Below are 72,089 nucleotides of genomic sequence, written 5' to 3'. Positions count from 1 at the left end.
CTTAAAGTCCTCCCATGACCCAATGCTATTAACTGGAAGACCTCTGTACCAATCTCTTGCATCATCAACCAGGGACTGAACAAACAATTTCATTATAACATCTTCATTCACTATCTCATAATCATTTATTAGGTCCCCAAAAGATTTTAAATGTTCCTCAACACTAATTGCATTATTTCCAGCAAACTTATGGAGTATGTCTCTTAACTCAGTAGGAACATGGTTGGGATATCTTGGGATCCCATCAAAAAACAATTGTCTATATTGTTCCAAATTGATAGGTCTCCTTTGAAAAGGGTTAACAACATTATTGTTTCCCATGTTCATTCTGACTTTTGGATTTGGGGATTGAGATATTTGGATATGCTGATTGTTCACAGGTATTTGACTAGCTGTTGCTGTATTAGTAGGCACAATAGGTTGAATCTTAACCGGGGGGAGGGAAATTTGTAGAGGATCAAGCTTACTAAGATCTTCTGATGGAAAAATGATAGGGGGAGCTTTTATGTAACTAATTTTTCGTTTCACTTCCTGATTGGCTGCTTCCAACTCAGCTTTCTCTAGCTCCATTTGTAGATCCTCCTTTTCCTTCCTCATTCTTTCCATCTCTCTCTCATGTGCTGATAGTCTATGAGAAATTTCCTCTGTATTTGTAGATCTAGTTCCATCATCCACCCATTTCTGCTTCCCTTTATCAACATTATTCCTAGGAGGCTGTGAATCACTAAGCACTTCCCTGTTTGGTTGGACTACTGGCCTATATGCTGGCTTGGCCTTAGGGATTAGAATTTCTCTGATCACAGGGCCTTCCTCATCACTCTTTTCTTTTTCCTTAGCCAATACTTCAAGATCAACTATCTATCTAAGAAGCCTATCTCTCTCCATTAGTTTTGCTTTGACTTCCTTCTCCTTATTTGCTTCTTTTTGGGATCTTAAGGAGATTAAGTGGTGAACCCTCCTATTTAAATATTCTATTTCTTGTGACACTTTATCTTCATCAGGGGAATTCTCCTCATAGTCAGATATATTGACTTGATCTATATCAATCAAGCTGATATTTCCATCAATTATTCTAGGAATGGAATGTCTGATTGCATTTGAACTAGTCCTATCTCTCGCAGATGCACTAACATGAGATATATCTTGATTTAAAGCATGAGCATTATCTATATTTCCAAACAATCCAGAATGGAAACCTAATATATCATGTTCAGAATCTCTGGAAGAAGAATTAGACTTTGCATAAACAGGTCGATCAGGTATCTTACCGGTATAATTATTCTTTTGCACCCAAGCAACATTTGATGGTTCGTGAAGCACTGATCTCTTCTGACCTCTTCGTGACTGTTCTGGCAAACCTTCTTGCAAAGTTTCACGAGGATGCTTCTTCATGAATGATCTGGTGTTTTTTCCTCCTTGCATTATGCTTGTCTTCCTTTTAGAATTTTATGTATTTCAAAAGGACTGGTTCCAAGATGACAGAGTCGCCACCCACAAGACTATTGGAAATATGAAAACAAGCTTTGAAAAAATGTTGCAAAACTTCAGACCAAAATCACATATCAAAAGAAAATAGAGGGAACTTCCAAATAGACACCTCGAGACACCACTGTTATATTTACTGAAGCACCAATCGATTCCACAAACACACAATGATTTTTCCTTATAAATCTAAGCACAAATCTGCGTCTGGATCCTTATTGTGACTCTCCCCAACAGAGTCACCACTTTTGTTGTTCTCAAAATTTGATTCACTTTAAAGTCCTTATAATGATATGATAACTTTGTATGCAGAAGAGAGATTAAAGAGAAAGAAACTTTTAGGACAACATATGACAGGGTTTGATTAACCTTCTACACTTCGAACTTATCCAAAGTTCAGGCGAGTATACCTTCGTGAACTGAATTCACACTTTTAAAAGATAAATCCACAACAAACCAGTCCAAAAACTAGTGGATCTTATCACCTTAAAACTAACTGAAACAAAGGAATGAAACTTATACTCATGTTCAGTATTGATCTACAAGATATATAGAAGATAACCTTAATAGATATCAGTGCCTTATCCAAGGTCACAGAGTCATCAAAGTTCAAACAATACTTCTAAAATCAAACATCTCTACATATTCCATCAGTTTGGCTTCTGCAGATCCCTATATATGCTTGACACACATAAGAATTTATTCATACCAGACTAAACTGTGTTCATCAAAATTCAAAGTATCCCACAAAGAATTTACTGGTAGAAATGATTCCTGCGTATTTAATTCCTCTCCTGAAGAGAAAAGCTAAGAAACATTTTTACTGAAAATTGCCTTGCAACCCATATTCAAAAAGAATAACCCTAGATTACTCAGAATGAAACAATAAACATTTGCAAACATGCTCGAAGACAACACAAAGTTTTTACTCAAAACCAATGGTCTAAGTATTAATATTTCTTCTGAAAATATTACAAAAACATTCGAATATTCTCCATCAAAAACTTGAAAAAAGCTTAGATAAATTTTTGTAGCGTTTTCTTATAATTCCTTGCGATCCCTTTTTACTAGTCCTAGTATCCATTTATAACAATATGCATGCACACATAGCTTCGAACTTTCCTAGGAGAGTTTGTTACAATCATTGCTTCTTAAGAAGAAGTTACAAAACCTTTTACAAATGCGGTTACAAGTCTCTTTCAACATCCGCGGCTTCTTCCTCTTGTTGTTCTGTCACAACTTTTTCTAACTGCTCCACATCAAGCACTGCATACTTTCTTGTCCATTCCTGATACACCTCATCAACAGGCCATGAGAAGTTAATCACTCTTGTTTTTGTCTTGGCTAATCTTTTCCAAGAATTGCTCATCTTATTGACCTTTGAATTCAGGAAACCATAATGAGATTTGATTTTCTCAATCTCTTCAATTGTTTTGACAAATATGGAGGCATCCTCTGATTTAATAATTCCTTTTATTCTTAGTGACAATTTGGCTTACAATTCCTTAAGCCATATTTGTTTGTCCTTTAATTGGGTTGGGCTAACAAAACCTCCTGGGAGTAACTGAAAAACTTGATTAGTGTACTCTTTCTTGTACAAGTTGATCTTTCTATCTACATTATCTACTCCTTCTACCAACTTTACTAAATCCTTTGTCATATCATTTGTAGATTTAATAATGGGGTCAACCGCTGCCTCATCATAGGATACACAAATCAGTTCTATATCTTGCTCTCTGGGTCTCCATTTATCAAAAATAGGCATTAAAACACCCTTGTCCGCATTTAACTCATTCCACATTTCCAAAATTTTACTCATGTTGTTATACATTAGTGAGGACCCTATAGTTTCAACAAAACCTAAAATTGTAGCCTTTACTCTATCTTCATATTTCTTTGCATATAGGGCTTGAGCCTGTTTTAAATTCTCCAACTGATGGGGAGTGATCTCAATCAACTGATAACTAGAAGGTGCTGGAGATGGTGGGAACTCAATAATGGGGCTGGTAAGTGGAGGTCTTGTAGGATAAGAGGAGATCATCAATGTTGAGGACTCACCTTGATGGTATTGTCCTGCCACCTGGCTTTGTAGCTTGGCGATGATGCTATCTTTACCCCTTACCTCTTCCTTGGAAATGTTGTAAGCTTTTAGAATTGTCTCCAACTTAACTTGGAGATCTGCCTTTTCCTTAGCCTCTCTTTCTGCTACTGCAACACTAAACTTTGCAGTCTGTAGCACAGTGCTAGCAGTTTCCACTACCCCAGTGCTCTGCACTCTTTTCACTATCATTCCTCCAAGGTAACTTGACGCTGGGGTGTCCTTATTCCTCTTATTTTCATCTCTTTTAAGAGACCACATGACCAGTGCAACATTATCTTTTCTGAAAGTGACTCCCTGCATAGGTTTGGTCTCTTTTCTTACTGCCTCTAAAACTAAGGCATCTGCTATGTCCCATTCGGGGAGAATGAGTACCCCAGCCTATGCTACCATGTCTCTTCCCTACTTGGGAGTGATGGTCTTAAACTCATCAACCATTTCTTGCTTTATCTCTTCCTCCACCACAGCTGGATCTTTGTGAGGCTGCTCACCTTTCCTCTTTTCACACCTAGCATTAAATTTATCAATGTTCTGCTTCCACACAAATTGCATGAAAGCTCCTGATGTGACAAAGTTATTATAAGCCAAGAAATCCTCACTAGCTTGCTTGATCTCAGGATCCCACTCCTAGCCTTTGAGCTCATTAGTAGTGATGTTCATCTCAGTAGAAAGGGGCTCTTCTGGCATTCCCTCTTCCACTTCATCATATGTGTATGCTATCTCTCCAAGACTGCCTAACCTTAACAGTTGCTCAGCTGTTGCCTGTTCATCTCCTATATGAATAGGGGATTGAGATGGGTAATACAAGGGTTCATCAGATTGTACTTCTTTTCCCACTCTTTGTTTCTTTGGGCTATCTTGAATGTCAATGACATCCTGTATCTTCCTCGTCCCTTTTGAGGTAGAGGGCTCCCCTGTTGTTGGCATCAACACACTGTAGTTGGACTTCTTATGCAACATGTAATCACCAGGAGGGATTGCTCTGGCAGATGCAGACTTATTTAGAACCAGTCTTGATTTCTCAGGGTTCTTCTTAATTACAACCTCCCTCTTTTCTTTCAATGTTTGCATCACATCCTCAAAACAAAGAATTAAGAATTTTATCTTCTCTTCAAAGGGGTGTGTTAGGGTTTCAAGCAGATCCGAAGCAAATATGAGCTAACAATTATATGCAGATTTAAATACAAAAAAGATAAAGAAATAAAATAGGACACAGATAACACAAATATTTAACGTGGTTCACCCAGAATAGGTTACGTCCACCATACACAGTCGTCCAATCTTTCTTATTATCGAGCAAAAATAGTACATCAACCTTACAATGCCTTAAGCATCCCAGCCGCTTATAACATGCGTTTTTAGGGCAACAAACAAAGTCGGCCTTTTTAGGGTTTTATTACAATGTCGGTTTTCATCAACAAAAAATGGCAAAATTTTTTTTTCTCGGGCCCTGCCACTCTTGAACCCCCACTTTTCTTGGGGGTTGCCGCCCCCAAACCCCTACCCAGGGCCCAGCCCAGCCCCGGACCCTGACGAGGATACGTGATAAGTGTATAGTACTTTGTCAATCAGTCGCCACATTTCAATAATCTCCCACTTGGAGACTGAACAAGCTCCACACCCAACAATCTCCCACTTGGAGACTGATACTACACAACACCACTGTACATGCAACATCCGCTGGATAAAACACTAGGACTTGACTGGTATAAATTCCACAATTATCAATCAAGAAGACCAATAGAAACTGATGAAGAAATCAGCTTCTCCTGTGGAACTGCCTTTGTGAACATATCGGCAGGATTCTCACTTGTGTGAATCTTCTCAAGCCGTAACTGACCCTCCTCTAAAATAGTCCGGATGAAGTGGTACCTGAGCTGAATGTGCTTTGTCCTTGAATGAAAAGTAGAGTTCTTCACAAGATGAATGGCACTCTGGCTATCAGTATACAATGGGCTATCCTCTTGTGTCTAACCCAATTCCTTCAGAAAACATTGCAACCAAATCATCTCCTTGCTGGCTTCTGTAGCAGCAACATACTCAGCTTCAGTGGTTGAAAGTGCAACAACCTTTTGCAGCCTAGAAATCCAACTGATTGCAATTCCCCCTATAGTAAAAACATACCCTGTAGTACTCCTCTGTGAATCAATATCACCCGCCAGATCAGAGTCAACAAATCTACTCAAAGCAGCATTAGATCCTTTGAAACATAATGCCTTCGTAGTAGTTCCTTTCAAATACCGAAGAATCCATTTCACAGCATTCCAATGTTCCATACCCGGATTAATCATAAACCTGCTCACAACTCCCACTGCATGTGCAATATCTAGCCTTGTGCATACCATTGCATACATCAGACTGCCAACAACTGATGAATACGGGATGTTAGACATTTTATTAACCTCTTCCTGTGCCTTTGGGCACATCTCCTTAGTCAATTTGAAATGACTAGCTAAAGGTGTACTAACTGCTTTTGCATCCTGCATGTTAAATCTTTTCAACACCTTCTTTATATACTCACTTTGGGACAAATTCAAGGTTGTATTTTTCCTGTCCCATGTAATCTTCATATCGAGAATTTGCTTAGCTGCACCCAAATCCTTCATAGCAAATGACCTGGCTAATTTCTGTTTAAGATCATTTATATGTTGCATGTTAGACCCAGCAACAAGCATGTCATCAACATAAAGCAACGAGATAATATAACTGCCATTATCAAATCTCTTAAAATATACACAATGATCAAAATGACATCTATGATAACCGTGTTCAGCCATGAAACTATCAAATTTTAAATACCATTGTCAAGGTGCTTGCTTTAGGCCATACAAACTTTTCTTCAACCTGCACACCAAGTTCTCCTTACCTTTGATCTCATATCCATGTGGTTGCAATATGTAAATTTCCTCCTCCAAATCTCTATGGAGAAAAGCTGTTTTGACATCTAATTGTTCAAGATGTAAATCATCTGCAACCACAAGACTAAGTACAGTTCTAATTGAAGTCATTTTTACAACTGGAGAAAATATTTCATCATAATCTATACCCTTTTTCTGTGCAAAACCTTTTACCACAAGTCTAGCCTTATATCTTTTTTGACCTCCTTCCTCCTCCTTCAGCCGATAAACCCATTTGTTAGGCAAGGCTCTTTTTTCTGCAGGTAAAGGGACTAAGTCCCAAGTCTTATTTTTCATCAAGGAGTCCATCTCCTCTTTCACGCCTAGCTCCCACTGTTGTTTGGCATCTACCTGCATTGCTTCTTCATATTCTTCTGGTTCACCAGAATCCGTTAATAAAATAGAATACAAAGAAGGAGAAAATCTTTCAGGGGGTCTACTTGTCCTCGTAGAACATCTAACACTTGCAGGAGTTTGTGGAACAATCTGTTGTTGCTGAGCATCAGGTACCTGTGGCATTTCATTTTCAGGAATCTCATCCAACACCACATATTCTTGTTTTTCCTGTTCATGCTTCTTTTCCTGCATCTGTTCTTTATACATAACCTTCTCATTGAATATAACATCTCTACTTCTAATTATTTTCTTATTTTCAAAATCCCATAACCGATAGCCATATTCATCTATCCCATATCCAATGAAAGTACATTTCTGAGATTTAGCATCAAGCTTGGTTCTGTTTTCTTTATCAACATGGACAAAAGCTTCGCAACCAAAAGTTTTTAGAAAAGAATAATTTACCTTTTTACCAGTCCATGCCTCCTCTGGAATACCACCATCCAAAGGGGTTGAAGGTCCTCTATTTATCAAATAGACAGCAGTATGTACAACATCTACCCAAAAATGTAAGGGCAATCCAACATGCAATCTCATGCTCCTCGCACGTTCCATGATAGTCCTATTCATTCTCTCTGACACACCATTTTCCTGTGGAGTTCCTGGAACTGTCTTCTACTTTCGAATCCCATTTAAGGAGCAGTAATCTTCAAATGCTTTGCTGCAATACTCACCTCCATTATCTGATCTGAGACACTTCAACCTTTTTCCTGTCTCATTCTCAACCAAAGCTTTCCATTTCTTAAAAGTTTCAAAAACATCTGATTTTTGCTTTAGGAAATATACCCATGTTTTTCTGGTTGAGTCATCAATAAAAATAACATAATAACAAGAGCCACCAAGAGATGATACCTGAGCCGGTCCCCATACATCTGAATGTACAAGCTCTAACTTCTCACTCTTCTTCTCTTTCCCAACCTTGAGAAATTTGACTCTTTTCTGTTTACCATAAACACAGTTTTTATAGAACTCTAAATCAATCTTCTTTAGTCCTGGCAATAGATTTTTGGAGTGAAGGATTTTCATCCCTTTCTCACTCATGTGCCCAAGCCTATGGTGCCACATTATCGAATCTATTCTTGCAACATTTATTGTTGTTGTTCCTGCAGTAACTTTATCTGTAGTAGCTAAGGTAGAGTAAGTGTTACCAGTACACAGATATAATGTGCCTACCTTTGCACCTTTAGCTACTACTAATGATCCTTTAGTGACCTTCCACATACTATCTAAGAAGGTAACTATGCAGCCTTCACTACCTAATTGCCCTGCAGAAATTAATTTTTTTCTTAAATTAGGAACATGTCTTACCTCTTGCAGAAACCAATCATTACCATTCTGCAACTTGATCTTTATCTTTCCTTTTCCAACAATTTGACAGGGCTCATCATCACCCAAATATACCTGCCCAAAATCACCTTCAACATAATCTAGAAAATATTTTCTATGGGGTGTAGTATGAAATGAAGCCCCAGAATCTATTACCCAAGAATCATTAACATTATCCAAACATAAGATTAAAGCATCTTGTAAAGTATTACTTGCAATATTAGCTTCCTTACTGTCATTTTCATTTTTGTCTCCTTCTTTGTTTTTCCGAGACCAACAGTCTTTCTTTAGATGACCAGGCTTTCCGCAGTACCAACAATCTTTCTTTCCTCTAGATTGAGAGCATCCTTTCTTTGACTTCCCTCGTGACTTCTCATTCCCAGGGCCTTTTCCTCTTTCCTTTGATCTTCCTCTATTCTCCACATTCAAAACACTACCCGATGATGTTGGAGTCTCACCTGTGCTTTTCCTCACTTAGGATAACACCAACAATATCATCAAATACCAAAGTATTTTTACCAGAAACAGAGTTACTTACAACCATAACCAAGCTATTCCAGCTTTCTGGCAAAGAACATAAAATCAAGAGAGCCCTAACCTCTTTTGCAAAGGTAATTTTTACCGAAGACAATTGACTGGTAATTGTATTAAATTCATTTAAGTGCTCTGCTATAGATCCTCCCTCACTCATTTTCAAATTAAACAAACGCTTCATAAGAAATACCTTATTCGAAGCCTAGGGTTTCTCATACAGCTTAGCCAATGTTGCCATCAAATCTACAGTCATTTTTGCTTCTATTATATTGAATGCTACAGACGACGCAAGGCACAATCGAATGGATCCCAGTGCCTTTCTATCTAAAATGTCCCACTCTTCATCGGATATTGTGGTCAGTTTCTTTGCCTTTCCTTCCAATGGCCGCCACAAATCCTTTTGATACAGGTAATCCTCCATCTGCATTTTCCATAACTGATAATTCTGGCCGTTAAACTTTTCGACCTTGAATTTGGAATCCTCCATTGCTCCCACTCAAATCTGAAAGTCCTGCCAATTTACAGAAAACCTCGCTCTGATACCAATTGTTAGGGTTTCAAGTAGATCCGAAGCAAATATGAACTAACAATTATATGCAGATTTAAATACAAAAAAGATAAAGAAATAAAACAAGACACAGATAACACAGAGATTTAACGTGGTTCACCCAGAATGGATTACGTCCACCATACACAGCCGTCCAATCTTTCTTATTATCCAACAAAAATAGTACATCAACCTTACAATGCCTTAAGCATCCCAGCCACTTATAACATGCATTTTTAGGGCAACAAACAAAGTCGGCCTTTTTAGGGTTTTATTACAATGTTGGTTTTCATCAACAAAAAATGGCAAAAAAAAATTTTCTCGGGGGCCGCCGCCCTCGAACCTTTGCCCGGGGCCTGGCCCGGCCCCGGACCTCGGTGAGGATACGTGTTGAGTGTACAGTACTTTGCCGATCAGTCGCCACATTTCAATAGGGTGAAAGCTAGACAAAGGGTCATAGCTAGTGTCAAATTGGTGCACAAAGTCTAAAGCCTTCTTCTAGGCCACCCACTTTTCCTTCCTCAGCTCTTGTGCATCTAAATCAAACTCATTCCTAATGAGGTCTTCAGGAAACTAGAATTGGTGGGGTCTACCTCTGCATATTGCCCTCTTTCTGAAAATGCCGTTGAAGAAATCTTCAGGGTCAGCACACCGGGATACTGCAGTTGACAAATGGTACGGTTGAAGGAAATCTTCAAAATTCTTCCAACCTCCTTTAATTATCAAAAATTGATGTGCTATGGTAACTGTAGGGAAAATGGTCCCTTTACCTCTGCTTGTTAACTCTGCCTCTTGCACTCTACCAATCTGCCTGAGGATCTCTGCAATTCCCACTTTAAGAGGGACCTAATAGGGCAACAAAAATGGAGTGCCTTTGAAACCATATACTCTGAAAACTGTGGAGACAGGGTATAAGTAGATATCACCCCAATTGTGGACAATTTTAACATTCTTAACAAACTCTTTTGGCCTAATGAATTCCAAAAGAACCTTAGGGACTCTTGGATTCTCTAAACAGATAAGAGTCCTAATCTTAGATGTGAAACATTTGTCAAACTTTAAGAAGCTTGCATCTTCTCTGTCCCATGACAACACTGTACTCCATAACTGCACTGGCATCTTCTCTCCATCTTTCTCTTTCACAAGATCCATTCCACTTGCAAAATAGTCACCACCCTTGAATAAAAATAAATGCACAAGGAGGGAGTACCATCTAAAAGGCCTATCCACTTTCCCATTCTTTATTCCTATCAATCCTTCATGGATAGCATCAGTGATAAAGGAAGCATAATCAAAGGTCACTGCCAAAGAGGGGTTCAAAATTTGAGCAATCATTAACATGTAATGAGTTGGCATATTTGCCACAGTAGCTTCTCCTAAAATTTGGCAGAGTGACCAATATAATCCTTTGGCCCTAAGGGTAAATAGATTTAAAGAAAAAGGCTCCTCAGTGTTAGGTCCTACAACTGTTAACCCGCCTATCTTCACAAAGAATTCTTTAAGAGGCCCACTTCTAAGGTGATTCCTCTGCACACTGTAAACCTGAGCTAGTGATTTAAAATTAATAGGCTCCAGAAAATTGGTAAACTCACTAAGCCCAAAAGCATTTCTGAACTCCTCATTATTTATTTCAATGAGGGTTTTCCCACTTATGTCCTTGACACTTCTTGTGATTGGGTCATAGTTGTGTGCATTCTGAGTTAGGAGATCCACATCCATGAATACTCCAGGGACTACCAATTTGCCTACGTCCAACTCCCAGATACTGTTCATTGGGGCTGGGGAGTTTCTCATACCAAATCCAACTTTAAACAATCCCAACCCAGACAACCCAATTTGAGGGTCTCTTAGCCAGTTGCCTTTGTCATGCAATCCCTCTCCTATTTTTAGGTGAGGAGCTCTTAGCACTAGTTCTTTTACCTTTGCTGCCACATTAGTTGACATTGTCAACTGTTCTAGGAAATCATCACAGATAGCCCTCTCCTGGTAGTTAACCTTTCTTGAGAATTCTCTTTTAGGTGCCATCTTAAAAACTATGCAAGCAATTTAATTACTAGCCCCAACTGTTCTGTAATAAATCAAAACCTCAATTAAAACACATAGTCAAGTAATTTCCAAATAGGAGTACAAGAGAACCTATTTTTTGCTTGAAGAAATCCGCTCTACAACTGAAGAAATTTGCTCTGCAAGTGAAGAAATTTTCTCTGCAAGTGCTTCTTTGCAACAACTTTTCAAAATGATGCCTTCATTCAATTGATATGAGATCATATATGGTAGTTAGGTTTTTAACTGCGACATTGATACCGCATGCTTTGATCGTCCTTTCATAATTGAATTCATAGAAGAATTTGAAAATTTCGCTCCAACGGGTCACAACATGCCTGTATATTTTATTTTCGCTCTTTCGCCATTTCACAGAGCATAATATTCTAGCAATTTCGCCAAACGAAATCACGTCAGCCGTCCGATCAAATGAGACTTGATCGGTCTTTACCCTATTTTAACCTCTTTGCCTTTGCATCGGGCCCTACCTCTTTTTCGCCATTTCACAAGCTTTATCCCGCGAGCACTTTCCTTTCACGAAGCTACGCCAAGCATTAGATGGGACTCTAACCACCCGACCTTTAACTCTTACTGGGACCGTTAAATTTTTCACTAACCGCGCCTCATCTTGATGGCTAACGGTTTTTCACTATTTCGTAGAGGTTAATCCACTTACATCTTCGGGCCACGAAACAACGAGAAGCGTTGGACCAATCTTGAGATGACCATCCTTTAAGTGAAACCTTTATCCAAACATTGCTTACCCCGCTTATTCATCGATTAACAAATGCCACGTGGCACTCGACCATTAGCCCTAAAAAACTCTTCGGGTTTAGTTCAGAGTCAACCACGTGTCTTACTTCTTGTATAACCACTGGTTACACCTCGGCCGACCCTTAATCACCTTTTGAAACTACGTGTCAATCGACACATCACCATCAAGCTTTACAAGAAGTAACAACTGTCACTCCACGTCATGCCGGGAAGAACCTCTCTTTCTCTTTCTCCATTTCGCGGGCCTTAATCCTCGGTTGATTTGCAGCCACGAAGCAACGAGAACCCTTGGATCAAAATAGAGTTGATCCTCTTTTACCTTTATGCTTTATCTGTTCTTCGGGCCCACTAGCTCTTTCACCATTTCGTAGACCTTAAAACACTAGCATCTTTCCTTTGTGAACACACACGGACCGTTAGATTATATCAGACTTACTTGATGCTTAACAACCTACTTGAATCTGGCAGACATGGGTTGTTTGACTCAGCTTTATCCACCTGGTGTCTAGTCATTCCTGAACTGACATGTCAACTTTTATTCATTGAGAGAAAACATCGGGATCCACCTCATCCTTGCCACCTGTATCTGCCAGGTCACTTCTTATCCCGCAGCATGAATCATCTTCTTGGACCCACCTTTTAATCCTTAAATCCAATTCGCTGACCACTTTGATTTTCAGCCACGTGTCATTATCTTACTTGCCATCTCAACCAACTAGACTGCTTGCTTGGAACGTCATGTCATTTCGTTGTTTCGCGAAAGCTATCTTTCGAGCATCTTTCTCCTGCGAAACTACGCTAGCCGTTAGATCTTTGAGAACATGCGCATCTATTATGCTTCTTATAAACCTCTTTTGCCCGGGCCCAAAAACCTTTCACTGTTTCGCAGGGCATAACATGTGAGCATCTATCAGCCATGAAACAACGTGAGCCGTCAATTTATTTTGAACTTGATCGCCTTTTAGCCGTGGAAATGTCTTCACCATTGGGTCCCGCTAAACCTTTTCGCCATTTCGTGGAAGATAATTTACTTGCTCGTTTCGGCTGCGAATCAATGCCAGCCGTTAGATCTTGAGTGAGATGGAGTCTCGTTAAACCAGATCCAATGCACACAGTCGAACATGCTTTTTCCTTTCGCTATTTCGCGTAGCTTAACACGCCAACAACTTCGCCTAATGAAATAGTGAAAGTCATAGATTCATCTAAAAGTTGTGCGACACTTACTAGACCCGACAATGTTAGAAGGAAAAAGACATAAGGCATAGATTTTTTACAATTATTTAACGACCGCCTAGGTAAATAACAAGGGCGAACACTTCACACGACCCCAAGACCCATTACTTAAGTGAATAAAGTAACACAGGAAAAGAAACCAGAGGGTTTTGATCAGACATTTGAGCGATTTTAAAACTAAAACCCTTAACCCTTAAAGACCTAAAACAGATTTGAAGCAGTTAATAGCATACCTGACTCAAAGTTTCAAAAACCTAGCCAATCATGGGAAACGAAAACCCATTTCATAAACAGTGATAACACTAACGACCATCATTGATGGGTGGGAATTTGGATCCCATGCCAACTTGTTGCAAAAATTCAGATTGATTTTCAATAGTCAAGTATAAGAGGATGTCTACCCCTCTAATTTTTAGACCTAATGAACTGAAATCAAGATCTACACTATAGAAAATTCAAGTGAGCAAGCAATTAGTCATTCATCAAGCATTGAACAAGAAGTGAGGTCAAGTTCAAACATTGAAGATGGCAATCATGATCAATATTTTATGAAGACATCCTACATGAAACCCTAATTCCGTTGTGAAGATAACAAAATTTCATCAAGCTAAACATTGTGGTTTCAAGTATTACATTTTAAATCTAGTCTTTCCCTCAAAAGAAAAGTACTTTCTTTCAGTATTTCATTACATTTATCAATTCAATTTTATGGTTAATTCCAAAATTGAGGTTTTACCTAAGGCAAAACCCTATTCCCAACATATTTCCCTTTCTTTTTGTGTGCAAAATAGGTGTTGAGTTGAACTCGGGAAATCTGACGGAGTCGACAATGATGAATAGGTTCATCTTTTGATGAAGGAAAATTTAAAGGATCGGGGTGAATTTTTTCTACCTGGTCCTAAAAATAAGTTTGAACCTATGGAAATAGGTTTGACACATCTTATTTTTTCCAAATCTAAGTTTGTGGCTTAGTGGGATATCCATAGCTTATTGTTTCTATCAAATTGATTAAATAATTCATTATTTTGGCCTAATTTCACCATCAATAAAATTCAACTAAGAAAGGGGCTAAATCACAATAAAAAAATTGAATCCAATCATAATCTCAGTCTCTTTCCCACAAGGATTGAGCCTAGATCTATTGGGTTCAATCCTCTTTGAATGTAGAGGTGTTAATTGGGGTAGTTAGTGGTTTTATTTTCCTAAACCCTAATTCTCAATTTCTACAACATTTCAATTTGTAAAAAACATATTATGCTTTCTGCCAAATATTGGGAAGGGATGATAACTAAGTTAGAATTCCAGTCAACGTGATGATGATGGTTGTGAGAATTCAACATCCCAGCATTAACAAAGACTATGATTTTTTCCACCTACTTACAAAAAGAATTGCATGAAGGGTTGTTGAGAGTAAAGAATGACCACATCATTCACAAATTTGAAACCTTATTCCCTCTGTCACATATTGTTGTCTCAGAATTGACAATCACAAAGTTCGCGTATGAAAGTAACAACGATTGATCATATTGGTAGGTTACTAACAATATAGAAGTGGACTCAAATATGGGTAAATAAAATCAAAGAATCCAGATTATGTAGTATTCCATTATCACTTTGAAATGAAGATATTAAGTTGGTGTGGGTTGAATTAGAACAAATTGCCACCCATGATCGTGCACAACTCTTCAAAGTGAAAGATTGAAGGTCAACAAAAAAAACATTGCTTGAAGATGTATTCACGCACAATTTTGGGGATTGGTTATTCTTTGTTGATTATACTTTGATAAGAATTTATGGGTGCCCTTAGGTATCACATCATTCTCCTAGGGTAGTTCCTCCTAGAGTTGCCTTTCTTAATTTAGTGTAGCAAATCATGTGGATGGAGATGAAGCTTATGAAAATAGAGAAGAAAGGAACCCATATTCCAAGATATATCAAGTTTGTGGACTTCATAATTGGATGTGATACTTTGGAGTGAGTTCAAGATCATATTAAGGATAGTTATCACCTTGAAAGTGAAAGATTAAGGGCCTTTGATCTTGAAGGATATATAAATCACATGAGAGTTGTAAAAGTGAAAAGGACAACACATATCCATGAAACATTCTATAAGGAAGATGTGGTGAGAAACTGCAATGATAATTTTTTAGGCATTGGAGAGAAGAAAGAAGTGGACAATATTGTTGAGACTCAAAGAATAGAGAAGAAAATGGGACCCAAGCTTTCAGAGTTTCTACTTAAATATCCCAAGTGATATACATAGGATGACCCTCATGATGAACAATTGTAAACATATATATGACAAACCACTTGTATCTCAACCATTTGGAATAAAGCAGAGGCCAAAATAATTTCCACCTAAGGTGGAGGAAGTACATGACAAAGGGAACAAGTTGTTGATATGGGTGATCAAGCATCACAAGCTACTCCTCATGGTTCACTTAAGGAACTACCCCACAAAAGGAAAGGAACATGAGTGCAACCTTAGTATAAAACTTATGAAATAGTTGAAGAAACAAGGGGTGGGACTAAGGAGGCAACAAATACATTGTTCCAAATGATATTTGATTAAGATGTTGATTAGCCACTACCACCTCCACCAAGGGAAGATATTGGAGAATGGGAAGGACATACACTACAAAACATAATGAATATGTTTGATAGCATCCCAAAGGACCAAGTGGATGATGAGAGAATGATTTATGCTCCTCAGTTAATTTCAATTGATGACTTTATCAAAACTTCAATATTCAAAGGTTTCTGATTACAAATGAAGATGAAAGAGTTGTTAGATGAAGAGGTATCACAACTCAATGTGGATGATATTGAAATAACTCCAGATGAAACCATAAAAATGGTGAAATAAAGTGGGATGTTCTTGATCCCAAATTGAGATCTTAAAGATATATTTTTATTGAGTCAAATCAGAAGACAGGAGGAGAAAATATTTCCAGTCAAGTTTGAGACTATTAGAGGAGTAAGAGGTAAAATATTTAATCCTAATATCAAATCTTTGACTCAATGGATCAAGGATTCAAGGACTAATAAGCCAAAATAATTGCATTGAGTGGAGGAAATAATAGGCAATGTCGTGATAACTTTAACGGATACAACTACCATGGAAGCTACCACAATCACTTTATATGCAACAATATTTGTCAGGGTTGTTGTTTAGAGCCAATAAAAATAGATAATTGATATTAAGAACATACATGTTGCTTTAAATAAAGAATTCACTAATTCGTACTTGGAAAATATAAGATTGAAGATATCCTTGGGAAAATTTGATTATCCTCCAACTCTAGAAGGAACAATGACTTTCGGCCAACTGATGAGCTGAGATATTAGCTCCTTTTATTCTTAAAACTCATAAGTTTTTACCATGTTTTAATTCGTATAATGGAATAGTAATGATGTATTAGAGTTTGACTATATGCATTCCAGATGTTAACTAAACCCATTAAATCTTGTTTTGTCTTGACCAATTATTCTTGTTGCCATATGAATTATTCATGTGCCATGCGGATTATCATAGGCGATATCATGTGTAAAATGTATAAGTGTTTTGATTAATTAAAATAGATATATGTGTATGCTTGTATGTTCTATCTTTTTAATTGCAGGGACAAATAAGATGCTGCAAAGGTAGTTAGAGATATTCAAGGGGCAGTTAAAAGTTCAAAACAACAAAGAGAATAATGGGCATAAGGAGCGACAAAAGAATAGAAGGGCACACAAGACTCATTTATGTCTATCTTCAATAAACATCAAATCTTGTAATACCGCCATGCTATATTCTTTGTTGTGGTTTAGTAGAGATCCACATTTTCAGTGGCTTAACTCTATTTGTTCTCTGTCATAAATATTCTCCGCCTTATTTCATCGGCGTGACCTAGATTGTAGGGAGTTGTTGTAGTTTTATTTTAAATAAGAGTTTGCACCTCTTCTCAGAGGTTAGCGAGAGAAGGGGAAGAGAGACAAAAGATTTAGAAATAAAGTTGTAGAGTATTTTTAGCTTTCTTTCATTCTGTGTGTTGTATCGACCTTTGAAAGATAATGAATAAAGTGATGTTATTCTAAGTATTTAGAGTTATCTTTGGAAGCCTGGATATAGTCATCCAAGGGGGCCCATTTGGTGAGTATTCTTGTGCATTTGTTAACTTAGTTTCCCTTTCTGCTGCAGTAGTCATTCTGGCAATTAACTGTTCCTATAGCCACTGGAAACAGATCCTGTGACTGTTCCTGCAGCCAAAGAAAACAAAGTAATTCATGTTTGTTAGCTTTGGACTTAGTTAATAGTTCTTTAATTGGGTTTTATGTTGATGTAGAGTTTTCCTGTAGCCATTCAGTTGTTATAATTCTTGCTTGCTTATTTCAAATAGGTTTAGTTGTTGCAGTAATGTAGAATAGCTATTGCAAGAACTTAGTGCATATATAGTGCAGACCCATTTCAAGTAATACGTCCCTGGGTTGATAAACAAATGAACTTCAGTTGTGGAGATAATAACTTCATACAGTAAATGTCCAAACTTCGGGTTGAGACTTAAGCTATAGTTATTGTCCCTATTGGTGAAGAAAACACCAACCACCTCCAACTAATACAAAAGGTGACCCCTTTATTGAAGAGATTGCAAGGTTAGAGGAAAAAGTCAAAGATTATGTGGTGATCCTAAATTTTTCGTTAATGTAACAGATCTTATGGGAAGTGTATACGGTGAAATTTGGAAGATTAAACTATTGAAAAACCATAAAACCCTAGTTCTAAAATCAAGAATCCACCATACACTAATGAAGAGCCTAAAACATGCAAATCACAAAAAAATAGGAAAGTTTATACCATTCACATGCTTGGTAGGGTTTGATTTCCATTGTTTCATATCTCCATTGATCTTGTTTGATATATTTTCTCACAAATTTTGTATGTGCACAAGAGCTCAACAAAGAATAAATTATGGTTGTGATGTCGCTTGATCACTTGAAGGCTCCATAGATGCATTAGTTAGGTTGTTGGATTAGGCTTGATAAGGATGAGAGAATCCTCTTATATATGACACCTTAGGAAATGGAGGGATAGGATTAAGAGGTGAAATGACAAATTGTCAGCTAAGATTAAAGGGTAGGTAGGGAAAATAATAAAATATGAAGGGTAGTTAGGATAAAATGAAGAGATAAATGACAAGTGTCATGGAGGGAAACAACTAATGACTTAATTAAATAAATAAAAATTTATTTAATTAATAAAAGAAGAGAGACCAATTAAATAAATAAAATATTTATTTAATTTAGAAAAATGATAATTTAAATAAATAAAAATAATTATTTAAATAGGGAAAGACTAGAAAAGGATAAATGAATTAATTAAATAAATAAAAATCTATTTAATTAATAGAAGGCTTAGGATAAAAATAATTAAATAAATAACATATTTATTTAATTAGGAGAGGACAATTTTAGGTGCCTATAGGAAGTTTAGTGGCTGAGGGACTAATTGTGATCTAGCAAATGACCTTTGGGTTTGAGAAACCAACTCTTCATTCTTCCTTTTTGAGGGAAAGGAGGCAAGAAGAAAAACAATAAAATAATTATAACCAAGGCATTACGACAAAACATTTGCAATAACTCAAATATCTCAAGAGTAGATATATTAAATACAACATTTCCACGATAAGAACATAATACCACTACCTCTTCATTATTAGAAAGAGAACAAAGAGTACAAAGTCATGCAGACACAGGGCTAAATATTCAAATATTTCTATGAGGGAACCTATTAAGGCTAGTAGAAATGCTTATTCTCTAAGTACTTTGGGTAGGTAAGATTGAAAGGATTGCTAGTTCATCGAATTGACATGATATGACATCAAAGAATTCATAATAAGTAGCTAAAAGAGTGTAACAAAACATGGTCTAGTCTCTTATATCGACAAATTAAAATCACAAGAGTCAGAAAGAAAAACCAATTATCAACTCATCCATGATATAAAATTTTAAATATTCACAAAGAAAGAGCACATAGAGAGGCATACTAGGCACAGTCCAATATGTCTTCTTCATATATGAATAAAACTAAAGCCTAAGTATATTAATAGATCCTTCAATAAAATTGATAAAAGTTGATGAACCAACACCCTGGAACAAAAAACCTGCAAGCTTTTTAAATATCCTAAGCACTAATTGCAATCAATGATCAAAACAAAAAAACTTTTGCATATCCATCACGTGTCAAAGAAATCATGGTAGATGTTATAATAATTTCCTCTCTATTAGCTTGATCATCATCATTAACCATATAGACATGCGCCAAAAAAGAACTTTCAAGCACATCCACTCTCTTTGTTGTAATGGCTAGTAGTGTGGTTCCTTTCAACTGAATGAGTACTGTCTATAATGAACTTTGTCCTTGAAATAGGTATAATTTATTCATGGAGTCACTGAACCTCAATCAAAAAAGAAGGTGAGAGTACATGTGGAAACCTTGCACTCTTTTCCAAAAGTTAAAACATAGACCTCTTCAGACTTCTACCTACTAGCCAAGTGGCACCTTTTGCGAGCCAAACATAAAAATGAGAGTCGACCTTTCTAAAAAGTGGTGTTATTGCAACATAGCTCAAGACTAATATAAACATGTTTATAACTTTTGTGACTTTTAGGGGTTCCTTTCTTGTGGGGAAAATAACACAGGATTCTCTAGTTCCATAACAAATTTAAAAGGGAAAAAGAAAGGCTTACAACTTGAGGAGCACAGACTGCAAAGGTAACCAATTCAAATTAGAAGGCTATTGGTGAACCTGTAAAGCCACATAATATTTATCTAAATCAATTATTTCCTGAAAAGAAACATTTCCAAGGTAGGAAGTTTGACTTATAAGTGAAAAATATGTCAGGCGCGGTGGTGCAAAATCTGCTCTACCTCTAGGACACTGGAATCAGGGCCTAATGCTTGTAGAGAAGATTGGTCTTGTTGTTTTTTATCTAGTAGCATTCTTATCCGAGCTTCATCAAATATTGTGTGATCAGGAAAAACAGGGTGAGGGAAGACCAAGCTAAACCATTTGACTAATTCACCCCTTAATCTGTGATATGATGGACTTAAGGGCCATGAGACAATTTTTACTCTTGAGGGTGGATACATTGCATTTAATAAATTCATTGGCCTTTTTTTATATTAGTCTTCTATCATCAATTCTAATAGAAATCAATAAATCATTGCCTACTACATACAATTTTTTGATGAGAGCTCAAGATTTGACTATAGAAGCAATATTTTGATTCATCTCTTCAATCACTATTTTGACCTTTATCCCCAACTTTTGAGCATTTGCAATGAACTAGAAAGTGGGCTAATAGGAGGTGAGGATGAATTTGATCTTCTCCCAATAAGATACATACAGATGTTGGAGCATGGGAAGAAAATTATACCGTTGGCTAGAAGAGGCCAATGAAGCTTGCAATTGCAGGATTTGTTGGCCTTTTTCTTTAGTTTCCTCTTGCAATTTGCATGTTTCTAACACAAAGGCAAAATTCTCCTAGTGTGCTTCAATTGGTTGTCACTCTCCCGTTTGTAAGACAGACTCTATTACATTCCTATTCCATTTTAAAAAATCCACTACAACTTGAGCTTCTTGTAATTCCTTATGAAATTGAGCTTTTTTATACTGTAATTCTCACTGACCCTATACATACATGCTCAATGCATTCTGAATATCCAATTGCACTTGATTTAGCTCTTAAATTTTTTCATGCATTTATTTTTCTATTGAAGCTTTGGTATTATTTTCCTTCTATAATTGATTTCGCAAGTCAACTACATGTTTAGCAATCTTGGCTTGCTCTTCTTGTACCTTTCACAACAATTCATGTTCCTTGGCCTTTGATTGTTTAGTTAGTTCTTCCTTTTCCTTCCTTTCAGTGGTAATTGTGGCTATCATTTCCTTTAACTCATTTTGTAGTCAGGTCCTTTCTACTTGACCTTCTTGCAAGGCTGTTGGAATCATTTCTTCTCGTCCTTATTTCAGCTCACTAATTTCTAGGTTCTTTGCCTTAATTTACACTCCCATTTTGTCAATTGTAGCATCAATATTTAGTAACCTTTTTTCCATCTTGGCATATTTTCAACTTAATTTGAGGAAATTAGATGTCACTATCTTTTGGGTTTCTTCCATGAATTTGACTTTATCGTGAGGGCGGACAAAGCTCCAACATAATCATATGGTTGGATTTGTCCCTTTGGTTTGATGAATTGAGGGGTCTTTTATGAAATTGAAACTATGTCATGTCACTCATTGTACATGATCTCCATCCTTGTAGTGGTACATTTAGCTACAAATTTCTCTCTTCTATTTTGTATTTTTCATGTCCTAAATTCCTTAGCAACATAGTTTTGTTGATCCAACCCTATTAGAGAACTGATAAATTGCCTTGCAAAAAGGGCACCTTGGGGTAGGGAAAACATGATTTTAATGGTAGAAGTTTGTAATTACATCCCTGGATAAGAGACCTTTGGGAAGCTCAAATCTCTTGGGGAAAATGGTAGAATGCTTTAAAGGGCAGTTATTGCTGGGAAAATTTGAATGCCTGATGAAATCAATGAAAGACCTTATTGAGTTGTAAAGGTAGGGGTTGACATCTATGTAGGCATAGGCATCATCACATTTAGTGGAGTCTAAGGTATGAAGGTTTACATAGATGCTTGGATGTTAGGGATGAAAGATGTTTACAATATTGGGGAATACATTGAGGGGATCATGATTATTGAGGTAGTGGGACTAGATGAGACGACTGAAATTAGTGATGACCTTTATGTAGTAATGGGAGCCTCTATTGGTACTGAGGTGGATGTAGCAATATAGGTATCGACTAGAGATTGAGATGGGGAAAGAAGAGGGGGATAGAAACTTACCTATTTGTTGGCATTGTTGAAGCCTAAATATCCGCTCCTTTCTCTTTACCTGCATCTATGTCTAGGAATTATTCAGGATCCATCTTCCATCTCCTCTTTTGTTTCTTGGGAACTCTCTCTTTCAGAGCATTTTCAAACCCTAGACTCCCACTTGGATCCCACTTAAGGCTTCGAATGAAAATGTTGGGATTTTCCCTTTATGGTGACAACTATTTGGCCCATATTGATTGTGGCGAAAAGTCTAATCTTTTTTCAAGTACCTCTTTTACTTTCTTGTTGAACCACTAGGCTTCCCTCATCTTTGCTTTCCTCTTGACTTCCAATAGGCTTTGCATGTTCTCTTTCCCATTTTTGGTCAAAGGTGTCATCCAAATCATTTTCATCAATTTGTGATACGAAATATTTGTTTTCCTCCTAGAAAATCCAAAAGTCGACAATCTTTTGGTCACTCCATTCCTTGTTTCTTAACTCCTTTGTCAAATTTGGGGAAATTGTTTGGGAAGTCTTTGGACTATATAGAAATTATGCCATAGAGGTCTCTCCGATTCTTGAATAAATGAAAGGTGGAGATAACTGTTGGATTTTAGTGAGGTGTGTTGGCATATGATGAAGCGGTGATAATATATGTTGTCATTGATGTCAATAAGTGCTCAAGCAGGTGAATCGGTATGCACCGGTATGAAGATTGGAAGCAGTTATGGTCAACCAGAATGGAGTGGACTGGTTTCGGGGTTCACCAAGTGTGACTACCGGTTGGTAGTCTCTGTTCTGCTCTAGGGTTTCCGGTTTGGCTTGTGTGTTGCAACTGATGATGTTTTGTGATGAGTTAGTTAAGAACAAGGATACGGATCTAGATGCCATGTCAGCTATGTGCACGTGAAGGATTTCTTTGAGGATCTTGTGCATGAAGATCGAATGCATTGAATGTCTACCTCGGGAATGTGCATTTTTCTTAGCGGTGTGTGAAGAGCGTGTGATGGGTTACTGTTTTCCAGATGTGGTGAAGATTGGACGATGCAGAATGACTTGAGATCTGTTTTAGATCATTTTATTCTATGTAATGTATTTGACGGTCAAGATTGGACCGCTTGTAATTATAAACCTAAAATATTTAGGGTTTAGGGTTTATGCTACCGACCTAATTGTTGTCTATAAGGTTGATGAGTTTTGTTATTGTAGCGATTGGCAAAAGTTGTGTTTGTGTCCACATGTTGGAGATTTGATACTTGCCAAACCAGAGTGAGGAATCTGCAGAGTGTGATTGTAGAAGAGAGGAACTGAAAAGGATCTGACTTAGCAAGAAGTGTTGTTATCAGATCAAAGTGTTTTACCTGTTTTCTTCTAACCATTTCAATAGAAGGTAAATCCCTTGACCGGGTAGCTTTAACAGGCTTTGTTGTAAATCCTTTAACTAGGTGGCTCAAGTTCATTGAGTTATTTAAATCCTCTAACCAGGTGGCTCAAGTTCATTGAGGTATTTAAATCCTCTAGCGAGGTAAATCTTAATAGGGTTTCAACCTTTAACAGGGTATATAGCCATCCCTTAATAGGGTGATCCCTAACAAGATCGGTTCCTAACAAAACCTTTATTATAAAGTCTTTAACCGGACTAGGCTCCTAATAGAGCGGACTTCAAAAGAGTTCACAAACAAGCTTGTGGGTATTCATCCCCACCGTGGTTTTTACCATTTGGGTTTCCACGTGAAAAAAATATGTGTGTTATGGGTTGTGAGTTTTTCATGTGATGATTGTGTGATTCTGATTAAGTTAGATATGCATGCAGTGTTAAATGGTTGTGGTATTATTAGTGATACAACCCATGCATGATTATATCGGTGAAGTAGTCATCAAGATTTGAGATCTGTTGAATGTTGTCTGAAGTATTTTTGTTTAACCGATATAGTTGTCTTAAGTATCTGTGTTTAACCAGTATTGCCATGGTTAAGTACAGTGGTGAAGACAACCGATTAGCTGCATTTTGACATGACAAAGTGTTGAAGCAGTTTTTGTGTGTACTGATTCACCCCCCCTCTCTCAGTATGAGTTAGGACCTTAGTAGTTCATCATTATTCATCAAGGTGGGACTACACCTTTTCTCCTAGTATGGTCTTGATTGATGTATTACTAGAATTGACCATTGGCTAGACAACTTGTAGATGCCTAAAATTAATTAAACTAATATTTAATTAATTAATCATTTTCGCATAATTAATTAAATTAATTATGTTAGTCCTTTTCTTCTTAAAATTAATTTTATCACTATAATCCTTATAATTAATTTATCAAAATAATTAATATTCCTTCTTCTTCTAAAAATCATTTTAGTCTCCAATATTTCTTCTAAATCCTAATTAGCTAATTAATTCTAATTAATTAACTAATCCTTTAATTCATACAAATCACCCCATTAATCCTATTATCTAGCCTAATCATGACTAACATTTCCTCCAATTTTATATTCCCCCACTCATTCTCTCTCCTCATGTCCCATCCTCGTAACTTGCTCACTTGCACTCCTAATCCCTCATTAACCCACCTAATCACTCTTCCTAATCACCTTGATTAGGGATGGGTCAACTCTATGCCATAAATAGCTTTCCCATCCTATCCTCCAAACCTTAAATGTCACCAACTTTGGATCAACCAAGGAATTTAAAATTCCTTGAATCTCCCATGCCTCTTATTACCAAGAAAATTTTAATTATTTATTCTTGTATTCTTCCCACACGTCCTCCTATTTTGGAATTTTCAATTACTCTTGTTCTCTCCCAAGGAATTTTAAATCTTTCTTCTCTTCCCAAGGCACTCGGGGAACTCTTCCCCATGTACTTGAGAAGTGTGGAAACAAGAAATGCTTTTATGGAAAATCTCTTGGATCTCCCACTTTGTCCTCTCAATTTTCTCCCACCTTCTTTCAATCTTAGCCCTTCATTAATCTTTGATCCTGACCATCCATTTTGGGCCCCTCTAATCTATAAATTGGAGTCTCCTCTCCTCACAAATTATCCACCCTTTTGAGTATTGTCATGTTGCCCCCTTGAGCAACAAATCATCTATCGTACCCTTACCATGCCTAGATAGTGACTCATATAAAACTATCCATCATCCATCATCTATAGCCAACATCATCTTCATTGTTGTGTAGTGGAGAGAAATTCACATCCTTCCAATCATAGGAGCAAATCAAGTGGAGGACTTTGGGTGCACACTTCCTCTTCAAGCTCAATCAAAGGAGGTGAGAAGAAGGTATAAGGTTATTTGTGCAATTAACCTTCACATCCATTTTCTCTGTCTTCACAACAATCTGGATCATAGCTCCATGAATCACAAACAACGTGAAGCCCAAGGATCATTAGCTTAGTCATACTACATATTCAACTTTCTCTTCTGTATGGTAATTTGTGCTCTTTCTATAGGAGGCTTATACAGTGTGGTCTTATTTCTTCCAGCCCAAATTTCTGCATCAACTATAGAGAAATGTCTAAAGACTTATAAGCCTAGGATTCTGTTAGTGACACATGTTGGCGACCTAAAAGGTTCCTCTTTAAATCCATGCATGTAGATGATGGTAAAATCAATCCTACAAAACCAATCACAGGGGGAGATCTCTCATGCATCCATTCCATCTAATCCATGGTGAGCCTAGCATTTGTTAAAAATCTTGAAGAACAGGAGAAAAAAAATAGTTTGAAAAATGCATAGTAGTCAAAGGTAGATGATAGAATGTGGGTCCAAACAGTAACAATATTTTCCTTTCCTGAAGCGTCAATAATATTTAGTTGAATATGGCCCTGCCTTTGGAAGAAATGGGCATTTTGATATAAAAACATGTGTACCAAAAAGAAGAATACATGAATGTTGGTTATTTACTATATTTTTGCAATTGATTCATCATTCCCTCAATGATGACTTCAAAGAAATCTATGTGGAAAAGAGCCTTATGCGTCTAAAGCTTGTATCTTAGGGTTGCTTGAAATTATTTAGCATTAATATCCCCATCCATTCCAAAAATGAATGCCATCATGGAGAAAGCATCCCACAAGTTCGACTGAAAATAGTTTAGGCCTATGGGGAAGGCCGAAATTTCTTTTGCACCACCTATTTCTTTGAATTTGTCATTGAAAAAACTCACCTTCAATTTCCTTTAACCTAAAATATATACTCTAGCTTTCTTTGGTCAAACTTCTCAATTTCGGCTACATTAGCGAGGATGCACAATAGTTCCCCAATTTCCTCTGCACTGACAATGACCTTAGGCTTCCCTCCTTGAATAATCCTAGTACATGCATTAAAATGTGATGCACACAGGTGTACTAGCTTAGGATAGGGATGCACTAGTCGAACCATGAATTGAGGAAGGCCAGAATACCATAATCGAACCCTTGAAGAGTTAAATCTAGTTTCTCTTTCTCTTTTTGATCTTGTTTGTAAGGCACCTTTGTGAAGGTTTTTAGGGTTCAAACTTACCTTCGAGTCTTTGACATTATCCACATAATCTTTTACTAGATATGGGTTAATGAAATTTTTATAGTTTGTTGGGTCTAATGCTTTGGTACCTTCAATCGATGGTCTCATAGGCATGGATAATGAAGTGTATGATATATTGTTGAAAACATATATATAAGATGACTAGGGAGTTAGAACAATTGAACTGGGACCCTGACCTTCTACATCCATTCTCTCCACTACATTACACACAAATGGGTATCAACTTTATTTTATAACCCAAAGAATTCTACAACCTTATAGTCTCCCTGAGATTTTCCTTTGCCAATTTCTCATGCAATACAAATGATAACTAAAAAGCCTAGCAAATAGTTCCCCCTGAATTGCATATTTTACTTTATGTAGCTTTCAACTTTTTAAAAAATTAATGAATTAAATGAACATACTAATAAATGTTAATGTCTCTAGAAGAAAACAAAGCTCAAAAAATGGTGTTGGGAACACTTGTGGGAAGAGAGACCATTAAAATTGACGCCAAGGTGGCAGGTTTTGATCATTAGTTTATTATTATCTTAGAAATGAGGATCATGCTAGTGGACTCTAGGATAAACACCTAATACTTTGTACTTGAGGGAACTAATTGGAAACTAAAGTAGCACACAACTAAAGCAAACCACTCTAATATGTACAAAGTTCGAAAAATGAAGGATTATTTAATGAAAACATTTTAGATGGATCCTGATGCACATCAAAAGGAGGCACAAAGCACAAAAGACAAGTTCAAATGTTAGTAGATTAGGCACAACCAAAACGAAATAAAAATGAACCTAAAAACCTTAACATCCATATCAAGAGAGATATAAAGCATACATAAATGAAAAAGGGAATGAAGACCCCTCAAAATGCTCCCCAAAATGTTGATAGATGCTCCTCCCTTGTTCCTCTCCTCTCCAAGTCCCACATGAGTGTAGCTCTCATATTTTTGCACTGTCCATGGATGCTATATCAAGATTCAAGATGGTTGTGAAAATGAAAACACATGCATATGCAAGTGTGAATGATTTACTATGAGAAAGCACCTAATTAGTCTATGTAAATCTTATTATAATAACAACACAAATGCTTCTTAATTCTCACTAAAATGACTATAAGTTTGATGCACAAAAGACTTTTGATTTTGAAAATGAGAAATGAGAGCTCTATTATAGGGAAAATAGGGCAATGGATGGTCAATATTGAATAATCTTAACAAGGGCCAGGATTGATGGGTTTGTGATCCATGTGATGACTTTCAACCCAATCCCATGATGACAAGTGTCAACATGAGATGGCTTGAGAGGAGAAGGAAGAAGCATTAAATGCTTGAGATGACATGAAGGTTACCCTAGGAGGGTTTGGTTAGGCTTGAGTTAGTAGATAAAGCTTTTATCCAAGGGTAATTGCTTTTATCCAATGGATAAACTCTTAAGCAAGAGTTAATGAGGATAACCATGGTCAAAGCAATAAATGCTTGAAGAGACCCATGAGTTAAATGGGGGTTGAGTTAGAGAAAAAGTCTATAACCATGTAAGAAGGTTGAGTTAACCATTAATGGTTATGTAAGAGCCTTAAATGGTTTGGAAGACTTTGAGGGTTAACTTGTTGAAGAATAAAAGCCTTTAATGCATTTCAAAGACTTTGAGACATTTTTGAGAAGTGACCTTTGTTTGGGAATGTGCAAATGATTAGGAGATGGATTATGCTAAATTGGAATAGATTAGAAGAGTCTAGAAGGGGATTAGAAGAGTCTAGAAGGGGATTAGTGAGCAAGTGGGTTTGGTGGGTGAGAGAAAATAGGATTTTATTTAAAATAAAATTCATTTATTTCAACTAAAATTGTGCAACTTGCATTTGTAGGAGAATGCAAGTGGGAGGAGATTTTTTAAATAAAAATTTAAATGAGGAAAGAGGGGTTAATTAAACAAATATGTTTTATTCATTTAATTAATTGTTAGAGTATGGTTTAATGAATTAATTTAAATAAATTGAATAATTTATTTAATTAATAGAAGAAGAGGTTCAAGATGAATTAATTAAATATTAATTAATTGTTAATTGATGGTTTAAATAATCAAATAAATATTAAATTCTCATTTAATTAAGTGGACAGATTTATGTGTCTACAGATCCTATTAACATTAATCCCAAGGGTGTTTCCTTATTGATCTTATAACTCAAAAGAGTTACTCTCCTTACATTTGATGATAGGAAAATGACCTATCCACAAGGGGTCAAACTTGGCATGCTAACCTAGCTTGGAAACTCCCTCAACATATTTTAATACAAGATCTCCTTCTTTAAACTTTGGGTCAGATGTCCTTTTGTTGAACCACTTTTTCACTATTTGTTGATGATTTTCCAAGACATCAAAATCTTTTTTTCGACATTCTTCAACATTCAATAACTCGTGTAATGGATATAAATTGGGGTTTTAGAAGTTATGCTTTGTAAACTAGGAAATGACCTAAATTTTACATGCATCACATTGAAAGGAGGATGAACTCAATAGATCCAACCTCAATTTTAATAAAAAGTGGGTTGAATTTTGATTGGAATCCTATTCCCCTTTTTTGAGCTGAAAATATAATTGAAGAGATGTAATTTGAATGCCAAATATAAGGTAAGAAGGTACATGCATGAAATAGAAACTTGAACCGATTATGCTAACTAATAATGAAACAAAAACTTCACTATAGGTACATAAATGAATAGGGAATCTAACTATGCACTTGTGGATAAAATATGAAGTTGAATTGATAGGACTAGGGCATTGGACACCCTATTCTTCTTAGATGTGATTTGAAGATTTGAATCTTGATGCAATTCTGAGTAGTAAGCTTGAAATCTAGAGTTGAACTAGGAGAACTGGGGCATTAGGTGCCTTGGTCCTAGGACAGGGGTACTAGATGCCCTAGTCCTTGGTAACTAAGTTCAAATTTTGACAGAGCATCTATACTTACTTCTTGAGGTTTCCCAAAGTCTTTTGGCTCCATTAGGTACTTGTAGCTACACACAATAGGAAAGAAAGGGGTTTGTGGATAGGAGTTTTCCTTAGGTCAAACCCTGGGTTTGGAATTAACCCTAATTGAAATAAAAATGGAATTGAAAGCATGCCTTTTGAGGGAAGTAGCAAGACTTGGAATTGAAATACTCGAATGTAGATGATTATACCTTCAATAGGTGAAGCAATGCTCTTAGAATAAGTCTTCCATGTGTTAATACAATAACACAATAAATCACATAAACTCCACCATGAAATGATAAATAAAACATTAGTTAAAGATAATTTGATGTAGTTTGTTGCTCCTTGAATCGGATCTTCTCTTAAGGAAGAAAAATTGCTATTAAATTGATGATAATATTAGCATAAGATAAGATTATGAAAATGAATTGAGAAGGATGCCTTATATAGGGATTTGATAATTAAAATCACCATTAGGCTAACTTAGAATTGATATATTTTGACAGAGAGCGGGATTTAAATTAGAAAAGATAGTCAAATTATCCTCCCAAAATTCAGAGAAAACAGTGTGGGATCGATTTGCCTCAGTCCCAATAATATTTTTCCAACTTTCAAGTAATGACAGATAACGAGGTTATAATGTCGAATCCAACTCGATGACTCAAATCACAATACATAGGTAAGAGAAATATGCTTTGAGAGTTAAATTTAGGGTAAGCTTAAGGATGAATCAGGATACAATGATAAAGGGCACACCTAGAATTAAGGGCCCAAATAAGAGTGTGATGATGTAATAAAGTGGAATAAGACCCATAATATTAATTTAAATACTAATTAATTATAACAAAGGTCCTATAATGCATAGAGGAAAGGGAAATACTAAAATAGGTGCTAGGAGAGTGTGAAATTGGATACACTAATAAAGGTGTATAATTTACGACACTACAACTTGGTTAGCCTAAAATCCATAGCTCCATTTTATTCTATCTCCAGATACTTGAGAAGTTGCAGAGAAGGGATTTTGGTAGAAATTGACATCACGACCTCCTTATCATAAACCAGTTCATAGGGAGATATCTTCAACACCTTCTTGGGTGTAATATGATCAACCTAAAGAGCTACTTGCAAATTCTTATGCCAATCTCTTGGATACTATGAACCCACGTGTTTGATTAGTCTGATTAGGTTCTTTTTTGTCGACTCTACTAGGTCATTCCCTTGAGGATAATAATTAGAAGATGTCTTAAGAAAAAAATCATAAATCAGGGCAAAATTTTACATCTTAGACCCCAAGAAAGGTTTTGCATTATCTGAAATAATAGATGCTAAAAACATGGTTGTCATTGCACCGAAAGATCAACCTGTTAATTCCCAATACAACTACAAGATTTAATGAATCCATGACAGGTGATTAAGCCATGTCGCAAACTTGAGCACTACACTACACAACACAAGAGACCAAGGGAACACACCTTGCAACAATCGCCCCTAGCACAAGCTAGGGGTATGAAGCTATGATATAGACTCTAATATCACTTATTAGAAACACAATTATCATTGCAGCAAAAGATCGAACTATTTATGCCCAATACAACCATGAGATTTAATGAATCCATAGGAGGAAGTTAAACCATGTCGCAAACCCGAGCACTACGTTTCACAACATAAGGAGACCAAGGGCACACGCCTTACAACAATAGACTTGGGAGGACCAAACCAAGTTTCTAATCCTTCTAGAAAATTGACAATTTCATACTCAGTGGCATTTTTTAGGGGAACAACCTCAGCCCAGCAGGTGAAATAATCAGTGGCAGTCAAGATCCATTTATGTCCAGTTTTAGATGGGGGGTTAATAATTTTGATTAAATCTTAATTCCATTGAGGAAAGTGTTCATCAACCATAATTGGGCTTAGAGGCGTGGATGAATTCTTTCATTTTCCAACAAATATTTGACATTTTTGACATTTCTTTATCAACTAATGACAATCCACAAATATAGTGGGCCAAAAATAACCTATGCGCATAATCTTCAAGGAAGTGATCTTTGCAGAATAATTTCCTCCTACCAAGCCATTGTACATCTCTTCCAATACCTTTTTTTCTTAAGTTCTATCTATGTAACAGAGGAGAACACCATTGATGTTTCTTTCAAACAATACTTCTTCAACTAAAACATACCCAAAACCCTTGAGCCTATAAATTTTTCTTTTGGAAAGAGGAAGTTTGGGTGGGTACCTACCAGTTTTCATGAAATTGACTCAATCCTCAATCCGGTCTTATGTGAGACAAGGTTGGTTTACCAACATTAATTCACAATCTTCATCCTTTAGCACCTTTGATTTATTCTCTATGGTCAAATATTCACACATGCCTCTTCCATGAATAACCTTAGTGAGTTGGACTTCTATATCATACTCCAGAATCTTGGTGATCTAGTTGGCTCTTCTTTCAGTGATTTCCCCTTCCATTATATATTCTCGGACACTTGAATGTGTAACATATATCAACACTTTGTTTGTTGTAATCAAATGTCAAAAAAATTTAAGTCTTTTTTGACTATAGAAAAATCTTTCCTATCTACAAAATTATATTTTGCTTCATATCCTTTTAGAGTCCTTGAAAAAATTGGGTTGACCAATATTGAAATTGAGGTAACAACTTCTTTGATCTTTTCAAAGGCTTCTCTTGCTTTTGAAGTCCATCTAAAACTTTGGTTCTTTCACAACATGAGATCAATAGGTTGAACCACTCCAATAAAGTTAGATATGAAGTTGCTTATAAAATTGAATCTACCTAAGAAAGATTGCACTACTTTCTTGTTGATTGGTAGGGGTAACACTTGGATAGTCTTTATTCTATCAAGGTCAATAGAAATTCCTTCCTTTGAAACAACATACCCTAGGAGTTTCCCTTGTGGGACTTCAAACAAACATTTCTTAGAATTTAAAGATATTCTAAACTCTTCGCGCCTCTGAATTTTTTTCTCTAGATGATCAAAATGATCCTCCTTCTTTTTTAAAAACACCATGAGGTTATTTAGGTAGATAAGAAGAAGGCTATGTTCATTTCATGTTGAAAAGTGTCACCCATGTTTTTCAAAACAAACAACATTTTGGCATATGAAAAGGTTTCCAATTTGGTGGTGAACATTGTCTTGTGTTGGTCTTCTTTCACCCAGATCTAGTTATAACCTAAAAAATCATCAAGCAGAGATAAAATTTTAGACCCTACAATAGTCTAGACCCTACAATAGTCTAAAGGATTTGTTCCATTGATGGAAATGGGTAGTGATCTTTCAAAGATGCCTTGTTTAGGTCCCAAAAATCTACACAAGTCGAATATCACCATTCTTCTTTTGGACTAGAACCAAATTTGATATCCAATTACTGTGTTTAATTGGGTATATGATTCATGAATAAATAAGCTTATTCAATTATTGGGCCATGAGGGACTCAATTCTAGGGTTGATGGGCCTTTGTTTCTACCAGATGAGCTTAGTTTTGTTTTGTCAACTCTATTGTATGTTGGATAATATCACGATCATATCCTTTCAAATCATCATAACTCCAATCTATGACTGTTATATTTGTCACATAATAATATTACGTGCTCCTTATCCTTCTGTGAAATACTTATTCCTACCTTCAATTTCCTCCCCTTTTTGATGTCCAGTTTAGCGTAGTCTCCTTTGTCAACAACAAATTTTTTCTTGTCGTTTCTTGCATCATCACAATCAAAATGATTCTATAAAGTTATCAAACTTTAAGAAGTTTATTGATTTTGAGTTGAATGATTTGATCTTTGTACACCTCTTCAACTTTAGACTATAGCTATTCTGCAAACTCTTTGGATTGTTGGATAAACATGACAATTTGGGTGTCACTTTCAAAGACTTTCCAATTTTGATCATTATCTGGTATTGCAAGTTTCACTATTACACATATTGAATGTTTATTTTTAAGCAAGTCTATTACTAGGCTAAATTACGATTTGATCAAGGTCAATTTATTAGATTCTATGTTTAGCTTTCTGGGGATGATTTTAATATCAAATGCCTCCAAGATTTCAATTAGATCATAGGCCCAATGTTGATAGGATCTCATTCGTACATTTTTGGCAGCTAAGGTATTCTTTACTTGCTTAACCACTAGTTTAGAATTTCTGAATACCCTCAACCATCAGGTTCCCATCCACTCAGCCAAACTAAGGCCTCTGACTAATCCTCCATACCCAACTTCATTATTAGTGAAATAAAATTGGAAATAGAAAGACCTTAAGGTGTTATTATTGCTCAGAGAAATTATACAAACTCCCACTCTCGAACCAGTTCTAAACCTTGCACCATCAAAGTGCATAGTCCATAGCTCAAATTTGGGTCTTGTTCATATTCAACAATAGTTTCTTTTGATTTAGTGACTTGGGAAATGGGTTGGTCTTCATCATTTATAATATAAATGCCAAAGCTAGTGGCATGATAGTTTCCAAGATAATTTCTATCAATAAATTGGTTCAATAGGACCTCTTGTTGTTCATTTCTATCTCCAGTTACCTTTTCATCTTCTAAAACTTCAACACAATACATTTCATCTTTTGAGATGGAGGTATGGGTGGGCTCAAAATTCATCATGACATCATTCGCTATGTGTTTGAAATATAAAGGTTTTGATAATACCTTCAATTTTGACCCATACTTGGTCCTCAAAAACAAATGGGACCAATATAAGGACATATAGCCACTAATCTTTATGGTGAAGTCTTAGGAAAAGCAGAGGCCAAATATTGGAGGAATATGAATTATAATGACTTCTTGAGGTACTGTGATGCTAGAACAAGAGTACAAGGTTAAGGGAAGATCCCTGACTATTCTTAGAGATTGTACCTTCTTCCCATCCAATTATATGATTCCTCTTTCCAGAGGTTCATATTCTATCTTAAGGGCTCCCACAATTTATTTTCACATGACAATGGTGCTAACCCCTGAGTCTTTCACAGAATCGTCTAATAACTTATTCCCTATAAGAAGTGTCAAGAAAAAGGGCATGTGTTTCAACTTACTTGTATCTTCCGTCTTCTAATCATCACATGAGTTTTTGAATGCAACAAATTGCTAACTTTGTACAAGACCCATTGGTCCTTTTCCCTTTTCTTTAGCTTGTTCTATGATATCTTTAGTTCTTGCTTGTTTTTCTAGATTCTTAAGTGCCTCCTTCAATAATATATTCTTCTTCAGGATAGCTAAGATGTCCTAAAGAGACATGTTAGCAAGAGCCTTCTTTAACTATTCCACCATGTTCATTGATGCAAGAGGTGATACTTTAAACTCTTTTGGCTTATACGGGAAGGTTTCCTTAAGTCTTTAGAAAGGTTGTACCATTACATTAAGCTCAAGAATTTTTTGAAAAGTTACTTTTGGTTGTTGCAATTGGGGAACATGTTGTCTAGTAAATCTTCACTTTGAACGAGTATTGTAATCTAAGACCTATGGAGCTTTTGATGTGGACGTCTCTTTTGTGAACACAATGTCCTCTTCTTCCATCCAAGAGAAAAGTGCATGATCTAGAGCAATATTTGCTTCTTGTTCAAGGGACATGCCTTGCATTTGGGCGTTCAACATTTCTTTGTCTATAATAAGAGATGAATAAGAGTAATTTACAATATCTAAGGTGATTGATGCCTTGGGTGCGCTGCTTCACCATCTTGTATTATAAATTGCCTCGCGGACAATTTTGCAACATATGCACATCATTACATGGGAATCACCATGCATTTGAATCATTTATAAAATTGTTTTGTCTTCTTTCTAGCTCCTTGTTTTATTTGACTCTACTATTTGTAAGGGAGTAGGAAGAAGAAAAATCCAATTAAAGGTTGTAAAGGGTAAAAATATTAAGGTTTCCACTTTTAAATGTATGAAAACCACTAATATTTACCTGGAGACCTTTACATTAGAGAAAGATACAAACTAGATAGATTTAAATCCAATAGATCTAGATTATAATCCGATTCTAGTAGTTTAAGTGTGCCTCTTCTTTCCCTTTAGTTGAATTGATTTATTAAATATGATGAAATGAGAGCAAACAGGCTGAAATTGAGGTAGTTATACATAAATAGTGAGCTACAGTCATCGAATCAAGCCATGAACCTAGATCTGAGGATTGCAAGAGTATTCAGACTTGTTCCTAGAAGGAGCTCCTAATTTTTCAAGATTGGGATGATGGTCTCTTTGGTCCTCCACACTTTTCACACTCCAATGGGGAATTGATTTGTTACTGTAAATAAAGCTTATTATGAAGATCACAACTCTATACTTGTTCTTGCGCACTTTGGAGAAGGGAAATAGGTTGGGAATAGGGTTTTGCCAAAGTCTAACCCTGATTTAGGAATTAGCCTTGAATAAAATATTGCAAATATTGAAATAAATAATGAAAAGATATACATCAGATCTGCAATGACTAATAATGATGCTTTGCTTCTTGAATGCAATCACATATGTTGTATGAAATGCCATGAACATGACAAAACCCTAATCACACACACATACTTGCATATAAATGTTGTAATTTTCTCCATAATGGTTGAATGAAGGAAATGTAGCCTTGAAGATCACTGGAAATGCTTGATGGTGAATACTTCAATGTTTGAACGCTTTAGGTCAAACACTTAGATGGATATATGAAATTAATTTGATCAGATGCCTTTATATATGAGGATCTAGGTCAATTTATGGATTAGGCTAACCTCCAACGGTCACATAGAGCCACCAATTTCATTTCCCATTGAAGAGATAGGTCACACCCCTCCCTTGAAAATTGGGCTACATTGAGGGGAACTACAATGCAATTGCCTTGGTCTTCCTCAATCAGGGACCAAAATTAGGGTCCAAGGAGGAGGACATAGCCCCAAAGGATCATTTAGTAGGTGTATGTGGCATAAAAGTTATAGTTAAGGCACTGAATGAACACAGATAGGAGATGCGGAAGAGACATGATAAAGTAGGGGCACAAACATGAGGTGTAAATTAGACCAATGATAATTTACAACACTACATTTAGCCCCCACTTTAATGTGAGTATGAGCCTATGCAAATACTTGCAATAAAGTAGATGAAAGAGAGATGATGGGGAGAAGGAAAGGAGCACAATCACAAGGAGTATAAGACATCATTAATTTCAAGGAACTAAGCCCCCAATATTAGGATCTTAACTTAATCAAACTCATGCAAGGGAACTCAAGACAAAAACAAAAAGGCAAACAAAGACAATCAAAGACAAAAAGAAAAAGACACAAAACATAAAAGATAAAGAAAAAAAAGAAGACCTCAAGTCAACTAGCCGAAGAGACAATTAATATCATTTTTTGAAAAATACCATCTCAAGAACACAAGTGATCACATAAAAGAGCAAAGGACACATCATCCATGAACTACTAATAGAAAAGCTATGAGCTCGTGAGAAGAAAAAGAAAGAGGGAGCATGGATACACGCTAGATGTGTTTTTCTAGGTGATCAATGAGAAGAATGATGAGAAAGGACATGGATAGACACCCTAGATGTGTTTTTCTAGGTGATCCATGTTGGGAAGGAGAGTAGGAATAGTCTAGCCATGTTTTGCTAGTTCCACTCATCCTCATGTGTGTGTGAAAGTAATGTCTGGTTTCAAGTATATAACATCTCGTATAAGAGTTTGTTTCCTCTAGTTTTGAGTGTGCTTCAACCTATTTAAGACATATAATGCAAATGCAAATGCCAACGGGCAAATGTTTAGTTTCGAGAACATCTTGTTTAAGAGTTTGTTTTCTCTAGTATATAGAATGTGTAACCCTATACAAGATAAATATATACCTTTTTTGAGGACATCTCATGTAAGAGATTGTTTTCTTTGGTTTCAGTGATGTGCACCTCATCTAAGACATATATCAAATGTTGCATCTAGTTTTGGGCATGAAGCATCTTGAATAATAATTTGTTTTCTCTGTTTATGTGTTTGAACACCCCATTTAAGACATGCAAAGATATGGTACAATATGGTACAAAGAGGGTGATATGGGTTCCCCCCCTTAAGATGTCAACATAGCCCTATGTTGACGTCTTAAGGATGCTAGAAACAACGATAGCTACCTTCAACACCAAGTAGATATCCTTTATGCAACAATGTCATAAATCCAAGCTAAAGAGAAAATACTCTTACAAGAGAGGTTGAAAAAGAGATATCTTGCAACAAGTGTAAAGAGGATCCTTGGCGGAGAAGATATCTTTGCTCAAAAGACATCTACCTCCAAGAGGAGCTCTTGAACAAACATAACATCTTCTACCAAAAGAAAGGAAGGGGGACAAGAATGTATACCTTCCATCTATTGTTAGGTGAAAGGGATTCTTGATAAAGGATGACACACATTTGACGTAATGTGAAGGGGTAAGTTTAAAATGGATATACATTGCCAAGTGAAAAAGAGGTTGTAGCCAAGGACATACACCTCTTGCATAAGAGATAATCCTTGAGAAAACAACAACTTCACACAAGGAATGACATCAAATCATAAGCAAACGTCACTCAACAAAGGAAAAAGTGGATGCTTAGAAAGAATAAGAGAGAAACAACAATTCTACCCCAAGTATAAGGACAATGAGAATAATTGCAACCTCTAAGGAGAGATTAGACATAAGCCAATGTACAATATATTCACATGAATAAATATTCAATGCAAGAAAAGACATTTAGATATGTAAAATTCAACTCTAAATAAGAGGTAATCTTAAAAGGGAAAGAGAGAGAAAGAAAGAATAAAAGATCACAAACTCCCCTAAGGAGAGATTTATCATAAGATACATACCATTTCATGCAAGAAAGGATATCAAAATATGAAAAATGCAACCTCTAAAGGGAATGGTGATAAAGAGAAAGGAAAGATGTTGCTGCCACAAAATGTTTGATATTTGAAAAAGCATCACCTCTAATGACAAAGAGCCCCCAATTAAGTTAACTACTTGTGTCATAGGTTGAGGAGCAACATGAAGGGTGATAATGGTGCTAAGGCACCGCTTTCTCACCAAGAAAGAGAGCAATATCAATGGAATGATTTATTTGAGCCTTGTCAAATTGTTCTTAAACAAATTCCTTAAATGCTTTACATTTTCCAAGAGAATGACAATAACTACGATGAAAAAGACAATGCTCACTACCTTCTTTATGATTTTTGCTAAACTTTATGAAACAAAAAACAACGGCCTTATTGTACTTTAATTTCTATAAGATTCTAGTTGCCAGCTTTTCCTAATCATCAATAGGATTAGGCCTTGTCTCTTGTGATGTAGGACAAGGATTGTTAGAAGAAGAAGGATTGTCATCAATGATTCCGCTTTAAAAATGAGGATAATCATTGGTAGTGTGATCATTAGTTTTGTAATATGAGCAAAAAGGAGTTTTTGAAGAAGAAGCACTTTTAGTTGAACAATAGGTTTGTTGTCTTGCAATATAATCTGTGGATGAAATTTGAAGTCTTGAAACCTAAAGAGGTCATCCATAGGATAATTATGATAATTTCCTAAACCTTATGTGCTAGTTTGTGTAGGAGGAATTATAGGGACTCTAATTCCTTGTTCAAATTTTCAAAGTCCTTATCCTCTAAAACCTTGTTTTGATATTATGTTAAACCCATTCCTATAAGAATATCTTAATTGAAAAGGAGGAGGAGCATTATAATAAATTTCCTAGAAATTTGTAGTGTAAGTGTGTTTGGAAGGAACAAAGGGACAAGTAGATGAAGAAGGAATATCTTTTAGAGGAGGATTTTCCTTTTTATCATCATGCATATTCTCTTTGGTAGATTGAGAATGAAGATCCTTATCATGTAATGCCTCATATTTGCTTAATGTTATTTTGGGAGATAGAACATGAATACAATGCATAACATCATCCTCTCTACAAATATTTTGATGACTAAGATAGGCTCTAGGAAAATAAGGTGGATCTAGAGAAATAGAAACACCAATATTTTAATCTTGCCCTCCTTGCACAAGGGTATGTTCATGAGAAGAAGATGATGCCATTTTCCTCTTCAATGCTTTCTCTCTATTAGAGATATCATTGATAAGATTATTAACTTGTTCTTCATTCACATTAGATATCCTAGGAGAGGTACATGTATTAGGTTTTCCATTAACATCTCTAGGATTGGGGTCTACAAAAGCTTTAATGTGATCAATATATGCAATGAATTTTCCTAAAAATGTCACAATAAAACAACATGTACGATAAAATGAAAACTTTGAGATCTAGTTGATTGAAAGGAAGAAATTTGGAAATTCTAAAAATGCAATAAGCTAAAGTGCTATGAATGAAAAGAAGCAATGTGAAGTGAAAGAAGCCATCATCCAACACATGATTATGATAAATATAAGTGAAAATAAAAGTAATCATATTTGAAATAGAAAATAAGTCAGATCTATTAAGTGCCATTATTAATTTTTAAAATCAGATTTAAAAAATTATACAACCCACAAATCTTATTAACCAAAATAAATTAGGGTTTTTATGAATTAAACCTCTAAATTTATGTAACTTGATTAAAACAAGATCTATGAATGTGAATTTGAATCTTAAAATGCTTCTAAATCATATCCAAAACAATTAATCTGAATTAGACATATCACAAGCTCAATTTTAGAACTTAAAAAATAGGGTTTTTGTGAAATTAACCTCTAATTTTTTAAAATTCAATTGAAAATTAAACTTGTAAATGTAAATTTGAATTTTAAATTGCATAAAAACTTAGATTTGAGAACACAAATCAGAGTTAAAGGTGTAAGGAGTTGGGTTCACCAAAATGTAAAGGGGTGAAAATATTAGGGTTTTCACCTTTAAATGTATGAAAACCGCTAATATTTACTTGAGGAAATTTACATTAGGGAAAGATACGAATTAGATATATCTAAATCAAATAGATCTAGATTCTGATATGATTTCAGAGGTTTAAGTGTGCCTCTTCTTTCCCTTAAGTTGAATTGATTTGTTGAAGATACTGAAATTAGGACAAAGGAGCTGAAATTGAGGTAATTATGTGTAAACGTGAGCTACAATCATCAGATTGAGCCACAAACATAGATTTGACGATTGTAAGAGTATTCGGACTTGTTCCGAGCCACAAAGCTCCTAATTTGTTGGGATCGAGATGGAGGTCGCTTTGGTCCTCTACACTTTTTGCACTCCAGTGGGGGATTGATTTGTCACTATAAAAAGAGCTTATTCTGAAGATTGTAGCTTGGTACCTATTCCTGTGCACATTAGAGAAGGAAAATATATTGGGAATAGGGGTTTTCCTATGTCAAACCCTGGTTTAGGAATTAACCTTGAATGAAATATTGCAAATACTGAAATAAATAATGGAAAGATATACCTCAGAACTACAATGAATGATAATGATGCTTTGTTTCTTGAATGTAATCACATATGTTGTATGAAATGACATGAACATGACAAAAAAATAATCACACACACATGCTTGCATATGAATGTTGTAATTTGCTCCATAATGGTTGAATGAAGGAAATGCAACCTTGAAGATCCCTGGAAATGCTTGATGATGAATACTTCAATGCTTGAATGGTTTACGTTGAACACTTAGATGGATAGATGAAATTAAGTTGATCAATTGTCTTATATGTGAGGATCAAGATCAATTTACCAATTAGGACGACCTCCAATGGTCACATATAACCACCAATTTCAAATCCCGATGGAGAGATAGGTCACACCTCTCCCTTGAAAATTGGGCAACATTGAAGGGGACCAAGGTGTTGGGCGCTCTGGTCGAGGACCAGAGTGCCACCACCCTAGTCCTCCTAAATCAGGGATCAAAATTAGGGTCCAAGGAGGAGGACATAGCCCCAAATGATCATTTGGTAGGTGTATGTGGCTTAAAAGTTAGAGTTAAGGCACTAAACGAATCTGAATAGGAGATGAGGGAGAGATGCACTAAAGTAGGGGCACAAACATGAGGTGTAAATTGGCTTGATGATAATTTATGATGCTATAGAGGCTTGCCCTTGGTTTTTTACCTTAGTGACACCTTGATATTGGTTTTGTTGATGAGGAGGCCTTACTGCTTGATGATTTTAAGGGGGGCTTACAAGCATTACTTGTTGCTTCTTGATGTTGATTATTTCATTTGAGAATGTCCACAAGAGATTTTTCATGTCATTCATCTCCATAACTAATGAAGATTGAACAAAAGCATAACTTTGTGCACTTGGATATACATACATTGACTAGGGAGGTGATGATGTGCTTGACATGATGTTTCCTTGTGCTTGAGCAATAGGTTCCATGAATAGGAGCATAGGTGGCCTTGGAGGGTCTTTTGACATCTATCGGGCTATTTTCCACCTATACCACCAATTTGTACGCTTGAGGTAGTGAATTCCCTCCAAAGGATTGTACCATCACTACAATTTCAAAATTAAAAGCTTTCAACTAGAACAAAAAAGTCATATTAACCGATGGGAAAGTGGTTGCTTGTATTCTTAGCTAGATCTTTTGGAACCTTGTATTGAAATCAAAGACTGCCTCTTGCGAAACTTGCTTGATGTTTATCAGATGATGCAATAGAGAAGAGAAATCCCCTTTTCTAGTTAAATGTGCAAATAAAATATTCTTGAGAGCATCCTAATGTCCAATGAAATTAGGGTGTAAAGATCTATACCAATCAAGGGCTCTTCCTTTAAAGGATGTTGCCAATAGTTTCAATGTTGCATTTTGTTTTGTCGTGAAATGAACTCTACACACATCAGCCACATCTTGTAGATGTTTTATAGGGTTTTACCCTCCTCACCATTGAATTTAGGTAAATATTTTAGAGCAAAGGTAGGAATAGGATCCCATTGGCTAGGCGGAGTCAGAGGAGTCAATCACTATCTCAGTTAACAAAGTTTTGGGGTAGTCCCTGGAAGGCCATTTGAGCTTGTAGTTGTACCTGGGCTCGAGTTTCACCTAATATAGTGGATCTCAACTAGGAGATGTTCACTAAAGGAGGGAGCAATGAGCTCAAGTTGTGAGTAGATTACGACCTAGTGAGTAGTTTATGGCTCATACACCTGATATTCAAAGAAGTTAGTCCTACTGGGCATGCCAGAAAAAGAATTATTAATCCTAAATTTTTCATTAAGGAAGGTAACAAATCTTATGAGAAATTTAGTGGCTAGGGGACTAATTGCGATCCACTAAACAATATCAAGGATTGAGAAGTCAACTCTCTATTCTTTCTTTTTTATGGAAAGGGGGCTAAAAGAAAAATGGGAAAATAATATCTATAACTAAGGCGATACAACAAAACATTTGCAATAACTTAAATATCTTAGGAGCAGATATTAAATACAACATTTCCAATATAAGCACATAATACCACTACCTCTTCATTGTTAGAAAAAGAACATAGAATACAAGGTCATGCAGACACAAGGATAAATATTCAAATCTTTATGTGAGGGCACCTATCAAAGCTTGGTAGAAATGCTTATTCTCTAAATACTTTAGATAGGCAATATTGAAAAGATTGCTAGTTCATCAAATATTTCATAATAAGTAGCTAATACAGTGTAACAACACATGATCTAGTTTCTTATATCAACAAATTGAAATCACAAGAATCAGAAAGCAAAACCAACTATCAACTCATCCATGACATAGAATTTTAAACACTCATAAAGAAAAAGCACACAAAGAGGAAAACTTGACACATTCCAATATGCTTCTTCATATATGAATAAAACTAAAATCTAAGTATATTAACAGGGCCTTCAGTGAAATTGATAAAAATTGATGAACCAACCCCTTGAAATAGAAAACATGTAAGCTTTTTAAAGATCCTAAGCACTAGCTGAAATGAATGATCAAAATATAAAATATTTTCTTCGCTAATAGCTCAATCACACATGATTGACCCTATACGCACGTAGGGAAAAAGAACTTTTGGGAACATCCACTCTCTTTGTTGTAACAGTCAGTGATGTAGTCCTTTTCAACTAAATGAGTCTTGTATAAAATCTTTGATCCTTGCGGCATGTGTAATTTCTTGGTGGAGTCCTTGGGATCCTTTGCTCTCTACCTCTGCCTAATCTAGACAAGAAGCATCTTGGCAGGCCTTCAAAAACTCATTTTCTCCCTGCTACTCAAGAAATCTCGCAAGATAGCCACATGGAGGCCTGAAGAAACATTCTTGGAAGTAGAAGACCTTGAGAAAAAGGAAGGTGAGAGTACACATTGCACTTTTTTAAAAAAGTTAAAACGTAGACCTCTTCAGACTTCCACCTGCTAGCCAAGTGGCACCTTCTGTGAGCCAAACATAAAAATGAGAGTCAACCTTTCAAGAAAGTGGTGTTATTAAAATATGGCTTGGGACTTATATGAACATGTTTGCATGACACAAATAGATGAGAATCAATGGAAGAAGTCTTGTATAAGGCAAGGGAAATTACCAAGGACGAAGCCTTGGAAGTCATGCAAAGCATTCTCAAACACATTTTCCAAAAAAAATTGGACAATATTGAATAGGTAGATAAACGTTATCAAGCATTGTTGCAATCTGAAAAACAGTGCAAAGAAATATTCCCTATCTAGAAACCAATGTTTGAGCAATGACATCCTAAATTGCATACTTTTGAAAGATTATTCTTGGCCACACAATTCTTACCAAATGCCCCCACACATATTAAACCAACATATATGATGATCAAAATGTTAGTAGAAGAGTTGGCATTTGTAGAGGAAGGAAAAAGCAATAAAGGAAGAGGTAGAATTCATTTGCACTCTAACCCACTGGTCAATTCTAGAACTTTTTAATAAAGAAATTGATTTGAAAAGCTTTGAAGACTGGAAGAATGAGTTTGTGATGTGTGTGTCATGCATTTTGTTAGCGGTCAATAATGAGAAAAGTTGCAAATGCTAGTATAGCATTCAACCTTAGAAAAAATTATTGCCATAGATGCAAGATATGTCAAGTTTATAAATGATACCAAATAAGTCCTTCATAGCAAGACTAGGGAGAGTCCTACTAGGGTTAAATAGTTGCAACAATTTCAATGGCCTTCCAAGCTTGCAATTGCAGACTCCTATCAACAGTATTGCACACACAAGGATTAGAGGAGAAACTACATGGAATGAGGGACAAACTATATTTTCAATTGCATTCCAACTATCTACATGATGACCTTGCTATATCCAAGATATGATCACGGGTGCCTTACAATTATTGAAAGAAGTTGAGTGTTTATTAAAATATAGATCCATTGATCACTAGGTTTCAGTGCCTTGGCTTGACACTTTATTTTCTTTAATTCAATTGTTTTCTTCAGTTTCTAGTTCAACATGTTCCACATCAATAAGTCAGTTGGAGATGATCCACATTAGGAGGACAACTCATATCAACATCTCCAAACAAGAATTTAGTTATATTTGTATTTCCCTCTTAAAGGTACAAATATATTTTGTTTTATGCACAAGTAAAGATACATTTGGCTATATATCTTTGTAATCAATCAAATTTTGACATGTGTATCAATGATCTGAAGCTTGTTTGCTCCGTTGCGATCTATAAAAGAGAATCCAAGATCATTGATACAGGGTTTTGTTTTGAAATTTTGTATAGAGTGGGTAGAATAGAAGTATCTAAAGCTTTGGTAATAGAAAGTCTTTCCACAATTATGAATTCAAGAAATTGTATTAACTATTTTTCAAAATTAATGAAGAATACTCTAAAATTATCTCCCTATTTGTGTCTTTGTGTCATATGAATTGAAATGTTTAGGATGTTTTGATTTGTCTTCACAAATTTGAATGTGAATGTGTGACATGTTTACAAGTTTCTTTTAAGGAAAGGGTTGAATTTTGTGGTCATGTTACTGTGATGTGAAAATGCAAATAAGTGATCTATAAGTAGAATTCTTGGTGTATTGCTAAGAAAGGTTTATGTCATGCATAAATGTTGAGATAAAATGGTTAGATCCAAGTTTGGTTTCATGAATATGTATATTTTGTAAGTTGAATCCTATTACCAATAATTATTTTACATTTTATGTTCTTAGGAGTAGGATTAAGCTAGAATTCATTCTCAATCCAACTAAAAACTAAAAAATAATTATGGATGTAGCCAATTTTGAGTTAAACATAAGAACCATGGTCATATTTGATTAATGATTATCACAATATATGTTTGTTGTCATCTTGATTTATCAATATTGTGAAGGTTCACCCACCTTGGTCTAGTAAATCCAAAAGTGTAGGTGATTTTTCAATCTTTTAGATATGTCATGTTAGTTAGCCTTTGATCCAGGTATTTGTTGATAGAAAATAGCCTAATTCTTAGGAATACTTGGGCAATCAGTTGGAAACACCAACAAAACCCTCTTCTTCTCCTTCATCCTTTGATCCATCTAATTGTTCTTCTGCATGTGCATCTTATTGTTTCTTTATCTTTGTATCAAAGTGCATTGTCCTTGACTTATTTTTATCCTTTGATTGTTCTTCACTTGAGTAATCTCTAAACTCCCTAAAAATCACATCTTAGAAAAGATTATTTTATGGGTTAGAGGATTCCAAAGCTTATAACCTTTCACATTCTCATTATAACCAACAAAGATGCATTTATATGATTAAAAATCCATCCAAAAGTGCATAAATGCATCTTCATCTTCTAACTTAATATCTACTGATGCAAGTTGACTTATAATCAAATTAAAAGAATTCATTTTTTTGCAATAGAATCATCATCCTTCATCTTTAATGAATATAAAAATCTTTTGAGATATAAATTGTTAGACAAACTTTTGATTTGGTAGATTTTTCCCATCCTCTTCCACAACTTGTATGTGGTGTCTTTTATAGAGAAGTTCAAAAGGATAGAATTTGCAAGACACAACCAAATGGTTCAATGTGCCTTGTCCAACTTCTTCCTATATTCATCCATATTAGATAGCTTTGTGTCTTGTGAAATCTACGACCACTAATTGCTCTCTTCAAGGAAGTCTTCCATCTTCAACTTTCACATCTCATAACCATTTCCATTGAACTTCTCAATATCTTGACGAGAGGTTGAGGCTTTGGTATACACTCTTTTATAGATTTGTGAAAACCAATGTATGCAAATCAAGTAATTATGTCAATCATTGTTAAATATTTTTTTGAATCTTTTTAAAACATTTTAAACAAGTATAAAAATTATCCATTTTTTTTATAAAAAACAAAATCATTTGTAGGATTTGGTACTAACAATGCATCTAAATAATATTATACAGCTGTGAAGAATTCTGACTCCCAAGTTGAAGGTTTTGCAGGTGTCCTCTCCAAATGTTGAGGCTTCAAATGATGGGTTGGCGTCTTCCTTGGTTGCTTTGGCTCCAAATGGTGGGGTCGTTGGTGTTAGTTTGCCTATTGTGCCCAGTGTGCGGATTGTTCCTTGGGCAGCTTCTCCCTGTGATGATGTCTTGAAGGCCAACCCTGGTAGATGCAGTGTCATTGCTTCGCTTGATTTTGTGTTCTTTTGGTGGATGGTCACTCTACTAGCTTCCATTCTCAGGCTGGTTGTGATCCTGCGGTTTGGCAGGGTAAATTGCGTTGGTGGAAGAGGGATGGATTACGGTTAAGGGTAAGAAAGCAAAACAGTCGAAGCCCTCTTTTGATAGGACTATACGTTCTCATAAGAGTAATGTAAAGTGTAAATCTTGATGCTTTTTGGTTCTAAGAGTTTAGGCTGGAGTTTTCTCTGGTTTCTTTTTGGTCTCAGGTTGTTGTGTGGGTTGTGGGAGCCTTTTTTTATAAAACCCAATGGCTTTGGTTGTCTGTTGTCCATGCTTCTATATTTCGACAACTATTTTGGTGAATTTCTTCTTGATTCTAAATCTTTTAGAATCCTCTTGTAAAGGGTTTTGTGGTCCTTTCAAAACCTGTTTTTGCCTTAATCCAAAACAATGCACTTGGTTCGTATTTATGAGTCAAGTCATCGTGATATAAATACTACATGTATAGCTTAACATAGCTACAACAATAGTGCCTATGGCATCATCCATTTATTATATTATTTAAATTCAAGTGAACAAGAAATATTCCGTGGATAAATAAACTAACAAGAGTTTATAATAAGTTAATTGTCACCACAAGATGCTAAAAGAAATTTTTACTTAATTAGAAGTATGTATCTAAGGATAAAAACAATAAATAAATGCTTGTTTAAATGACAAAGAGCTTAATAAATCAATGATTCCCATAGTGGGTAGCAATCAAAGAGGAACTATTTGAGGAAAAAGGGCTCTAGATGATTGCATACACCAACTTTACAATTCACAACAAAATTTAGATAAAAAATATAACTACATATAAATTATACTTTGCCCTCGTGGATATGAGTATGTAGACAATTTAGGTAAATAAAGGAGGTTCTCGATATGCAGGTTTTTAAAAATGGGTTGGTAAGTTTTCTAAGTTTTGATAAGCCAACGTGCGTTAACATGTAAAAAACTTAATTAAATATAAAGATAAAAATAAAATTCAATATACACTTGGAAGAGTTTCTTTCACATTCTCAAGGCTTTAGGCCAAATTTTGAGGTGCGGTGAAAATCTAATTTTGTAAGTCTTGGTAGAAGGTGACCTCAATTTTTTCCAATAACGAAGAAATCTCTCAAGAAGACTCAAAAAACATATTGTTTTGATGAGTCAAAGTCTCTAAATAAAGCAAAATACTTGCCCTGTATGAGCAAACAAATATTTATCTCGGATGGATAAAAAATTACATGTCTTATATAGACATATGAATGTCCATCCTGAATGGATAGAATAACACGTCCCTTATGAACAAATTAATGCCTATCCCATATGGATATAAGAATGAGTATTAAAAAAAAAGTGTATAAATTTTTTGGCTTAATTAATAATGATAGTATGAAAGTTTGGTACAACCTAGAGGGTTGTTACACTTGAGATGAAAATCATCTCCAAAGTGTGCCTTTTCACCATCATATTTTTCATATTTTGTAAACCAACCTTGATATGAGGTCATGTGAAAAGAAGCACTAAAATCATTTAGTCATGCATCTTGTGATGCATGTTTAGTGAAGGCTACGACAAAGGCATCACCATCAACTTAAAAAGACTTCTCCAACTCATCACCAAAATCACTTTTCTTTCTCCTAGTCATTTTTGCAATGGTCAATCTTGCTATAGTTCTACATTTTGCCTTAAAATTACCAAAAGATTTAGATCTAGATTTGTCTTTCTTGTCTTTTTCTTTCCATATATCATAAATACAACCTCCTTAGCAAATTCAAAAGTCTTTCTTCACGTCTTAAAAAAATAGTGATGTCACCACCTCATCCATTTTCAAGTTAGTGGTAGTGCTTTCAATGGCCATCATAAGATGATCATGTAGAATTCACTTTAAAAAATTGTGGGTTTTCCTCCTTCAATATCTGCCATGAAGGGTTTTCTCCCCAGCTTATATGAACCACAATTCCATGCTCCAGAAAAATAATAATTGGATAATAAAATATATATTCTTAAGTAATAATTAGATGATAAAATATATATTCTTTGTATGGTGATTGAATCTTCTTTGGTTTCTCTTAAACATTTTTTTTTCAATAATCATGGTTCTTCACATGCCCCTTACTTTTGATAAAATCAAACTTCTTTATTATATTTTATATTTTGTATTTAATATTTAATATTTTAATGTTTTATTAGTATTTCATTTAAAAAAGGGGACATTATAGCCCACCCTAACCAAGATTGTTTGCCTTCGAGCAATTATAAACAAGGATAATCTTATAATTTCTTCTTCACGTGACTGAATCTTTTTTAAGATATCGATATCCCAAATCAATCTTGGAAATTCGTAATTCTTGGGATCCTCAATCCAAAACTAAGACCTATATGCTCAATTTTAGGACCTTGAAGATAGTTTGACATGACAACCCTTGAATATTCATCTCTTTTAACTTTTCATACGATTTGACAATTGTGTCTTCAATCTTCACACGATTTGATGTTGGAGAACATAATGTGCTAACTTTGGAAAGACTAGTATTAATAATGGATGTAACTATTATTCTAGGACTAATTTTTCCATTTGGTTTCTTGATTTTGACTTCCATTTCTAATTAGGTCTCGCTACATTTAGAGGACCAATAAATTGCTAAGATATGATATTATAATGATTAGCCATGGTGTAAAACCTACCCCCAGAAAATGTTGATATAGAATTGGACAACTAGGGTTTCCATTTGGATAAGCAATGATCCCCATCCACTGTTTGAGACTTACCAACACACAAATTGTAAAAATTAGAAAATGTTGATATAGAACTGGACAACTAGGGTTTCCATTTGGATAAGCAATGATCCCCATCCACTGTTTGAGACTTACCAACACACAAATTGTAAAAATTTGAATATACAGTTGTAGAGGGAGCACATTGCAATTTGAACTTCAAATTAATTATTTGAAATTAAAACATCATGATGATGCTATTTCTAGTAGCAATACTCCAACCTCTTACTAGAGCCTAACCTTGTGGAGTGCATAGACTTGATGAAAGGAGACCTAGTTGTAGTCATTGGCATAGAGCTTATGCCAATAACAATTATCTTAGACTATGCATTATGTGATATTTTAAGAAGAGGGTTCACAAAATTCGAGTTTACTCTATTTACACCCTTTATACTCATGAAATTTGTAAAAACACGGCCTTTGGAATTTTGGCGGAAGGATTTTTATAATATGTTTATATGATGAAAATATTGGGCTTTGTGACTTCCTCACATGAATTTGTTTTCTCTAATTTTTAGAAGCATTCATATCATTTTGCTTCATTCAAAGCATTTCACCCTTTGACCCATGACCCAACATATCTATCATTGTATCAATCTTTTTTTAAAACATGTCTATAAAAAATTTCCTCATAGAAGTTTTGCCTCACTATTTACCATATTGGTATTTAAATGAAACAAGCTCTCTTTGATAATATCTACTGGCTCTATATTAATTAATTGCATATGAAAGAAGACTAAGATAGCAAGTTCTACCTTTGATATCATTTGTAATGTCCTATTTGAAATTATCAAATCAGATTTAATTTGTAGTTTTTATATAGTAATATTATCTAATAGAAATTATACTTTTTCCAAATGGTATTCTCAATAATTAATCAAATTTGCGCAAGTAAATATCTATTTTAAAGATAACAATCAAATTCATTGATAAACTACAAATATAATTAACTTTGAAATTTAATAATGTTTAATAAAAGATCAATCAACTTAACATAATGATGATTTCCATGTGAAGTCGCTCTTGAAAATTTGTGAATTTCCATCCTCCAATTCCTACTATGCAGGGTTTCAGTATATGAAGAATCATGACTACGGAAAGAAAAAGATATATAAGAGAAATTGAACAAGGAGAAGAAATTACCATATGAAGAATGCATCTTTAATTATATGATTATTATTCCTCGGGAGCATGGATGTATTTACCCTTTTTTCTTGCAATAAGATCAAACCTTTCTGCACAAACTCACTCAAATAAAGATTAAAACAAATCCTCTACCCGACACCAAGAATTCGAGGTGATCAAGTTGGCTATGTAGAAATACTTCCTAAACTAATCTAAAACAAATCCTCTACCCGACACCAAGAATTCGAGGTGATCAAGTTGGATATGTAGAAATACTTCCTAAACTAATCTTGGATCTATGAAACCAACAAAATTACCAAGAAGCTATTAATTTTCTTATTCGGTGAAATTTTAAGTTTAATTAAGCTAGCAGAATCGATTCCTACTATAGATGTGCATTCAAAGACTTATTATACCACCAAAATTAGGAATAAGCTATTAATTTTCTGTGTTCAGGGAAAATTTAATCAGCCTTGGATATTGAACAAGTTTGGACATCAAAAGGAAGATTTTCGTATTTAATCCAATTCAACCAATTATTGTGTACACATACGACAGTATTAAAGTTAGAAAAGTAAGAAGATTTCATACCTAAACCACCTAGACCAACAGAGTCTGTTTGAAGTGAGCTAGTATAAGTTAAAACACGTCTCCATGGCATGTAAAGGACAAATTGAAATCCATGAAGCTCAAAAGGAGGTGGAATTCATTTAAACAAAACTCACATACAGATTTTTTTCTTAATGACTCTATACATGAATCATAAATGCAACACAGCTGTGGCTTGCAAAGAAAGCAGAATAAACAAGTACAAATTCTAACTTCGGCAAAATCCTGATTGTTATCTTTGAATAAGTGGCTCTGTTGCAAATCATTATTAATATTTAGCCCCATCGAACTAACCCATAAACAAGCTGCTTGCATTTTGTTCCAGTAGTCAGTATTTTCCTATGAACTAAACGTTAAACACTCTCATTTATAAGAATCCAAGCATTGCAAATTCTCAAGTAACATAACTTTCCATTCAAACCGATCGGAGACTACATCCAAACAAAGCTTTGAAAGTCACTCATTTAAGTTGTTTCTATAACACCTACTATAACACCTACCTAATGGTCTCTCCTTATTTATAAACACCTGTTCCTTCCATCTTAACAGGGTACAAGCTTGAGTGGAAGAAAATTCATGGACCACAATATTCAGAATCAACTAGATTCTGAACTTGAAAATATTCAGTTGACAATCTTTGCGGCTGCCTCTTTATCAGTGAACCATGTTGGTTTTTTATCCTTGGGAGACAGCATCTGAACTGGTAACAACTCACCATGCTGCTCATCATCAAACACTCTCTTAAGTGGATCTGCTTTACCAGCTCCAGTCACAACCACTGCAACATTTGCAGCCGAGTTAATTACAGGCAAAGTGAAGGTTATTCTCTCTGGAGGTGGTTTTGGAGAGTCAATTATGGAAGTGACCCATTTCTCCTTTTCATTAAGAAGAGGATGACCAGGGAATAGGGATGCAATGTGACCATCGGGACCTATTCCCAAAAGCATAAGGTCAAATTTGGGTAAGCCACTATCTTTTGAAACATCTATGACCCCCGTCTTCACAAGTTGCCTCAAACCAGTTTCATAATCTTCTGCTGCAGCCTCTGGAGAAAGGGAGTCATTAATGGCATAAACATGACCTGGAACAATTGGCACCTGAAATCGGTGGCAAATAAGAAGTTAATAAGTTAATTAAAGCATGTAAAAATTTGTACATATGATATTAGCATTAAAACAAGATGCCAAATTATACCTTAAAGAACTGCTATAGGAGAATACAGTGTACAATAGGAAGGAACAAATATGGAATGTAGAATCATTAGTGATAACAAAGGCCCATTATAATATTAGTGCTTGCATTATCTCTGAATACATGGTTAATTAGGTACAAAGGTTACTCAACAAATACACTTCATACAGGCCCCCAGTTCAGCTTGCATATCTTGTGTTGCCACTCAAGCCCATGAACAATAAAAACATGTCATGATAACATGTATTTTAGATTGTTCAAAAAAACATTCATATAGTAATTTTCTTTCATAAAAAAATCTGGAAGATAGTGTACCTTTGCAAGGAAGTTATCATACGCTAACTTGTAATTGCTATCTGGATGATCTATTTTTACCACTCTCTCATCTACCCAAAACACATGCCATCGACCCCAATCAATGCTATCGAGATATGGAGGTTCAGTCAACTTCCTGTCCTTAGTTCAAATGTTAACAGAAAAGAACGTATTAAGGGTCAAAATTCCAAAAAAAATGAAGAGAAAAACATGCAAATTAAATTAATGAAAATCTGCCACTAAACTTTATGAAAGTATTGCATATAACGGCATTTAGTGTGTTACTTAAAAAGAGGTACTTTGTGCAAAAACATTGGTTAAAAAAGTACCCGGAACTATAAAATTATATAAGGTGAAAAATCGTGACCTATACTTTTCAATATTGAATTATATTTTCTTTTATCTTCTTGTTTGTTAATGTGGTGAAAATCCATAAGCATTTTCTACTTTACTTGAGATATATTATGCTTTAAACGGAAAGTTGGCAAATTCTCTCGAATAAATATTAAAAAGAAAAAATGCTTGATAGAAGTCTTGTTGAATTTTCATTCTCAATCAGCAAATATTATTGATTTTTTTTATATTTTTATTTTATAAATAACAAATTGGTCAACATTAACCACGTAAACTTTCCCCAAACCTTGCAGACATAAATTAAAAATTTGAAAGAACAGAACCAAGACTTGCAGAGGTTGTGCCAAACAAAAGGCAATCATATGAAACATGTTCTTTTCTAGTCTTAAAAGATCTCACAAAATTAGTAAACTTGCTAAAAATCAATTTGCAGATGAATATTATTGTAATGTATTTATGTAACCAAAGCAACCAGTCTGAATATTCATGTGTGAAAAATATTTTGAACAGATGTTGTGAACCAAAACTAAAGAGAGCATATGTTGACATTTAACAATACTCAGTTAAATTTTAGTGAAGTAATGGAGGAAAGACAACAATCCTGTTGAATCAATGGACTAAAACTCTATAAAGAAAAAATATATGATAAGACCTGTTACAGAGATGCAATTCAAAGCTTAAAAACACCAAAAGCAAACCAATGCACAAACAAGATATGTAACATCCAAGGGGTTGAGCCATGAAGAGAAAGGGGAGAACTGGTAAAAGCATGACCAGGGTCCAATCTGCCTCACCACAATGAGGCCAGTCATCTTATTTTAGAAGTCATGTGGGAAAGATGTGGAGTAACATGCATGGGGTACATTCAATTTTTGACTGTAGTTCAATTTTTAAATTTTAAGAAAATGGTCAAATCAAAATTGCATGCCACAATAAAGGCAGCACATAACCTGACCCAACATATACCACAGAAATGTCTATATATCCAACCAATTAGTTGATAAGACAGGCTATATATGATATTATAATTTCTTGGAAATTGCCTGCTTACGTAGATTCTGTTCTTTTTTGTATTGGATTAAAATATACTGATTTGTAGAGTGTTAAAGATAATCTCCTAGCATTTACAAACTACAGTTTCTATCTTATCAACCCTGCAGGCACCTTCACAAACATCATATTTTCCACTTCTAGAGGATGCTAATACAGTCTACTTTGTTCATATTAATTGCAAACACAAGAAGATGCCTAAAATAGAAGTAAATCATGCAAGGGAGACATACACACAGGCTAAGACAACACAATTACCCTAGGGAAACCCTAAAAGGAGAAAATTCCAGCAAGAGTGAGCAGTTTACTCCTCATTCCATCATCCATAGTCTAAAACAAATGTGTACAAAGCCTCTAGGGCTAAATGGAGCCCTAATAAAGGTTATCACCAACTCTTCAAATACCTACAAAATGCATCTGCACCTTAATCACTCCAGCTTGTGCATTTACAACAGCAAAAACGAACATAGAATTAAGGTTTCCAATAGGAGTCAACCCTCAAAACATTGTTTACAATGGATATATAGTTATACCTTTCCAATGTACTGACAAGGAACCGAATGAAAAATCAAACATCAAATATTAAATTCAAATGTCTGTAACACTTTGTACTGGCTACTTTATCTACACAGTGATGAATTTGTTGCTTCAGTCAAGAGGTGATTTTAAAGCATTGCAATCAAGGTAAAATTTCCACTTTTGCCAAGTAGCAAATTCGCAATCACCATATTTGAAACAATTTCGCCACTAGCAGAAATCAATGACTTTGTCATTATTGGTTTTCTGCTAAGTTTAGACACTTGCACCCATGTTTCAAGGCATCCCTAAAATGTTCTGGATCATCCCAAAACATGGCTCAAACAAAATTATAGACTCTCTGACAATGAAACCCACCAAGCTCACATCTGCAAGGCCTCTAGGCATCTTTTTGACTGAAAGTGGAAATTTTGACCCCACAGTCCAACAACTTTGACCTCACTTTTAGATCATACCTCCCCACTAAGGAGGTTTCTAGTCAACAAAAGCTCATGCACTCAACAAATGTGAGAATTTCCACACATCATCCTGGGGACACATTTAATTGCCCTTTCAGTCCCACTAACCAAGTTTCATGGACTCCTCTCCTTGTTCTTCTCACCTTCTTTTCAAAATTAAGTCAAACTCCAACTCCTCTTGCCCACTTGGAACCAAATCATCTATCATTGAAGGTTCAAACAAATGAGGCAAACTCACGCATGTATTGAAGAGTCGCAACAAAACTAGGTCTTTGAAAAGATATGAGCTTTCACAGATTCACAATGGCCTCAATCTTGAAGGATTGGTCTTGACTTCACCATTCCCCATCATGTGCCCAAGATAGACAAGTGTTAGTGAACAGATGTAACATTCACTCACAATCAAAGATATAAAAGGGGAGAATTCAAGTGAGAATTGAGAAATAAGACATCTATCTGAAATAGAAATTAATTGCAGCAAAGAATAATATTCAAAAATCAAATTGAAGAATAATATTAGAATATAAATTAAGAACTATATATATATAGCAATTAATAAAACAAATTCCTTTAGCGATCTATTTTGAATTTATAGAAATGTCTTGCAAATAGGAAATACGCCACCCTGAGATGGATGGACCAGGAATTTTGCCATGCTCATGGGCCAGGAGGTGGAATGGACCAGGTCCATTCCATACTCCTGGGCTTGGTCAAGGAGGACAACCAGCCTCCAAGGTGGACTGAGGGATGGAATGGACCAGAAATCTTTCCATGCTCTCGCAATTCAAGGATGACCATCCTTGCGATTGTTGTTTACAAGCATTTCCAATGAATTCCTTATATGGTTAACTGTAAGGAATATGCCTTGGACCAAATATTAATATGATTCATATCTTAAGTTGGAAGTAGTATTTAAGGACTAAATTCAGGTAAATCCCAAAAAGGGACATTACAACATATGCCCAATAGACCCATACAGGATATGTTTCCACAAAATGGGTTTTTAAGAAATATTTGTTAGCCATTTGAGTTAATTTTCCAATCATATATGGCATATGGACGATCAAAGAACAGACACTTAACGGTTTCAACAGCCCTCACAAAGATTAATTTTCAGATTCCATGCCAAGTTTCTTCAGAAGAGATCCTACAGGTAATTCATACCAAAGTAATTGCCACCTGAAACAAACCTTCTTAGATTCCAGACAAGGGGACCAGTGAATATTGAATCAATAAGGCCAATGTTTTCAGTGTAGCCAATAGACCATTTTTTATGCAAATTCTTTATAATTTTCACAGCCCTGGAGATTATAGCGTATAACTTTTTAGAAGTTTAAATTTATAATTTTGTCTTGAAGAAGGGAAAAATATCATTCTATTTGAGTTCTACCCAGATATCTTCATCCCATCTAAAGGCAAACCAAAACGATTGACTTCAGAGCCTTGATCATCATTGTATAGGTTATCTTTCCTTTATCAGATACAATGAACCTTTGTTTTACTTGAGGCTAAGACATACAACTCTTATCATTAACTAGATCATCAAAGGACTTAAGTTATTTCTTATACCATGCTAAAGCAAAGTATCCTCTAGTCAAGGAGAATCTTTTCAGTTTATACCAAATGTTCCACCAAATAAACCTAGATCTTGACAGATTCTGTCCATGCAAAAAATACAGGTTAACAATATGATCTTAGAAATGTTCCCATTCTTTCCAGATAGACATAAAAATCAAAGAACCAGGTATTTCAGCTGGAAAGGAAACTATCATAAGGTCCATCATGCTCGGTGCCTTCCACTTGGATTTCTCTTGGACCAAGTATTATGAGTATTGTAAACGTCTTAATATAGCTTTCTAGGATTCATAACTTTTTGTGGTTTCAATATCCACTTGACATCTAAACCAACTCATTGCAACTGTAGATTTTCTTACCCTAAACATCCATTATTCTTTAAGAGACTACAAATATTCTATGAGACACCATGCCATTTCTTTTTCCCAAGGTCACCAGGAGACGGGGGTACTTGGAGACTTTGGAGACTGGTACTGGTACCAGTACGGCTAATTTTCAGAAATAGGAGGCGGGTACTTGGAGACGCCAATTTTTAAATATAATTTAATAATTTCCAAAAAATATCATGACATGAAACTTTGACATGACATGTATGCAAAATGTGGAAGCATTCACAATGCATGTGAACTGGTCTCATTGAATGCCATGCTTGTAGGGTTTGAAATTTTGAAAACAGATGTAAACAAATGATTGCCATGATTTGCAAACCCGACATTGGGCAACTTTTGTGGTCTTTTGGGAGCGTTTCACTCTTCTAGGGCAGCTTCAATGCTTCCAACAGTGGATAAATGATGGAAAAAAATGTTTTTGTTTTGTTTTTAACCCCTTAACTTGCTTTTTCCTAGAGAAGACGTACTGGAGATGGCTAGAAACTTGGCGGGAGACGGGAAGACGGCGGGAGACGTGAGATCTCCAGTCCAAATCAAAGTCTCTGGGTGCATGAAAAGAATACAAGACGCGTCTCAGGGGGGTGGTGGAGATGCATCTCCCAGTTACAGAGCTTTTTCCCCTGCCTGTCAGAACATGGAAGTCTCTTGACTATTTTATAAATTTATATAATCAATTAAATGACCAACATGATACATAATACAATTGACAATATGACAGAACCTTATAACAAAATTGAAAATGACCAGCTAAGCACAACAAATGACCATGCTGCTTTCCCAGTTTCATTTTTACCTTACCCATAATCTGATCCCACATCTCTCTATGAAGGTTCCAAGTAGAAAGGAATACCTAATTACCTGACAAGAGAACCAACCTAACAAGTGATTTTGACCTATTATGGACCCAGAGGCAGAAAAAATAACATCAAGTTTGTCTAACAAGGCTTTGATGTTCCGCGCTTCTAAACAGAAACGACGATTGCATCATCAGAAAATTGTATGTGTAGGAGTAGCTCCTCATTGGACAGTTTAATCCCCCTAATAGGAGGATCAAATTGGGAACCCTCAAGCAACCAATGAATGGCTTCAGCAATAATGACAAATAAGGCGGGCGCAAGACTGCTTCCTTGTCTTATTGATATCTGTAAGAAAACAGACTCGTTAGAGTCATCCATTCTTTACACATATGCAATATCTATAGTGACCATTTGAACAAATATTTCCCCAAGACCAACTTTAGTCAGCATTAATTCTACAGAATGCCATTCAATCTTGATATACTTTCTCAAAGTCCATCAAAGCCGTATATACCTGCTTTCTAGTTGCTTTAGCCCACGACATACCCTCCCCCCCAAAAAACAGTAGCATCTGCAATAATATTAAGATTCCTTCAAAACCCAATTCAACCTGAAGTTCCAGATTAGTAGCAAGGCACTCATCAACTTCAATATCAAGGTAAAGTATAGGAGCACCTCCCTCGTGGTGGCGAATACCAATACAATTGTGAAGCAAGACAAGCTCGTGATCCAACTCCTCCCTCTCCTTCATCAAGGGTTTCCTCTTCCTTCTCCCTACAGGTTGATTGGGTGGGGAAGTTCTCTAACATCCTATGAGCACTTCATTAATGATTCTCTCCCATTGATCAAGCTGGACAAGTAGTTCACTGTCACTAGCACCTCAATCAAAACCTCCACAAATTCAACAGTGTTGTGGGTTGTCTCCAATTTTCAATCAAAAGTCTAGCTCCATCCTTTAGAATGAGCTTTGTACCCCCACCGTTAATATCCGACCCTAACATTCCAACTCTCAAAGATTCATCATAGAACTCAAATCAGAAACTACCAAATCAATTTTAGAGTTATAAAATTCAACAGGAAAGCAATCTAAACAAGGTTAGTTTTCATTCTTTGCGGAGAAAATAGCACTCCTAACCTCATCTATTTAAATGGATGTACAAATTCTGATACTGACAACTTTTTAGGAACTACTTTTGCACAGATAGCTCTAGCCTACTTTTTCACATAGCTCTATTTTTATCCCTCTATTCACTAGACCCATTAGACTCAAATAGATTCCAATACAAATCTAAAAAGGACATTTTAATTTTCCCACATCCATAACGACTTTTCGTTGATCTGATATAGCTTCAATTGTTTTGCGAACCTCCTGAGATTCAAGACATTTGAAAGAATATCTAGAGCCTTTATCCCCTTCAATACAATCAAGTTAGTTCAAACCCCAGTCTAAGAACCTGGATTTGATACTTCTGAAAATGCTCGATCTCTGTTTTTAACTTCATTACTTCCTCTTGTTGGTGTTGGAAATAAGCCACACCCGGACCGACGATGGAATGGTCCAAGAGGGGCCAGTAGCTCAGTGGTAGAGCACTCCAGCAGCGTATGGAAGGTCCTAGGTTCGAGTCCTAGCTGGTCCATGTCTCAACATGATATCAGAGCCAGGTCCAGGCTAGAAGCCCCAAGCACACGAGAGGTATGGCTTAAGGGGGGGTGTTGGTGTTGGAAATAAGCCACACCCGAACCGGCAATGGACTGGTCCAAGAGGGGCCAGTAGCTCAGTGGTAGAGCACTCCAGCAGTGTATGGAAGGTCCTAGGTTCGAGTCCTAGCTGGTCCATGTCTCAACAACTCTTAAGACCATTCACTTCTCGGTGTCCTGAAACTTTTCCTCACCTCTGATCAACTTTTCCAGTAACTGCCTGAACTTTTCCCTTATGACTGCCTTAATTTTACTATACAACCTCATGAATTTCAATTATGAATGGAACAAGCCTGCCAAGCTTGCACAAAATTTTGAGACCAACCAAACAATAATTATTGTGCAAATGAAATACATTCATGTTATAGTTCCCTTATGACTGCCTTAATTTTACTATACAACCTCATGAATTTCAATTATGAATGGAACAAGCCTGCCAAGCTTGCACAAAATTTTGAGACCAACCAAACAATAATTATTGTGCAAATGAAATACATTCATGTTATAGAGACCCCATCAATCCTCCCAAAGGATCTCGATTGAAAGAAAATTTCAATCAAGGGGTAATTTGAAGGATTATAGGGAAGAACAGTCACACAATTGGGTTCAGTAGTTTCTTTTATCAAAAGAAATTCTTCATTCAGAAGAAATCTGTCAAACCTTGAGTGAATTCTCTCTCTTCCATTTGTATTACTAAACTTTTACCATCCTTTATCTTTCTCCATGAGGAATCAATAATATTCAATTTTCTCTCAACTGTTAAGCTTACACCAGACATGTAATTCATTTTCTTTCCATGAAAATACCAATCGTTCTAACTTAACATCTTTTTCCACAACAGTTCCAAAGTTCCTGTCTTTCAATGTGAGAATCGAAATCATGAATTGGAGGAGTTCTATTTCTGTATCACTAATTTTGACAATAGCCCAAGTAACTCTGTTACAAGTCAAAGAACCAACTCTCAAAACTTTATCTTTCTGTATTTATTATTTACTCAATAGAAGAACAGCACCACATGTACCGTGGCCATGATTGGTGTAACATGGACAGCTTTTGGTCAGATGAAAATTGGCGTTCAATCTAGTTTACAACCTGTGAGTTTTAACTCTTGCAGAAAAAAGACAATTCAACGGAACCCCAGGAGTTGAGAAGCATTTTCACAACTCCCTTCCTAGCTGGGGCTTGCAAAACGCATTATATGAAAACTTAACTCTTTCATTTATTTTCATTCCCCTTTGTTTGGGACCGCCTACCAACAAAACAAGGGGGTTTTCCCATCTTATCAGCAGTCTTTTCATTCTCCATCACTCCTGATTCCTTAAGCTTCCTCTGCTTTCCTTTTACTTCCTGTAACCCTTTATTTTAATCAACCAGAGACTGGTCACAATCCAGGGGCTGAAAAAATTTATCATAATGATCATATTGTTCAATATGGGTGCTTTACACGTTACTATAATGCCTTCTTTTATTGAGGGGGAAAATACAGGCTACAGGAAGATGTACAAGGGATTTTGATCATGTGGTAACGAGGGCAAGTACGAGCGCAAACAAAATTTCAAAACCTCAATAATCCAATCTGTAAGTCTAGCGGATGGGGTACACTCAAGACCCATGTTGCAAATCTTAGAAACGTGCTCAAAGAAGCTTACCCTCGCATCAAAGAGGCTCATTATCTCACCTATTAGTTAACAAACAAAAGAACAGGGAGACTACTAAAGACATTAAACAGATCTGGGTTTGGCCTAAATGATCTCAATTAACAGCAACAAATTCAAGAGAGTACAATTGTCGAGAATCAAACCAAAATATCGATGGTTTCTCATATCTATGAATCCATAACATTCAAGATTGTGACTTGATACCGCACTCTCATTTGTAATCAATATCTTAATTATAAAACCCAGAAAAGACTATGAAATGTTTCCTTGAAAATGGTCATTTGACCATTCCTTTAGTGTAGGTCTTGTAGAATATGTACAACGGAGATATATATGCATATAATCAAGGTTTATATGTTAATGGTTATTCACCTGAATGAATCCAACTAATGATCAAGTAATCAAATCTGAAATTTCAAATTGCATTGCATATGTAATAAATTACTTAATTAAACGCCAAAAAGGCATTTTAAAACTGTTACTTGAACATACTAATTATATCGCTAGGTCAGATCTAGCTACAGAGAACGAAAAAAAAATCCCACTGGGATACCAGGAAATTACTAAATTCTGTATAAGCAATAGACCAAATTGGTGTCTGGCTTTCTACTAGGCTTAAAAACTACTGATATCTACGGGAAGGAGCTAAAGTTCAAATTCAGGGAGGCATGACAAAGTATAAAAATTACATCAAATACTGTATACAATGAGACGAGACCAAGAAATATAATAAATTTGATATATATAATTCACATTATGCAGAAACTTACCTGAGTGCATTGATGAGGGATCCCCCAGACAAGACCACAGTAAAAGCCCCTCTCTGTGTAGTTATTGCCTGGGACATTCCAGCAACATAATCTGCAAGGCTGGCTGCTAGCTCATCTCCATTAGGAAAGACATTCAAATCTCCTTTGTCCTTATGAGACACAGCGACAGAATCCCCCATGCTTACAGATATCTTATTTTTTCCCTTTTTAACCGTGTGTTTCAACAAGCGAGTAATGCCCGCACTGGTATGACTTGGTGAGTAGGCGTTCCAATGCTTAAACAATTTTGAGGTGGGCGAGGTGTTTGCACCAGAGTCTGACAGGTGTCGTATGGTCATATGGGACTGACCCACGTGAAGTGAAGGGGAATATGAGAGACCCACTCGGGTATTACAGAGGCGTAAGGACTCCATTTGCGGCAAACACCCTGAAAATATGGACTGGGAGATTTTGACTACTTTACGAAGCTTGCCAGGGGGTGGTCGTATGGAAGGGAGATTAAGGCCCTTTTGCAAGTGGAGAGCTAAGAACTTTGTTTTCCCCGGACCAAATGTTACGGCTTTTATGAGCTCAGCAATTTGGGGTTACATGTTAAGTCTAACCATGATTCGTAGGGAATATTATTTGTTTGATGGTGGTTGTAAGGAAGGAATAAGATTGCTTCCAAATTTTTAGGTTAATTAAGTAGTGTGAAATGAAATGTTAAAGATTTTAATGATAGATCAAGTAGTTTAAAAGATCAAGTAGTTTAAAAGATAGAGAGTTATAATTTAAGTTATATACAAATTCGAGAGTTACAATTTAAGTTCTGTAGAAGTTCTTTTTAATGTTGGATTTTAATATGAATCTTGATCAAGAAGCTAGTCATCTTGTTGATCTTTGCTTTCTTAGATAGTTTGTGAAGGTTGTCAACTTTCAAATTGTTTTCCTAATGAATTAATCTTTTAATCAATCTTATTAAAAATATAATTTAAAGATGTAGGAATATTTTTTCAAATGTCATAGTTTATTAGTCCCTTTCAATTTATCTTTTTATTTTGTATGTAATACTTTTTGTCTTAGCCATTGTATATGGAGTAAAATAAAATTGGTTATATGACATTTAGTTTTTTAATGCATTTCATGTAATAAAAAAAAGAAAAGTCTAAATTTCTATTTGGATGGTGCTAGGAAGACTATTTTATATTTGTAGAAAATATGAAAAAAATGTTGCCTAATGAGGAAGAGGGTGAAGGAAATATTAAATTGGCCTCCTAAGGTTTATTATTGTATGTTGCAGCAGTTGATTGGTATTTAAGTTCATGGGGGATATGTGGTGGTCATTCATCTCACATAGAGGCCTTAGAACAATGCATGAATGTTTTTCAAATGACTTTGTCTTTCATTTCTAGTTTTTTATTATAAGCTTTCATAGAAAGATTTCAATTTTGTTTTTGTTTTAGATTGAAATGCAGTCTCATAATATGCTAAGATAATGGGATATGTTAATTTTGCTATTGTCAACAATAGTATTTATATTTGGTGATATTTATTTGTGATTATTGTTCTATATTATTTCCAAATGATTACTAATTTGACATGCTCAATTTCCATGTAGATATCAAATAAAAAATAAAGGTATGTTTATATTATTTCTTGTATAATTTCCTTTGGGGTATATCTTGCTCATTTTAAACATGATTTGCTTGTGTAGGTGGACGTTTAATGGTATTGTATTTGGTGGATGGTACATTGGCAACTTGAATTTGATAAATGTCATGGCTCGAGCTCACATGTATAACTTTGATTGTAAAAAATATGATGATAGATTATTGGTGTGGTGAGAGAACAAGTCCTCTAATTTTTTTTTGTTTACTTGTTAATCATGAGTTTTATGTATCCAATAGTAATACAAAATTGAGAGGCTATTTATTTTTTAAAGATAAAAAACACTCTACTAATCTCTTTACATCACAAAAATGTTCCAAGCATAATTGTTTTCTTGTTATAGCCTTGAATAATATGAACTTGACCTTATAACATTGAGAACACAAATAAGTTTTTATTGTTAACTAGAAATGAGATTTTTTATAATAATATTGTAGACACTAAAATTATTCACTTAGTTGTCTAACCCTAAATCATTGTTTCAACTTAATAGTTGATCCTTATTATCATCATTATCACTCATCACTTTATTCTCATCATTAATCATCAATTAATTAAACCTCATTCATTAGTCATCATAGCACTAATTATCATTTAATTTACTATTTTTAATTCATAGCTAGCTTCAGTTCAAAAACGTGTAGCAATCAAAAAATAAAATTAAAAAATAATATTTTATAATTTAATTGAATGAAATCTAATTGTTCATTTTCAATTAAAATTTTTATTTTTGTCTCTTCAGTCAACTCCATCTTTGATCGACTAACTTAATCTCTATTTAGAATCTCAATTTTTATCCATCAATCAACTTAATCTTTAAATAGAAACTTATTCCTCACAATTTTTAATCAATTAGATTGAATAATTCATTTTTATATTCTCATTAATTTGAAATGGTAATTTTCCATTTAACAGTTCAATTAACTTAAAGTCTTTGATTGTGGCCTCATTTCTTAGTTGATTTTTTCTCAAAAATTCTATAAATAACATTATTCCTTCATCATTTCATATCATTCACTCTTATGCAACTTTGATGGACTCAACTTGATCATGCTAACCCACTAACCAATTATGTTATTTGTGGTGTTTCTTGTTTTGCATTTTTATAATTTCTAGGTGGTTTTGAAGATGAAAAAATTAAAAGCCTCCTAGTGTGAAATGGATGCCATGGTTCCATCTAAATGGAACAAGAAATGAATTTTCATATATAATGCTCTATATTTTTGTAGAAAATAATATTTTAAACAAAAAAAACTCACCTTTTGAATACTTTCTTTTATAATCTATACATTTGTATAGATTTGCACTTTTTGGACTTTACTTTAATTGTTTTACATCTTAAATTCTAATAAATTTTTTTTTCTTAAATTCTAATAATATTTTTTTTGTGGTTAAATTTTTTATTCATAGAGGTTTAATCACTTGGCCAAACTCCTTGCCTTCGCTTTTGTAATTTTTAACAATATCAATATACAGTAAAACATTAATAACTTTTGCTACTCTAATCATTTTTTATACGCATTGAAAATATAACTTTCTAAGATGGATGTTGTGGATTAGGTAATTTATCTAGATCGCACACCAAAAAATAGATAAACTCTCTCAAAGTAAGTGATTCCTTTTAAATCTTCAAACTAGCATAACTCTCATATACTAACTTTATTTTTGGTTAAAACAATTATTTGAATTTTGTCAAGAGTCTAATTGTCTAGTTAATTTTTTAATTTTATATATTATCTTGTATATTTTTTCATTAATCATTGAATGTAGCTTCTTCTCATTGTCAAAGAGTACAACGTACAAACATCCTTTTCGCAAGCCCAATAACAAAAAACATAAAACTTCTAATGAATTAGTTTTGTAGGATGACATTAAGAAGACAAGTTTATAGACATTTTATTTTTCTTTATTTCTTATTTGTGTTGTGCCTTTCTAAAATCATTACTACGAGGGATTAAATTAAAAATGTGTGTATGCTCTTCTCTTACACATATGTGTGATCTTGAGAATAAGAAACACCACTTTTTCCTTCTTTTTTTTCTTTTTAAGAGGCCTAACTAGGGATTTCATTACCCCAGAGAATAACCTCAACTCTAATGTCTAGCAAAACATAAAGAGCAAGGGGTGAATCAAAAGACATGCCTCTTAAAAGTTGTAACTTTGTTATTCGAGCTAAGCTCCCAAGAACTTTATATCTTGGGGAAGTCAAGATGAAAGGTGGGTTACCCTCTTCTCCTAGCTATTTAATATTTTTGTACTTCCAATTTATTGATAGATTGGGCCTTATGTACCCTTATGGCATATTGAGGGTTCACTTAGAGTGCATGTCTAGCCTAGTCTAAGACACTTTTGCCACCTTTTAGCATGGTGCAAGGGAAGCGGATCACCTCCTAAAGTTAGTCATAATGTGCTTCCATATGATAAGATAGAGCTAACCAATTTAAAGTCTTTCGCCATCTCTAGTAAGGGATTTCACATGTTAATGATTGTCCCTAGCTATCCATTCACATGTAGACAATATTAACTATGGGCCCACACAAGGAGTCACTCTCACCTAAATAATTCTAAGAGTATTTTTGTGTCTTTTGTCTTTTGTGCTTGTCATGTTGTATTAGAACCTCCCCCCTTGAAGCCAATGGGGACCTCATCCTTTGAGATATAGGAGTGTTTAATCTTTAATCTTATTTTTAGTGTAAGCTTTGAAAAATTAAAAAACTAAAACAATTTGAAATACAAAAAAGCCAAAATAATCTTTGATCATTTGTCTTTGACTCTCACTAGGGTTTAGAATCCAACCATCACTTTCTCTCCTAATCGTGATTTTGTCTTACACTTCATCATAATAACCTATAACATATTTTCTTTCACCCCCTACATTTCCACATACACATCAACAATCACCTTGCCAACAACCTGCAAGCTTTAATCACCAATCCATTAGTCCTAAATATCAAGAGCTAACTAACACGAGCTATACCCATAATCCTCAATGCATATTCAATGTTCATCCTCATCATAATCTTGACAAGGGAAACCAATCTTTCATCCAAAGCCTTCCTCAACACCAAATTATATCTCAAATCCCTATCTCCCATCCATATACCAAATCCTCATCCCCAATACCAATCCAACAAAGCCTTATCACCTCCACGTCCTATTGCAATCCCTCAACCTCTAAACTATTACATTCCACTCCATCCTAATCTAAAATATCATCCTATACAAATACCTTTAGGGGTTTTCTCTAAGGACTAATAGCAAAGGATATTAAACGTTGACACATAAAAAAGGTTAAGTCTATCTCATCACATTGTTAATCCAACTACATCCAAACATCTTTCACCATCATTGTTAAGATTAAGGTGTCTTGCACCTTGTAAATCTTATGAAATGATTTTGTCATCCTTAGAAAAGTGTCATAAGGCACATAAGATGTATTGAGAAAATACTTCATAATATTTATTCTATTTATAATACATTCATAAAGGGTGATAGATTTCACTAAGAGGAGTAAAGGTAGGTTGCATCACAATTACCAAATATCAAGTTTTCTCCACAAAAGTAGATGCTTAGATAATGGGCTAATTAATGACTTATGAAGTGGGATAATGAGTGACCTTTGAGCTTTTCCAAGCGAGTGCTTGGAGACGCAACAAGTCTCTTGTGTTCAATCATTTATTACATTTAATATAATGTTTATCTTACAAGATTGGACACCCAAATTATTGGGAAAATATTGGTATTTTTTTTTTTTCATTTGGAATGAACAATAGACCAAATTGATGTCTAGCTTTCTCCTTTCTCCTGGGCTAAAACTACTGGTATCTGAAGGAAGGAGCTTGCAGGGAGACATGACCAAGTATTAAAATTACAACAAATACTGAATCCAATTCACTGGATATCTTTAGCATACAATGGGAGCAGACCAAGAAATATATATATGTATATATATAATTCAAATTATGCAGAAACTTACCTGATTTCATCCATGAGGGTTCCCCCAGACAAGACCACAGTAAAAGCGCCTCTCTCGGCGATTATTGCCTGGGACAATCCAGCAACATAATCTGCAACGCTTACTGCTAGCTCATCTCCATTAGGAAAGACATTCAAATCTCCCTTGTCCTTATGAGACACAGCAACAGAATCCCCCATGCTCACAGATATCTTATCTTTCCCCTTTTTCACTGTGTGTTTCAACAAGCGAGGAATGCCCACACTGGTATGACTTGGTGGGTAGGCGTTCCAATGCTTAAACAATTTTGAGGTGGGCGAGGTGTTCGCACCACAGTGTGACAGGTGCCGTATGGTCATATGGGACTGACCCACGTTAAGGGAAGGGGAATTTGAGAGACCCCCTCGGGCATTACAGAGGCTTAAGGACTCCATTTGCGGCAAACACCCTCAAAATATGGTGGACTGTGAGATTTTGACTGAAGCCTTACGAAGCTTGCCAGAGGGTGGTCGTATGGGAGGGAGATTGAGGCCCTTTTGCAAGTGGGGAGCTAAGAACTTCGTTTTCCCCGGACCAAATGTAAGGGCTTTTATCAGCTCACTAATTTGGGGTTACAAGTCTAACAATGGTTCCTAGGGAATATTATTTCTTTGATGGTGGTTGTAAGGAAGGAATAAAGTTAACTAAGTATTGTGAAAGGAAATTAAAGATTTTAAAGATGATTTAGAGATCAGTAATTTAAAGGATTGAGAATCATATTTTATGTACAAATTTTTTTCAATGTTAGATTTTTTACTATGGATCTTGATCAAGAAGTTAGTTGTCATGTTGATCTTTGCTTCCTCAAATAGCTTGGTTGTAAGGAAGGAATAAGATCCTTTTCTCTTTTTTTTGGTTAATTAAGTAGTGTGAAAAAAGGAAAGGAAAGGATCTTTTATAGTTCATGATGTCAGCGAGGCACCTAACTACACTACAAACGAGGCGCACATACCTTACCCCCTAGTGGGATTTGAACTTGTGCCCTCTCTTTCAAGAACACAAGTTCTACACCACTACGCCAACTCAAGGTTGTACAAGATTTTAAAGATTTTAACAATGTTCTCGAGATCAAGCAATTTAAAGGATTGAGAATCATATTTTAAGTTATGTACAAGCTTTTTTCCAATGTTGGATTTTCTACTATGGATCGTGACCAAGAAGCTAGTCATTGTGTTGATCTTTGCTTCCTCAAATAACTTGGTTGTAAGGAAGGAATAAGATCCCTTTCCATATTTTAGGTTAACTAACTAGTGTTAAAGGAAATTAAAGATTTTCATTATGTTCTTGAGATCAAGCAATTTAAAGGATTGAGAATCATATTTTAAGTTATGTACAAATTTTGTTCAATGTTGGATTTTCTACTATGGATCTTGACCAAGAAGTTAATCGTCTTATTGATCTTTGCTTCCTCAAATAGCTTGATGAATTAATCATTTAGTCAATCCTATTATAAATATAAATTTAAAGATGTAGGAATGTTTTTTCAAATGTTAGAAGTTTATTAATACTTTCAATTTAGCTTTTCACTTTGTAATATATTTTGTTTTGTCTTAACTATTTTGTATGGAGTAAAATAAAATTGGTTATATGACATTTTGTTTTTTAATGCATTTCATGTAATAAAAAAGGTAAAGTCTGAATTTCCAATTGGATAGTGGTAAAGGTTTTTTATTGTTTGTTATAGATAGGGCACATATTTGTGCAGTTGGTTGGCATTTAGGTTCATGGGGGAAACATGGTGGAAATTCATCACACATAGAAGCCTTGGAACAACACATGGACATTTGTCAAATGGCTTTATCTTTCTTTTGGCATTCATCTCACATAGAGGCCATAGAAAAATGCATGGACATTTGTCAAATGATTTTGTCTTTCTTTTTTAGTTTTTTACAATAGACTTTTGGAGAAAAAAATTATTTTATTTTTTATTTAAATTAAAATGTAGACTATAGTATACTAAGATCATGAGATATATTGATTTTTCTATTGTCAGCAATATTATTTGGTGATATTTATTTGAAGTTATTGTTCTATATTATTTCCAAAAGATTACTACTTTGACATGCTCAATTCTCATGTAGAAATCGAATGATATTTAAAAAAATATTTAAGGCATGCTTATATTATTTCTTGAATAATTTCCTTTGGAGCATATTTTGCTTCACATTTTTAACATTATTTGCTTATGTTGGTGGACCTTAATGATATTGGATTTGGTAGAGGGGACATTGGTAATTTGAACTTGCTAAATGTCATGACTCAAGCTCACATGTATAACTTTGATTGTAAAAAATATATCAGTAGATTGTAAAGATAAAAAAACATTCTACTAATCTTTTTACATCGTAAAGATATTTCAACATAATTGTTTTCATGTTATAGCCTTGAATAATATGAACTTGAGAGTTTATAACATTGAGAACACATATAAGTTCGTATTAATAACTATAGATGAGATTTTTTATAATAATATTGTAGACGCTAAAATTGTTCACTTAGTCATCTAACCCTAAATCATTATTTCAACATAATAGTCTATCCTTGATTATCATCATTATCACTCATCACTTTATTACCATCATTAATCATTAATTAATTAAACCTCATTCATTAGTCATCATAGCACTAATTGTCATTTAATTTACTATTTTTTAGTTTCTAATTTTATCTATCTACTTAATTAAATAATATTTTATTATTGGAATTCACCCCTAGTGTGATGGTTAAGTTGTGGCATTGTTGATATTGCCACCAAGGTTAAAACCTCGATTGGCCTAGTGTGATCAAATGCTTGTGCCTTCACTAATCCAATGTGTGTGTGGGTTGTGAACCACTAAGATGTTCATGCCAGTGATTTCATAGGCAATCGTGTATGTGTCAGACCCCTACTAGGATGGTGTACTTGTGGCCTCATTGCCCCTACTAGGCTATCGTGCTCGTGGGCTTGGTCATAGGCGATCTTACCTATGTCAGGCCCTCGTTGGGTTGGTGTAGTTGCAGGTTTTGTGTCTTTACTAAGCTACCATGCTTGCAGGCCTAGGTTGTTATGTGTTCATGTCGAGGATGAGATCTCCCAATTGTGGCCTTATTGGTTCATAGCTCCAGTTCAGTAATGTGTATCGGGCAAAAAATAATAAAAAATAATAATATTAATAATATTTTATTATTTAATTAAATGAAATCTAATTATTCATTTTCAATTAAAATTTTCATTTTTGTCTCTTAAGTCAACTCCTTCTTTGATCAACTAACTTAGTCTCTATTTAGAATCTCAATATTCATCCATTAATCAACTTAGTCTTGAAATAGAAACTTAATCCTCACAATTATCCATCAATTGAATTGAATAATTCAATATTATATTCTCATTAATTTGAAATGGTAGTTTTTCATTTAACAATTCAGTTAAGTCCTTAAATTATTATATTCTCATTGATTTGAAATGGTAGTTTTTCATTTAACAGTTCAATTAACTTAAGTCCTTGATCGTGGCATCATCTCTCATTGTTTTTTCCTCAAAATTTCTCTAAATAGTATCATTCCTTCATCATTTGATATCATTCACTCTTATGTGATTTTAGTGGACTCAATGTAAACATGTTAACCCACTAACCAACTATGTTAGTTGTGGTATTTCTTATTTTGTATTTTTATTTATTTTCTAAGTGGTTTTGAAGAGAAAAGAAAAATTAGAAGCCTCCAGTGTGAAATGGATGTCATGGTTCCATCTAAAAATGAGAAGAAATGAATTTTCATATATAATGCTCTACATTTTGGTGCAAAGTAACATTTTAAACCAAAAAATCTCACTTTTCAAATACTTTCTTTTATAGTTTGTTCTTTTGTATAGATTTGCACTTTTTGGACTGTAATTTAATTGTTATGCATCTTAAATTCTATTATTTTATTTTTTGCGGTTAAATTTTTTTATTCATA

The 72,089-nt window shown here is 35.1% G+C and overlaps 1 protein-coding gene across 2 annotated transcripts; it reads right to left on the bottom strand.

The window, feature by feature from the left end:
- Positions 1-52,111: 52,111 nt before the first annotated feature.
- Positions 52,112-68,670, bottom strand: LOC131067018 (probable 6-phosphogluconolactonase 4, chloroplastic). 2 transcript variants are annotated; one of them, XM_058001958.2, is made up of 3 exons: positions 68,136-68,670; positions 53,227-53,362; positions 52,112-52,817 (listed from the first exon to the last, which is right to left on the bottom strand). In XM_058001958.2, exons 1-3 carry the CDS (start codon positions 68,546-68,548, stop codon positions 52,344-52,346), a joined length of 1,023 nt encoding a protein of 340 aa, XP_057857941.1. In that variant the 5' UTR covers positions 68,549-68,670; the 3' UTR covers positions 52,112-52,343. The 2 variants fall into 2 exon arrangements, with proteins under 2 accessions (XP_057857941.1, XP_057857933.1); XM_058001950.2 differs by lacking the exon at positions 68,136-68,670 and adding an exon at positions 62,513-63,028.
- Between the last annotated feature and the right edge of the window lie 3,419 nt (positions 68,671-72,089).

The sequence above is a fragment of the Cryptomeria japonica genome, chromosome 5 (genome assembly GCF_030272615.1).
Source record: "Cryptomeria japonica chromosome 5, Sugi_1.0, whole genome shotgun sequence".
Taxonomy (NCBI): Eukaryota; Viridiplantae; Streptophyta; class Pinopsida; order Cupressales; family Cupressaceae; genus Cryptomeria; species Cryptomeria japonica.
The sequence above is the reverse complement of the archived record's forward strand: the minus strand, read 5'-3'. Positions and strand labels throughout refer to the sequence as shown.

What these genes read in the sequence shown, in the direction of transcription:
- LOC131067018 (XM_058001958.2), bottom strand. Translation starts at nt 68,548, where the DNA reads ATGGAGTCCTTAAGCCTCTGTAATGCCCGAGGGGGTCTCTCAAATTCC. An exon ending in ACCCTCATGGATGAAATCAG is followed by an intron (nt 53,363 to 68,135) that starts GTAAGTTTCTGC and finishes AACTAAGGACAG; the next exon opens with GAAGTTGACTGAACCTCCAT. An exon ending in ATGATAACTTCCTTGCAAAG is followed by an intron (nt 52,818 to 53,226) that starts GTACACTATCTT and finishes CACCGATTTCAG; the next exon opens with GTGCCAATTGTTCCAGGTCA.